At 34.6% G+C, this 72,089-nt stretch overlaps 1 protein-coding gene and 1 pseudogene across 1 annotated transcript; both read right to left on the bottom strand.

The window, feature by feature from the left end:
- The window catches only part of LOC140889734 (uncharacterized), a 14,467-nt pseudogene extending 11,337 nt beyond the window's left edge, over window positions 1-3,130 (bottom strand).
- A 22,197-nt stretch (window positions 3,131-25,327) lies between these two features.
- On the bottom strand, window positions 25,328-70,689 carry LOC140889733 (probable mediator of RNA polymerase II transcription subunit 26b). The gene is made up of 11 exons (XM_073297455.1): window positions 69,991-70,689; window positions 69,656-69,724; window positions 69,492-69,574; window positions 68,968-69,023; window positions 68,768-68,892; window positions 68,631-68,658; window positions 68,116-68,507; window positions 67,935-68,025; window positions 61,503-61,591; window positions 61,336-61,416; window positions 25,328-25,540 (listed from the first exon to the last, which is right to left on the bottom strand). The coding sequence occupies exons 1-11, from the start codon at window positions 70,447-70,449 to the stop codon at window positions 25,328-25,330; spliced, it is 1,686 nt and encodes a 561-aa protein (XP_073153556.1). The 5' UTR covers window positions 70,450-70,689.
- Between the last annotated feature and the right edge of the window lie 1,400 nt (window positions 70,690-72,089).

Raw genomic sequence — 72,089 nt, 5'->3', positions numbered from 1 at the left:
TTAAGGCAAAATATTTCTAATAAGAGTATCAAATGGGTCCGTCCATCCATCATCAAATGGGACAATTCGGCGGTCTCCAAAAAAACCTCGTCCCATCCAATTGTAGGTGACAGGTTAGGCATGTCAATCTATCAAAAATAAAATAAAAATAAATAAATGTGAACAACACTGATACTTCAAAAAAAAAAAAAGAAACAATTTTACATGATAATTTTTTTTTAAAATCACATCATAATAAATAATAAATATTACAATCAATCAAACAATCGTATAAAAATTTTAGTATCAGCTACTATATTTTGTATTTAAAAAAAATCACATACTCAAATATTTAATCACATAACATATTAGTTTTATTTTTTTAAAAAAAAATACATTAAAAATAAGTGTATTGACACAACAATTTTAAAAAAATTATAATTTTAATTTATTTTTTTTTTTTAGATTTGGCGGGACGGGAATCCGTGTGCCGTACAACCATAACCTACATTCTATTTAAGAGCCCCGCCTCCAAACAAGCCACTAAAATCATAATTTAACCCATCAATTTTTCATGATCAAGATAGGTTGTCATGATCAATCTAATCCATTTTTACTACTCTATTTCTAGAATCGGGTTTTTCATTTTTGGGTCCTTTGTTATTTGTAAGAAGTAAGAACCATAAGTTTAAGTTCATGTCGGGTATTATCTGATTTTTTAAAAATATATATTTACATAATATTTTAAAATGAATTTATAGTTTTTAAATTAACTAAAATATATGTAAACTTAAAATACAAAAATTTATTATCGAGTATAGAATTATGTCGGATTGGAGTTCGGCTTCAAACTATTTAAGGTAACGAAACAGGTTTGGCTAAACTACGAGACCCGCTTTGTAGTATCCGTAATCTAACGTGTTTAATCTAGGTTAGACTCGCTAAAAATTATATAATTTTTAAATTTATTCAATATGAAATAAAAATTAAAATTTAAATAAATTGATCGGGTTACTTCCAAATTTATATTAATAATATTTAGGAGTAAAAAAAAAAAATTATCTTAAGTTAAAATCTTGTTAGGATCGACAATATTTGTAGAAGGGAGGGGGTTGAATACACTATTTAAAAACTTTTAGAAATTTTTCGATCTGATTTGTGAAAATCAAACACAAGTTTTGTTGCTTAAAACTTTGATCTGCTCGAAAGATCTAAAATTATCAGGCGGAAGAAATCTTCCTTGCAGATTTGAATAATTAGAAAGCTAAGGCAGATTAAGTAATGTAAATGTGGTATGTAAAAGGGACAGAGTTTTTTATGGATGTTCGGAGATTAATTCTCCTACGTCACCCCTTCTTTTATTTTCAGAAGGATTCCACTAGAAGACTTTGATTTATACAACGCTTTATACAAATCCAATCCGATCAATCCTTTGAAAGGAACTCCTAGCAATACTCTCTCTCGAAGCAGAGCAATCAATTTGCTTTGAGTTACAAAAACGAAGCTACAGAGTGTGCTTCGATGTTTTGATCTGGATAGTTGTGAATGGCTTTGATCTGGATCGCTCTTGAATGTATTTCTTTGAGTTCAATCGATCTTTGTAATACTTTCTAACTCAGGATCTCAAAACTTTGATCTGATAATCTGGGTTTTTGAGTTAGGATATTGAGTGAAGGCTTTTTGGCTTTGAGGATAAACTTAGATTTCGATAGCTTGTGATTTTCACTCTTGGTCTCTTGTTAGAATCTTTGAATCCCTTGAGTATTTATAGTCTTCAAAAGTAACCAGTGAGCCGCCAAAATTTTTTGAGAATGAGCCGCCAACATATCTCATAAATTGGCTCACAAATCTTGACTTTGAGGGAAGCCAATCAACGTTCAAAATCCCATTAAATGTTTTTTTCTTTTACTTCAACAACCTCAACAACGGTTACTTCAGAGTGAGACTTTTATCTGGTTGATGGCTACTTGATCTGTCTTGATCGATCTGGATTGTTCTGGTGGAAGTCTGTTGTATTTGATCCGTTGAAGTAAATTGTTCGTGAAGAAACGTGGATCAAATACTTGGTTCATCCGGAAATCGGACATTTGATCTGGAAGCTTTAAAATTTGATCTTGATGAGTCCGAATTGATTTGTCCTTAAATTATTTTATTACTTGGTTTTGTTTTGACTTGTTATCACCAAAACTTTAGAGTTTTATCTCCAACAATTTCTCCATTTTGGTGATATCAAAACAAAGTCAATATCCAGATCAAATTATGATAAAGGTGGTAGATCGAAATGCTTTCCAAATGTGTACTTTCATAGATCGAGTAATAATTTTAGACAAAATAAATGTCAAAAATTAATTTTCCAAGAATATTGTTGCATTGATCTGATCTACTCTGCTCTTCTCTGATATGATAATATTCACTTCTTTCCTTTTCCTTTGGCCTTAGATGAGGTAGCCTTTTCCCTCTTTTTGGCATCACCATTCTCTGATAAAAGATCCAGAATAACTTTGAGTTGGGTGCCAAAAGTATCATGAATTTGCTTGTTGTGAGCTTCAGTAAAGGCTTCTAGACTTTCCAGCTTTCGAATAATGTTCATATATTCTATTGTATGATGCTTTCGAACATTTAATACAGATTCGCTGATGTTATTGACCATTGTCAGCATGTGTGAATTGAAATCGCGAAGCTCTGTAGAAGTTTGAACTTGATTGATATGCAGTTCAGATACCATAGAGAACAGTTGAGTGAGAGATTTAGATAAGAATTTATCTGGTCTGACCTCGATCGGATTGGAAGTAGAAGGAGCAGCATCGTCAGAATGAGAAGAATCACAAGGTTGAAGTAGTTGAGCTGTGACGGCAGTAGGTTTAAAAACAGCATCTTCCATAATTTCAGATGAATCAATTTGATCTGAAACATATATTTCCGATAAAGTCGCAGATGGAAGATTCAACTTATCCGTGAACATGACAGTAATGGGCCTGAATATACTGTGAACTATATCAGTCCTAACTATTTTAAAAATAGGAGGCAGATCTATTACCAAATGTTCAGACGGAACTGTTTCCACTGATCCTGCAGATAATACTTGACTTTGTTCTACCACTGGAACGAATGGAACAATTGCTGTGTTCAGATCAATGTTGGAGGCGAGCATTTGTTCTAGTGACTTAATTCAAACTTCTTCAACAAAAGAGTCATCAAGAGCATGAATGTTGAACGATAATTCATCCATGGCTTGATTTTCAGATGAAATAAGATGCTCAACCAGTTGATCATCAAGAACATCTTGTGCAACCAGTGGTTCTTCAATTTCAACTTCAGTCACCAAGGGTTCTTGAGATGCAGAGAGTTCAGTCTGTTGTGCATCTAAGATTTGATCACTTGATTGATCTTCATTGGGATGTGATCAGTGGTTCCTCAGATAGGAATTCTACATCAGGCTTGTTGGAAAGTGCAACATCAATAATCGGAGCTTCCTTTGGAGGAGAAGCAGCACTAACCGGTGAGACATTTGGTGTGATTGGATCAGTAGACAAACTGAGTTCATCCTAGAAGTTTAGATCACTTGCAGCAAAGCAAGTAGCAGATGAAGAAGACTGTACTTTGGTCTAAGTTTCCAGAGGAAAATCTTGTATAATCATTTGAGCAGTAATAGTCATAAGATGAGCGTCATTCTCTAGTTGATTAAGTGCGACAGTTTGATCAAAAATATCCAAACTTGCGGGATTGAGCCTTGTCCTCTGTAACCTCGGATGAGCTCGAAAAATTTTTTCCTTTAGCCTGAGATTTACAAACTCTCTTCTTTCCAGTGCTCGAGAGATAACTTGAGTCTCAGCCCACTCAAGGATTCTATTCTCAAGAGTTGCAATGCTTTCCAACTTGGCTAAAGTCTTGATCTTTGAAAAGTGATCCTCAGTTCGATGAAATACCCACCTGTCAAAAATCTTTATCTTTTCTTCTGCATTTTTGATGATGTAATCAGCAGTCAGATCAATTATCCTTTGAGCATTGGAGGATGTATCCGATACATCACCAGGCTTTTTGAAGAATCCAGACTGAAGAGTGGTGATGTTCATATGAGTCAGCAGAGGAACAACACTTTCCACCATTGATATGGGGATAGCTGGAACTGGTGCAGATTGAATAGCCTGTGGGATCCTAGGAGGAGGTCTAATCGTTTTCCTTCTCTTCTGTGGATGAGGCTCAATGATTTCTGCCAAGGTCATTTGATCTGACTCGGAGGTTTTTGATTCAGATGAATATATCAAAGTTTTCCTTTTTGCTGAAGTCTTTCTTCTTGGTGCTGCTGGCTTTTTAGATTTAGCAGCTTCAATTGCCAAAGGCTTGGATTCATCTGGTAGTGTCAAGTCTTCGATTTCATCTGGATTAGGCGTACCATCTTTGAATACTATCATTTGCTTTCCCTTGTACACCTCGATGGCCCTTTCGTTCAGAGTCTTATGCGGATGAAGATTAGAAGAAGATCCCAGATGGACATTCAAGTCATTCAAAATCTCTCCGATCTGAATGGCAAATCCTTGGAATTGAATTGTTGGAGCAAAGATCATAGCAGATAGAATATCTAACAGAACAGTAGACCAATTGATAGTAATACCAGCAGAAATGGCAACCATAACATCAAATTTTTTAGATGTAATTGCATCGAAGAAACCTGCTTTGGCCAGAAGTGATTTGGCCACAATGTCGTGCAAGATTCTGAATTTCATCTTTAATTTTTTCTTTTTGCAAGGTATTCTGATTGGCTTGTCTGTCAAAGAGTACATGCTCTTCATTTGTTTCTTCGTTGCAGCAGATATCTTCGAGAAATCAGTGATTCCCTATCTTGGCAGATCAAATGAAGAAGTGAATATGGCAGATGTAATTCGTACTGATTCTCCACCCAGAGTTGCAGAGATAACACCATCTTCAAACTTTGCGGTCTGAAAGAATTTGGGTAGTGCCTACTTGTAAAGCGATTTCCCTCCTTTGAGAAATTTCCGTAGCCCAGAAGCTTCAATCGTTTTGAACATGTTCACCATTCCTTGATCTGTAAGATCGAACACGGTGTGGAAATCAATGAGAAGAACATTTTGGGTGATTGGCATCATCTGTTCCTGCAAAATAGAAGGAAGGTTGCGAGTAATTTGTTCTTTTGGAAGAGATGTTTAGGGCTCAGAAATGTTAAGTGTCAAAGAAACAATGCTTCATATAAGTTTTAAAAGGTTTTGCCCAAATACGTGGCTATCTGACGTAAGAAGCCTTTCAAATTCAAAAAGATGCGGCTGATAATTATTAAGTCTAAACACGCTGCAAAAATAATAATATTTAAATGCGATTTCTGGAACATAAAACGACAAAGATATCCTCTACAAATAGGACACTCGTATGAAAAGTCCAAGTAACTTTTCATTTGCAAAATAGAGTTCCAGATAAGTTTGCCACGAGTTCTGATCTATCCGTTGAAGAATTTAAGGAGGAGCTTTAGGAGTTCATCCTAAAATGGGTAATGAGGCTTTGGTTCAAAGTCGTAGAAATCAGGATGTATCACCAGACTCCGTTCCTTCCACGCAAACAAGAAGATGTTTGGGAACTGGAAGATAGAAAGAATAAGTATCTGGAGTTATTGGGTTCGAGAAAGGTTGAGGACATTTTCTCTTACAAGTGTTTGTCCTTTATCATGTATAGGAAGGAGGAGCGAGTCCTCACTCATCTGATCAATGCAGGTGAGTACAAGGGCAGACGTTTTGATCTGTCATTGCTGGAGTGGTTGAACAGGTGGTGTATCAAAGAGGATGTGAGAAAGAGGGTGTGGGCTCCAAAGAAAAGGTCTGCGGATGAACTGTATAAGATTGATTAAGTATGTATGCGAAAAGTGTAGTAGAAGCATGTATGCAATCCAAGTTTATGAAACGGAATATTTTCCTTATTCTTTGTTTCTGTGTTCATATGTAGTGTGCAGATAAAACTAATTAATGTGAACATGTAATTTTTATGCAAAAGAAATAAGACTTATCTAAAAATTAAGATCAAATAAGGTCACACAAATCAGATAAGATTTAAATCAGATGAAAGTTTCAACGAATCAGATGAAAGATTATCCTAGAGGTTGAACAATCATAAATTTAAATTTTATGCTAAGATCAAATAAGGTCACATAAATCAAATAAGATTTAAATCAGATGAAAGTTTCAACGAATCAGATGAAAGATTATCCTAGAGGTTGAACAATCATAAATTTAAATTTAATGTGTAGTCAGATAATAATGATGAGATTTTGATATATTCATAGCAAGATTTGATATATAATGCATATACGCAGAAAATAAAGGAAAATATTGGTGATTGGACATGCTGTCTGTAAAATAATTACGTTACTATTCCACTTCTTGCATAGAATAGGAAATGGTATTTAAGTCAAAATAAAGGCTGAAAAGTTTTGAGGATCTCAAGCAGGATTTGATGCAATCCAAGAGATATGCAGATCGAATTTAATATAGCTTCAATAAATAAGTAAACATTGATTGGACGTTTGTGAGGCTGAGGCGTCGCATGGCCTTTCATCTCTTTGAAATGCACCTATAAAATAAGGCTAAGTGAAAAAGGTTAGTAACACAAAAATTATGGCAAACATGAATGGCAATCACAATATTTCATCTTTCGAGCAAGAGTATGAGATCCGGAAGGATCAGTATAGGAGGAGAGTGTTTGAACGAGGGATGAGAATGTGGCATTTCTTGGATTCTCTCCGCTGTCCTCGTCGTTCCAACCGTCCTCCGTTGTCTCATGAGATGTGTCATCGTAATTATGCAAGGATATGGAAGTGCAAGCTCATTCTTGGTACTCAAAATACATGAGGCGTCCTGAAGTCTTCATGAGTTTGACTTCTCATTCTTCTCACAGAGCGAAATGAGATGCACAACATATGCTTTGAAGATGACGTCTGCAATGGTCCGGGCTCCCTAAGTGTTTGGATGATCAATTGGAGTATTGAAATGCGTAGTAGAATAGATCTTGCCCGTGTAGCTTATAATGCAGATCAATAAATGAAATGCAATGGATTTCTGCTTCTTATCCGTTCTTGTTCAAACATATAATCATTATAGTATTGAGTAAATATTCCCCTTAAACATGTGCATAATTAATCAATATCAATTAAACGAAGAACATTTCAAAAATAAGAAAACTTAGCGTCGGGTAATGGCTTGGTGAAAATATCAGCAACTTCCAGATCAGTTGAGATAAGTTCCAGACGAACGTCTTTCTTTTGAACATGATCTCGGGTGAAATGGTGACGTATGTCAATATGCTTTGTTCTGGAATGTAGAACTGGATTGTATGTGATGGCAATTGCACTTGTATTGTCATAGAAAATTGGTGATTCAGATGAATCAACACCATAATCTCTGAGTTGCTGTTGAATCCAGAGCAATTGTGCACAACAACTTCTTGGTGTCTTAGTATTCTGATTCAGCTGTAGATGTAGCAATAGATGTTTGTTTCTTACTGAACCAAGAAATAAGCATATCTCCAAGAAATTGACAAGTCCCACTTGTGCTTTTACGATCAATTCTGCAACCTGCATAATCTTCATTTGAGTAACCAATCAGATTAAAACTTGAGTCCTTTGGATACCACAATCCGACATTCTGAGTTCCCTTTAGATACTTTAGAATCCTTTTGGCAGCAATGAAGTGAGATTGTTTCGGATCAGATTAAAATCTTGCACAGAGACCGATTGAGAACATAATATCTGGTCTTCTTGCTGTCAGATAAAGTAAGGATCCTATAAGTCCCCTGAATAGATTTTGATCTACCGAAGGTCCAGATTCATCTTTGTCCAGTTTTATTGAAGCCCTTATTGGAGTACTAGCAGCAAAAAAATTCTCCATTCCAAATTTCTTCAGAAGTTTTTTTGTGTATTTGATCTGATTTATGAATATTCCTTTTTATATGTCTGACTAGTAATCCCAGGAAGAATGACAATTCTCCCAGCATACTCATTTCAAATTTATCATGCATCATCTTAAAAAACTTCTTGCATAATTTGGGGTTACATGGCCCAAATATGATATCATCAACATATATTTGAACTAATAAAGTATTATCACCTTTGACAAATTTAAAAAGAGTTTTATCTACAGAACCAATAGTAAAACCATGATCATTAAGAAAAAGTGAAAGTGTATCATACCAAGCTCGTGGAGCTTGTTTCAACCCATAAAGAGCTTTATCCATCTTGAATACATGATCTGGATAAGTTTGACTTTCGAATCCTGGGGGTTGTTCAACAAACACTTCTTCTTGAAGAAGACCATTGAGAAATGCACTTTTAACATCCATCTAGTACAAAGTTCGGTGGATGAGTCTTGGACCATCTGTAATTTGGACCAAGTTGATCTGTGTTTCTTTGTTGATCTTGATCATCGTTATGTTCAATATGATCTGTGTTTGTTGGAACCTCATTATCAATTGGTGGTTATTCTGGTCTCTGTTCTTCAACTTGATCTGGTTCACATTGAATTTCTCTATTCCGTCTGATTTGGATCTCTTCTTCATCATCTATATCAAGCTTCGAGTATTTTATTCTTTTACTAAGATCATTTAAACTTGGAGATTCATTAGTGACAGATGTTTCATCAAAAACAATGTGAACTAATTCTTCAACTGTTAGAGATTTAGTAATGAATACTCTATAAGCTTTACTAACAGATGAGTATCCAAGAAACAAACCAGAATCTGATCTGAAATCAAGTGCAGTAAGATGAGTCTTACCATTGTTGTGGATGAAGCTTCTACAACCAAATACCTTAAATTATGATATCACTGGAACTTTACCATACCAGATCTCATAAGGTATTTTTCCGACTTTCTTATTAATCATTGATATGTTCTGAGTATAACAAGTTGTTTTTACAGCTTCTGCCCAAAACTTTTGTGAAATACCTTAATCAGCAATCATTGTTCTAGCAGCTTCTTTTAGAGTTCTATTTCTCCTTTCTGCAACACCATTTTTGTTATGGCGTTCTAGCTGCAGAATACTCATGCTTGATTCCATGATTTTCCAGATAAGTAGATAGAGTTTGATTTGTAAACTAGGTTCCTCTGTCACTTCTAATTTTATCAATCGTTTGAGATTTCTCATTTTGAAGTCTTAAAATAATTTTAATCAATTGGGTGGCAGTTTGATCTTTGGATTTTAAAAATATCACCCAAGTAAATCTTGAGAAACATCAACAATAACCAAGGTGTACTTCATTCCCCCTAAGCTCATTACTGGTATAGGACCAAAGAGATCCATGTGCAATAGTTCTAAGCTTTTGGAAGAAGAGTTACAACCTTTATTTTTAAAATTTGATATGATTTGCTTACCTAGTTGGCAGGCCGTACAAACTTTATCTTTTGAAAACTCGATTTTTGGTAGACCTGTAACCAATTCATGTTTACTCAGATTTGCTAAATATTTGAAGTTCAAGTGATTGAATCTCTTGTGCCATAACCAATTTTGGTTCATCTTTGATGCTACCAGACAGATTGAGTTGAGTGGTTGTGATATGAATCTTATGTATGAAAGGCAACACGATTTCAACGAATCGCACCTCAATTCGATAACAAAAGAATTCAATAATGTTGTCCCGACTTTGAAACAAGTAACAGATTTTGGAATCTCCACCTCTAGTTGAACCTGTAACTAGCAACAGAGAATTCACGATAGAAAACAATCAAAGATTCAATTAGACCTTCAAAGGAACCTGTCTTTGACAACCCAATTGAAAATCGATTGACAAACGCCACAAAGCTATGAAACTTTGATAAGTTTGATTTTGGGTAAAGCAAAAGCTTTGATAAAATTCTAAAGAGAATTTTGTATTGAATAATCAATAATCTGAAAATATTAATTCCCTTCAAATAATGAATGTTGTAGTATTTATATTACAACCCAAAATATTGAAAGATAACGCAAAATAAATCAAAAAAATATCAAAGATATCTCCTAAAGTTTCCTAGTAGGAATAAAAGACCTAAAATAAACAAAACAATACCAAAATATTAAAAATCCCGAACACACACACAAACACCTTCGGTGTGTGTAAAAACTTCGGGGCGGGCGCGCTAGGGCTAGGCGCGGGCGCGCCTTTGTTGCGCAGGACACGACGCGGGCGCGCGCTAAGGCAGCGCGGGCGCGCCTATGGTTCGCAAGAACATCGTCAATTTGGTTTCCGTAAGCGCGGGCGCGATCTGGAGGCGCGGGCGCGTGAGTCTGGGGCACGGGCGCGCCTTGGCTTCGAGCAGGGTCTTCAATTTATTCACTTTCTTGACCTCTTTTGACCTCAATAAGATTATAACTTCCTCCAAATTGAATATGAAGAAATCCAACGCCCTCTTGTGTCTTCAGCAACAAAGATTGAAGTGCTTCTTTAAACTTCTGAGCTCGGCCTCTCGTAACCGGTCCTCGTGGTATCTCCAACGGATCCTTAGTCACTTGATCAGCATGCGAGCCATCCATGATCGCATCATCCTTCCCTTCTTGAAAAGGATTTGTCCTCAAATCTTGATCATCACCTACATCAAATGGAGATAAATCAGAAACATTAAAAGTAGCACTGACATTATACTCACCTGGCAAATCTAATTTGTAAGCGTTGTCGTTGATGCGCTCCAATACTTGAAACGGTCCATCGCCTCTAGGTAGAAGCTTTGAGCGCCGTTTTTCAGGAAACCGCTCTTTCCTCAAATGCAACCACACCCAATCTCCTGGTTCAAACACAACTCTCTTGTTTCCCTTATTTGCTTGCTTTGTATACTGCAAATTCTTTTTCTCAATGTTCGCCTTCACTTTTCATGCAAATTTCTCACAAATTCCGCCTTTTTTTTACCATCCATGTTAACCCTTTCACTCATAGGAAAAGACATCAAATCCAACGGGGTTAAAGGATTAAAACCATACACAATTTCAAAGGGTGAAAAATTTGTAGTAGAATGCACACTACGATTATATGCAAACTCAACAAATGGCAAACATTCTTCCCAACTCTTCAAATTCTTTTTAATTATAGCACGCAACAAAGTTCCTAACGTTCTATTAACAACTTCAGTTTGACCATCCGTTTGAGGATGACATGTAGTCGAAAACAGTAGTTTAGTACCAAGTTTGCACCATAATGTTTTCCAAAAGTAGCTCAAGAAACGAGTATCTCTATCAGACACAATACTCCTAGGCATGCCATGCAATCTAACAATTTCATTAAAGAACAATTCAGCAACATAAGAAGCATCATCAGATTTGTGACAAGCAATAAAATGAGCCATCTTAGAAAATCAATCAACCACAACAAAAATTGAATCCCTCCCCTTCTTAGACCTCGGTAGTCCTAAAACAAAATCCATAGAAATATCTACCCACGGTTCACTAGGAACGGGAAGTGGAGTATACAAACCATGTGGTTGTTGTCTAGACTTTGCTTTCCTACAAGTCACACATCTTTCGCAAATTTTCTCAACATCATGCTTCATATGTGGCCAATAAAAATGTTCATGCAAAGTTTCATAAGTTTTAGCCACTCCAAAATGCCCCATTAAACCACCCCCATGTGATTCCTTAACAAGTAATTCACGAATAGATGACTTAGGAATACATAACTTATCCTCCTTAAACAAATACCCATCATGCATGAAGAATTTATCTTTTGGACCATGCAAACATGACGCATATATCTCACCAAAATCAAGATCACTAGTATATAACTCTTTCACATACTCAAATCCTAAGAATTTAGAATCTAAAGTAGATAAAAGTACATACCTTCGTGATAGAGCATCCGCTACCACATTTTCCTTCCCTTGCTTGTATTTGATAACGTAGGGAAAAGTTTCCACAAACGCCACCCACTTAGCATGCCTCTTGTTTAGCTTGTGTTGTCCTTTGAGATGCTTCAATGATTCATGATCCGTATGAATCACAAATTCCTTTGGCCTCAAATAGTGTTTCCATGTCCCAAGTACCCTTACCAATGCATAAAACTCCTTGTCGTAGGTAGGATAATTCAAGGATGCCCCACTAAGCTTCTCACTGAAGTAAGCAATCGGTCGCCCACCTTGCATCAAGACACCTCCAATTTCTACACCTGACGCATCACATTCAATTTCAAAAGTGTTAGTAAAATCAGGTAAAACAAGTAAAGAAGCATTAATTAATTTATGTTTGATAATATTAAAAGACTTCTCTTGCTCCTCGCCCCAATGGAATGGAATGTTTTTCTTGATCACTGCAGTCATAGGTGCCGCCAAAGTACTGAAATCTTTCACAAATCTCCTATAGAAACTTGCAAGACCATGAAAACTTCGAACTTGACCAATAGAAGTAGGCGTTGGCCAATCTCGAATTGCACTTACCTTGTCCTCATCAACTCTGACACCTTGGGAACTCACAACAAAACCAAGAAACACAAGTTCTTTTGTACAAAACACACACTTCTTCAAGTTAGCATACAATTGTTCAGCTTTTAGTGTGATTAGCACAATTCTCAAATGTTCGACATGCTCATCCAAATTTTTGCTATATACCAAGATATCATCAAAATATACCACAACAAATTTTCCAATATAAGCACGCAACACATGATTCATCAATATCATAAAAGTGCTAGGTGCATTAGTTAGTCCAAAGGGCATAACCAACCACTCATACAAGCCGTATTTGGTTTTAAAAGCAGTTTTCCACTCATCACCTTCTCTCATCCTAATTTGATGGTAACCACTTTTTAAATCAATTTTACTAAAGATGCTAGCACCATGCAACTCATCCAACATATCATCTAGTCTAGGAATAGGATGCCTATACTTGATGGTAATGTTATTAATGGCCCTACAATCCACACACATTCTCCATGAACCGTCTTTCTTAGGAACTAACAAAACAGGCACAGCACACGGTGACATGGACTCACGCACAAAACCTTTATCTAAAAGTTCACTTGCCTGTCTTTGCATCTCTTTTGTTTCCTCCGGGTTGCTCCTATACGCTGGACGGTTTGGCAACGCACTTCCGGGCACAAAATCAATTTGATGTTCAATCCCCCTCAAAGGTGGTAATCCTTGAGGCAAATCCTCCGGAAATAAATCTTCAAATTCCTGCAAAAGAGAAACAACATTGCTCGGAAGATTTCCGGCTATATCACTTGTGTTAAGGAGAAACTCCTTATAAAAAATCAACACAAGTGGAGTATGCTCATGTAAAATCTCTCGCAACTCACTCTTTTGGGCCATAAATATTTTTTTATCGGTCTCTTTCCTCTCAATTTTTTTTTATCTTTTTTTCTCTCAATATTTTTTTCTAAGGTCATCTCACTTTTTTGTTCACTCTTTTTTTCGGCCTCTTCTTTCTTTTTCTTTTTCAAATGGTCCTTCAACACTTGCTTTGGAGTCATCGGTAACAATACAATAGGCTCCTTTTTCAAGGTAAAAGAATAACGATTTTTAAAACCGTCATGTATCACCTTTCTATCAAATTGCCACGGCCTACCCAACAAAATATGACAAGCTTGCATAGGCACCACATCACACAACACTTCATCTACATATTTACCAATGGAAAACGGTACTACCACCTACTTATGCACTCTCACCTCCGAGCTATCATTAAACCACTGCAATTTATAAGGTTGAGGATGCTTTATAACAGGCAAACTCAACTTTTCCACCAGCTCATAACTCGCTACATTAGTACAACTCCCACTATCAATAATAACACTACATACTTTGTTATTCACAAATCATCTAGTATGGAATAAATTCTCCCTTTGAGTTTCTTCCTCCTCCTTTTGTTGTACATTCAACACTCTCCTAGTCACTAGCAATTCTCCAACCACCGCATCATATCCCTCTTCATCAGGATCCTCCAACGCAGGCATACTATCATATTTCTCATCCTCACTCTCCGACTCAATCTCACCACCAACATTCATAATCATAATTTTTTTATTAGGACACTGACTGGCAATATGACCAAGTCCTTGACATCTAAAACATTTAATATCCCTAGAACGAGTATTAGTAGTTTCAGGTGTACCTTTACCCACTTGTTTTGGTGCCTCCAATTAGGTGTCAAATTTTGGCTTGGACACCGACTTGTTTTCCTCCCGTTTGGCAACGCTTGGACGCCAAGGAATTGACGATCCTCCACCGGTAGGAAGTCGACCAGCTCCTCTCCTCTTGAGCTGCTGCTCCACCTTCATGGCTGTCTGCACCATCTCATCCAAATCAAAACAGTGGCGAAGCTCCACTTGATCTTGGATTTCTCTATTCAAAACGCACAAAAATGTGGTCATTGTAGCTTCATTATCCTCCTCAATGTTGGCCCGGATCATCGTGGTTTCCAACTCCTTGTAGTAATCCTCCACGCTTCTTGGACCTTGCTTCAGAGTTTGTAATCGCCTGTACATGTCACGATAATAATAGTTAGGCACAAACCGCTTCTTCATGACACGCTTCATCTCCTCCCACGTCTCAATAGGCGGCTCTCCACACCTTCTTCTAGTGGTCACTAATTGATCCCACCAGATTAACGCATAGTCTACAAACTCAACCACTGCCAACCTCACTTTCTTAAGGTCAGAATAGTGATGGCAATCAAACACAAACTCTACACGCTTCTCCCATTCCAAATACGCCTCCGGGTCAGACTTCCCATGAAACGCTGGAATTTTCATCTTAATACTACTAATATTTCCATCCTCCTTACTGTACTCCGTATGTTTTCCTCGTACCGCTTCTCGCCTATGTCTAACCTCATGTACTCTTCTCCCTCCATCCCAATTCTCATCAAAACTCTCCTCATCTCCTTCAAAATTATTTCCCTTCCTATCTTTATTTTTTTTTCCACTACCACTACTCTCCTCCAATCTACTCATCCGCTCATGAAGAGGTTCCAACTCCGACCTCATCACCCTAGTAAATTGACCCATCAACGCATCCATTTGAACCTTGGAAATTCCTTGGTTCACACTTTCACTAGCATCTTTATTAGGATTCATGGTACCTGCAAGAAAAAGGTTAGTAGTAAAATTCCTCACACAAGTTCTCACAGATCACTCCAAACGAATCACTCCAACACTCTTTTTCTTTCCACTCAATCTATGTAGGCTTTTGCTTTGTGTAAAAGTGAATCAAACTCTCAAGTTCACAACTTTTAGACGCTTGAAGATCGACTCTCGAAGATTGACAAAAACAAGAAGAAGAAATTTAGGGATGCTCGAATTTTGACTTGCATCCAAGGATGAACAAGAACGAAAATTGTCCACAAGTTATCTTGCTTCTTCTATTATTTTTTTTTTTGAAGCTTTTCGGTCTCTATATTTTTTTTTATTTTTTTTTTATTTCTTTTTTTTATTTTTTTTTTCGAGATAACTTGAAGAAGGACGAAGAACGCGAAGAACACGAAGAACAGATATTCACAAAGATGTGAAAACTTACTTGTTTCAAACCTTTGCTTTGATACCAAATGATATGAATCTTATGTATGAAAGCCAACACGATTTCAATGAATCGCACCTCAATTCGATAACAAAAGAATTCAATAATGTTGTCCCGACTTTGAAACAAGTAACAGATTTTGGAATCTCCACCTCTAGTTGAACCTGTAACTAGCAACAGAGAATTCACGATAGAAAACAATCAAAAATTCAATTAGACCTTCAAAGGAACCTGTCTTTGACAACCCAATTAAAAATCGATTGACAAACGCCACAAAGCTATGAAAATTTGATAAGTTTGATTTTGGGTAAAGCAAAAGCTTTGATAAAATTCTAAAGAGAATTTTGTATTGAATAATCAATAATCTAAAAATATTAATTCCCTTCAAATAATGAATGTTGTAGTATTTATATTACAACCCAAAATATTGAAAGATAACGCAAAATAAATCAAAAAAATATCAAAGATATCTCCTAAAGTTTACTATTAGGAATAAAAGACCTAAAATAAACAAAACAATACCAAAATATTAAAAATCCCGAACACACACACAAACACCTTCGGTGTGTGTAAAAACTTCGGGGCGGGCGCGCCTTTGTTGCGCAGGACACGGCGCGGGCGCGCGCTAAGGCAGCGCGGGCGCGCGCTAAGGCAGCGCGGGCGCGCCTATGGTTCGCAAGAACATTGTCAATTTGGTTTCCGTAAGCGCGGGCGCGATCAGGAGGCGCGGGCGCGCTTCTTCTCCGAAAAATAATGGCGCGGGCGCGCGAGTCTGGGGCGCGGGCGCGCCTTGGCTTCGAGCAGGGTCTTCAATTTCTTCACTTTCTTGACCTCTTTTGACCTCAATAAGATTATAACTTCCTCCAAATTTAATATGAAGAAATCCAACGCCCTCTTGTGTCTTCAGCAACAAAGATTGAAGTGCTTCCTTAAACTTCTGAGCTCGGCCTCTCGTAACCGGTCCTCGTGGTATCTCCAACGGATCCTTAGTCACTTGATCAGCATGCGAGCCATCCATGATCGCATCAGGTTGATCCGACCAGTTTACTTTGTAAGTATTTCCACTTCTTTCTCCTATCATAATGATTAGTCCAGATTGAAATTTTACTGTGCAGGTGTGATTTTGAAATTCTACACAATATTCATGGTCACACAATTGACTAATACTAATCAGATTATATATCAAATTTTCTACAAATAAAACATCTTTAACGTGAATATTTCCATGGATAAGCTTACCCTTACCCATGGTTGTACCTTTAGAGTTATCTTCGAAAGTAATTTTAGGTCCTGGTCCTGGAATGTATTCAGATAACATTCTTCTGTCTCCTATCATATGCCTTGAGAATCCAATGTCCAAGTACCAGACTGCTTGTTTAATAAGTTCACTTTTGTTTACCTGCAAAAATAAAGTAAAATAACTTTGGTCTCCATTCCTACGTGGGTCCACGCTGGATTAATCCCTTTGGAATCCATACATGGATTATCCTTACAGACTTTCCATGATGTTGTCCTTTGGGGATAGTAGGTCTATCTGATGTCCTTTGTGCATTGTGCTGTGTGTTCCAATTGTAGTGATCAGATCGATTATTCCTATTTGACTTCCAATACCTTCTATAAGAGTCATTAGAATGTGGTTTATGTTGAGTTGATGAAGTTCTTTGTATTTCAAGACCATGTCCAGACCAATTTGATCTAGGTTTAGTCCATCGTGAATTATATCTATCTGGCTCAACATATCCCAGCCCTCTGTGTAAGAGTTTACTCTGTTGAGGTATTGAATATGTCATAGGGATCTTTGGTTCATATATCGTGCTGGATCTCACAAACTTCATATGTAGTGACCCGTATCCAGAACTGATGATTAATGAATAATTAATCATGAGATCATGTTAGATTAATCAAAACATGGTTAAAGAAATTCCAAATGGGTTAACGGAGTCCAAAAATAAATCCAGGACACTCAAAAATGGCCGGGAAGGTTTCGAGGGTTCGGCGGGTTCGGAGGATCCGAACCAGGTTAGGAGGCTCCGAACTGGATCGAAGGATCCGAACCTGAGATCGGAAGCTCCGAACTGCATGGCCAGCTTTCCGAGAATAATATGTCATTGGTGACGTCACTGATGGGACTTCGGAGGATCCGAAGTCAAGATCGGAGGCTTCGAAGTCAGGAACAGAGGATCCGAACCGGATCGAAGGCTCCAAATTCAAGTTCGGAGGCTCCGAACTTCTTCTATAAATAGGGGACCGAGATTTCATTTTCAAGCACACCGAGTCCCTTTCTCCTCTCGATTCCTTAGACTTCTAACTCAGATCTAGGAAATTCTAGGCGTCATATGGGGAATCCGATAGTGTCATAGCGATCCATGCATCGTAGCGGAGTTGTGGCCTAGTTTTGAGGCAAGCGGCAGCAAAGGGGTGACGAAAGACGCATGTATAGCTTTTGCTTCCTAAAAATATTTGGGAGCATGCAATAGCTTAGTTAAGCCTTTTAGAGCATATTTAATGATGCATGAGTATTTGCATTGTAGAGTTGATGATAGGCTTAGAACCTAGAGTTGAACTGCTAGGAACTGCCTGTAGAAAGGTACGTAAGTACTGACTGATATTTCCAACAGATATACATGCTTATATGTTGCATTTATGTGTTTGCATGTTATTATGGTTATGTGGCATGTGCATATCATCTTGTACTTGTACATCTTTTGAGATGAGCCAGTAGGGTCGCTCAGCCCTGTTTGGACGTTTGATGTTAGTAGCCATGACAGACCAACGGGTCAGGCTGGCACTTACATCGGGGGACACTAGATCCGCGTCCAGTTAGAAGTGAGTGGTCGCGCAAAGAGGTTTGATTCCCCGTTGTGACGAGCTCATATCCTAAGCGTTAGTCTGAGCAGTTTGTATACAGTTATCCCATATATGGATACCCTAGCATTTGCATGCATCATATTTGTATGTTTGTCTGTATTTGCGTATTGAGCTTAGAGCTCACGTCCAGTCTTTTCTGTGTATCTGGACACCCCATTCGACGGGGCAGGTGTAGGTGCAGGGTTGAGCACCAGGAGCTTGGAGAGGCCAGTGACCCTTGAAGACAGCAAGATTAGCTGTAGGTTTTATTTAAGTTTATTCGATTGGGTTGTATAATCTAATTTTTTTAACCGGTTGTATTCCACTGGTCTTCTTGTATTTTAAGTCTTTCGCAGAAATTTATTTAATGCATGCTTAATTATGCTCTAAACTCTGATTAGGTAGTGGATCCGGATCGGGTCGCTACATTTATGGTATCAAAACTTCATGCAAGAGACTTGGGATATATTAATAAGACTTTTGGGTTATCCTTGTAGGATTGATGAGACCATGGAAGAGATGATGATGTGGCGATCAGGTTGCCCGAATACTATCATCATCGGCAGGAATTCTGAAGAATTGGTTTATGGGATTCCAGCAAGTACGGACAGGAGCGATGGATCGTGTCTGAGATTTCAAGACTTCTACTCATGTGGATCCTAGCTTTGAATCAAGTACCGGATGCCAGAGGCAGTGGCAGAGGATTGGTTGGGACATACTAGATGCTTTCATCTGTACCATCCTTACCATGATGACACTACTCTGAAGATTCTTAAATCGTAGTTGGAGAGATTTTCATATAGACCTTCACAAGGGAATGGCTCGAGTGCCTAAGGCATGAAAGGTTTCGAGCGTAAGGTCTTTAAACTCATGCAGAACATGGTTTTGCCGATACGCATGTATCGATGCTTTCGGTAGACAAACGGGAAACTTCATATTCAAAATAATGATATGAATACAAGAAGAAAGCTGACGGTAGATCGTGAGCACAAGAGGTCAACTGATAGGCACTGATGCACATCATAGATGGTTAGCGAGCACAAATCATTTCTTCGGATGTCTTTTCAGGAGGACGGGTAGAGAGATTTGGTCGGGAGTACGCTAGCATTGATGCGTGTGTCTATTAGAAGCTTCATGCTCAAGGAACGAAGACTAGTACGATGATTTTAAATACTGTATTTTGTAATTGTAAATAGTATTTCAGTTGTAATGTATCATCAGACTCAGGTTGTATCATTCAAGTTATTGTTGTACATTTTCATTGTATTTCGAATATTGTATGTATTACATGGGATTGTAATAAAGAAACTGTACATAACTTGAAGCAATGATACATGTATTAATTATTTCAGCAATTTTTGGATGATTGCATGATTTTGCTTAGTTTTGGAATGACGTTAGTTGATTAGTGTTCAACTGTGGTAATTCATGGATTTTAAGTAAGCCAACTATAACTGTTTGACTTGTGGTAAGTCTAGGAATTTTCCTAGTATTGACCTAATTAGGCAGTAGACTAAGTTAGTGCCAGCGATGAGGTGATTCATCTAGAGGTATGGGAATATTGTTCGGTTTAGAACATTGGGATTTGTTCTAGGTGGGTTCCTTAGAACAGTAGTCTGACCATTGTAGGTTGAGACTTCGTGATGATGGGATTTCATCGGGATACCAGGTCGAGTATATGCCGAGAGTTGTGGACTATGACCATGACTAGACGTGATGGGGCGCGACCCTATGCTAGTGTTACTCTGAGAGTCTTTGTACTTCAGAGGTTGCCTGGGAGCCTTCGTGCTTCAGGATCGGCGATGGGCAGGCTACTCAGTCTAGGGATTTGGTAGCAGTCACAATAGGGCATGACCGTGGTTTGGATATCAAGCTTGATATCGGTAGGTTTAGATATCGTATTATTTTGTCAGAGATTTTAGGTTGAGTTTTCTGCTGTGAGAACCAGTCTTGGAGGGATTTCCTTGACAAGTGGGTACTCTGAGAGGATGGGTTTTGACCTATGAAATACTGCTAGACTGGTGGATCTAGTAGATGATTGGATCCTCTTGTGATAGGATGATCCAGGAGATGAAGTTGTAGACTGTCTGTACATTGACTCGGAGGAGAGTATTTGCCAGCGATGAAAGTTTTCCTCAGTGGTGGATTATATCAGATGCTAAGGATTATACAGGACTATTTGAGGCATGAGGGAAGCGTGACTTATGTCAGTGTACACTTGGTGGTGATTCCAGGTGGGACATCATGGCAGGTCACCTCAGTCTTGATTTGTTGCAATCTTAGATAGATATATAAGTATCAGGAGCATGTTCAGCGATAGTTGGAATCTTTCAGATTTGTATTGCATCTTGGGTTTGACAAGTCCTAATGATCATCTTGAATGAACATACACAGTGAATAGTATGTCTAGACTGGTGCAGGCTTGGCACTAGTAACTACTCGTAGCTGTTGTTTGACTCTGTCAAAGATAGATAATTGAATCAGGTGTGATTCTTTTGATTCCAAGTATTTGGGATTAGCGAGCGTGTGGCGGTGGGATCATCGATATTGATCGAGCCACGAGAGTTTTTCATTGATCAGTGATTGTCTGATTAGGTTTGATACTGTCATGCAGATCTAGAGCCATAGTAGATCGACTTGATAAATCAGATTATTCCAATCGGTGCTGAGTTCGGATGTAGCGAACCAGGAAGTACTGGGGATAGTACTATAAGTATGGTATGCTTTGATATGACGATTCAATGAATTTAGGGAATTCTTCAAGGATCTCCAGGAATGCGGGAATCAGGATTATAGGGTCTGCGGATCATGAAAGTGGTCATAGGTTGACTCTTGTGATAATAGTTCATTGGTAGCGTCGCTGAGGTTACCAGTGACGGATTTTTGATCTGAGCATTGCTTGTGTTAGCAATGATTGACCCAATTTGCGTAAATGGCATTTAGTGATTGTTCCAGGATTGTCAGTGGACAATTTTGGGGGACTGTTAGTCGGAGTATTTTTCTTGGGTGCTTCCAGCAGAATTCTCAAGAGTTGTTCTTGAGAGGCGATTCGACAAGTGCTTTTGGATTTCAATGAGCATTAGCAGGTTAGCATCAGTTGTTTCATGGGATGAGACAGCAGCTAAAAACTTGTGTTTCTGAGTCTGGCAGGATTTTTGTCGCTGATGTCCTAGTGTGTTCTGATGTGCTGAGTCATTAAGAGTTTGAGATAGAGGTAAGAATTCGATTCAGACTACTAATGCTGGGGATGGTGTTAGTCCATCTGAGAGCTTCAGCAGGATGGTAGTGTATTTCGAGGCGACGACCTCGAATAGTGCATTAAGACAAAAAATTGTGTATAAGGATTTTGTCACAATTGGGGTAAGTAGACAGAGAGTTTGTCATTTTTTTACTTAGTTTGTGTTCTTTGGGAACATTTGTTGGCATCGGGTAGAGTAAGTACTGAAGGTACGTACTATGATGCTAAGAAATTGTCAGGATTTGGTTGTATCCTTGGAAGGATGACTAGTGTGATCGGGTAGATGCTATCTACGATAGCGAGATTCGGATCAAGGTTGATCGCAATCAGTCTGAGGATTTCAGATGGTTAGAGTGGTGTGCAGCGATGCGATTATTTTGCGAGCTGGTGGCCGGTAGTTGTCATTTCTCTTCGCATAAGATTCTGTTTTGAGAATAAGTATTTCATCCTTAGTGATAAGGAGTAACTCGGACGAGTTCTTTGAAAGAGATCTCTATAATTTGACCGAGAGTTGAATCTAGATCGATTGTTTAGCGTTTTGCGATAACATCGAGGGATGCGATGTTAGCATTAGACCAGTGAGATACAATATGTTGTATCTTGTGTTCTCATCGGGCAACGATGGAGTTCGTGCATGTCTAGATACTACTGATGATTAGTTACAACCTTAGCAGGAGTGTCATCGCTAAGGTTTGTAATCAGTGTTGCTGAAGCAGTCGGTAATTGGATCAAATGTTCCATGTTGTTTGAGGATAGCAATGGATAACTGACGATAGTCAGTAGTGTTACGCAATTCTAGCCGGATTGCGGATAAGAAGGAAGAGATTAAAGAGTGATCGTTAAGGCGTACGATTTTAGAATCAGCGCGGATTCTAAAAAGAGTATAAGTTTTGAGGTGGTTCAATGATTAAACAAACCCTGCAAGTTGAGCGATGTTTGGGGTTGTCGAAGGTTATTCGACCAGATGATTAGAACCGGAACATGAACTATTGGTGGATTAGACAAGTGGTCTATGTTACGTTCTCGAGGTTTACCCTAGATTTCGAGGACGAAATCTTTTAAGGGGGGGAGAATGTAGTGACCCGTATCCAGAACTGATGATTAATGAATAATTAATCATGAGATCATGTTAGATTAAGCAAAACATGATTAAAGAAATTCCAAATGGGTTAACGGAGTCCAGAAATGGATCCAGGACACTCAAAAATAGCCGGGAAGGTTAAGAGGGTTCGGCGGGTTCGGAGGATCCGAACCAGGTTAGGAGGCTCCGAACTGGATCGGAGGATCCAAACCTGAGATCGGAAGCTCCAAATTGCATGGCCAGCTATCCGAGAATAATACGTCATTGATGACGTCACTAATGGGACTTCAGAGGATTTGAAGTCGGGATCGAAGTCTCCGAAGTCAGGAATGGAGGATCCAAACCGGATCGGAAGCTCCGAAGTCACGTTCGGAGGCTCCGAACTTTGTCTATAAATAGGGGACCGAGATTTCATTTGCAAGCACACCGAGTCCCTTTCTCCTCTTGATTCCTTAGCCTTCTAACTCAGATCTAGGAAATTCTAGGCATCCTATGGGGAATCCGGAAGTGTCATAGCGATCCAAGAATCGTAGCGGAGCTGTGGCCTAGTTTTGAGGCAAGCGGAAGCAAAGGGCTGACGACGGATGCAAGTATAGATTTTGCTTCCTAAAAATATTTAGGAGTATGCAAAATCTTAGTTAAGGCTTTTAGAGCCTATTGAATGATGCATGAGTATTTGTATTGTAGAGTTGATGATAGGCTTGGAACCTAGAGTTGGACTGCTAGGAACTGCCTATAGAAAGGTACGTAAGTACTGACTGAGATTGCCAGCGGATAGGCATGTTTATATGTTGCATTTATGTGTTTGCATGTTATTATGGTTATGTGGCATGTGCATATCATCTTGTACCTGTACCTTTTTTGAGATGATCGAGTAGGGTCTCTCAACCCTATTTGGACGTTTGATGTTAGTGTCCATGACAGACCGACGGGCCAGGCTGGTACTTACATCGGGGGACACTAGATCCGCGTCCAGTTAGGAGTGATTGGTCGCGCACAGAGGTTTGATTCCCCGTTGTGACGAGCTCATATCCTAGGCGCCAGTCTGAGCAGTTTGTATACAGTTATCCCAGATATGGATACCCTAGCATTTGCATGCATCATATTTGTTTGTTTATCCGTATTTGCGTATTGAGCTTAGAGATCATGTCCAATCTTTTCTGTGTATCTGGACACCCCATTCAACGAGGCAGGTGTAGGTGCAGGGTTGAGCACCAGGAGCTTGGAGAGGCCAGTGACCCTTGAAAACAGCAAGATTAGCTGTAAGTTTTATTTAAGTTTATTCGATTGTGTTGTATAATCGAATTTGTTTAACCGGTTGTATTCCGCCGGTCTACTTGTATTTTAAGTCTTCCGCATCAATTTATTTAATGCATGCTTAATTATGCTCTAAACTCTTATTAGGTAGTGGATCCGGGTCGGGTCCCTACGTCATATATTTAGAGTTGTTATTTTCCAGACAAGATTGAGTGGTTGAAATAGATGAACTTCATTCATTTATGATGTAGCCTAAGACAGATTTATCTCCAGCTTGCTTTTGCATTCCAGTAAGTTTATCTAAGGATATCGATGCTTTATTCCAAGAGTTTACTAGATCTGTTAATCTCTAATTTTCAGATAAAGTTTCTTGAAGCTTACTTCTCATATCATTGTTCTCAGTCATTAACAAACTTATATGAGACTTTAGACTGTCTGATCCAGTGTAATCATTTGAGTTACTTTGATCTGACTTATCTATTGAACTGTTTCCATTTGTTCTTACTTTATCAAACTTGTGACATAGTATACGATATTCATTAACCATCTCATTTAATGCATTAATAAGATCTTTCTTACTAAATTCATCAAAATTAAAGTCAAGTACCTCTCCTTCATCTGAAATATCAGAGTCATTAGCCATAAGACATTTGACATCATCATCTTCACTTTCACTTGACGATGTTTCTGAGTTAGATGAGGTGGAGTCTGATTCAGCCCACTTGCTATTGCTTTCATCTGCTAATAGAGTCTTTTGTTCTTTCTTCCTTCTGAATCTCTTTATTTCTTCTCTGGAAATATTTTTGTATGATGTTCTTTTCTCATCCTTCTTTGGTTTGGTACAGTCAGCTATGAAGTATCCTTATTTTCCACAGTTTTAGCAAGCTCGATTTTCTTCAACTGGTTCTTTTGGTTTGAAGCTTGATCTGTTTGCTCTTTGGAAATTGATGTGATTTTTCCTCATGAATCTTCCAAACTTCTTAACAAATAGTGACATTGCATCACTACTGATTTGTTCTGCGGTTTTGGTTTCTGGGATTTCATCTGCTGCAGTGAGGGCTTTGGTAACTAGTGATGTTGATGTATCTTCCTCAGTTCGAACTCCCAGCTTGAATTCATAGGCTTTGAGATCTGCAAATAGATCATGTAATTCGATCTTATTGAGATCTTTGGATTCTCCCATAGCTACTGTCTTCACATCCCATTTGTGTGGTAGAGCTCTCATGACTTTGAGTGTTACTTCACGGTTGCTATAACTTTTTTCAAGTGCATTTAGCTCGATCATAATGCTGCTGAATCTTTCATAAAATTCATTCATTGTTTCTCCTGGTTTTATCTTTATGTTGCCAAACTTTTGAATGGCCACCATGAGTTTATTTTCCTTTGTTTGATCATTTCCTTCACATAGTTGAGTGAGCTTTTCCCATATTTCTTTGGCAGTAGTGCAGCTTTTGATCTTGCTAAACATGTTCTTGAGTCTTGTATAGTATGTCTCTGGCTACATTGTCCAGACTGGCTTTCCGCTTGTCTTTAGAGATCCATTCAGCTCGAGGCTTTTCTATCATTTGTGAAGCACCATCAGTTATGGCAATGGCAGTGTTGATTTTCATATTCTTCATTGGTCCATCTGTTACTACGAACCACGTGTCATCATCCAGTGCTGATAGGTGTGCCTGCATACGAATTTTCCAATCATCATAATCTTCTTTTGAGAACATAGGAATTTTACTAAAAGATGCCATAGCTAAGGATGCCATAGTTAAGAGACGATTCAGGTGATAAGCAAGAACCTCTCTGATACCACTTGTTAGGAACGAAAATATATGAAGAGGGGGTGAATACACTATTTAAAAACTTTTAGAAATTCTTCGATCTGATTTGTGAAAATCAGACATAAGTTTTGTTGCTTAAAACTTTGATCCGCTCGAAAGATATGAAATTATCAAGCGAAAGAAATTTTCCTTGCAGATTTGACTAATTAGAAAGCTAAGGCAGATAAAGTAATGTAAATGCGGTATATAAAAGGGACAAAGTTTTTTTATTGATGTTCGAAGATGAATTCTCCTACGTGACCCCTTCTTCTCTTTCCAAAAGGATTCCACTAGAAGACTTTGATTTATACAACTCTTTGTACAAATCCAATCCGATCAATCCTTTGAAAAGAACTCCTAGCAATACTCTCTCTCTAAGAAAAGCAATCAATCTTCTTTGAGTTACAAAAACAAAGCTAGAGAGTGTGCTTTGGTGTTTTGATCTGGATAGCTGTAAATGTCTTTGATCTGGATCGTTCTTGAATGTATTTCTTTGAGCTAAATAGATTTTTGTAATACTTTCTAACTTAGGATCTCAAAACTTTGATCTGATAATCTGGGTTTCTGAGTTAGGATATTGAGTGAAGGATTTTTGGCTTTGAGGATGAACTTAGATTTCGATAGCTTGCAATTTTCACTCTTGGTCTCTTGTTAGAATCTTTGAATCCCTTGAGTATTTATAGTCTTCAAAAGTAATCAGTGAGCCGCCAACAATTTTGATATTGAGCCGCCAACAAATCTCATAAATTGGCTCACAAATCTTGACTTTGAGGGAAGCCAATCAACGTTCAAAATCTCATTAAATGCTTTTTTCTTTTACTTCAACAACCTCAGAAACAGTTACTTCAGAGTGAGACTTTGATCTGGTTGATGGCTACTTGATCTGTCTTGATCGATCTTGATTGTTCTAGTGGAAGTCTGTTGTATTTTATCCGTTGAAGTAAATTTTTCGCAAATAAACGTGGATCGAATACTTGATTCATCTGAAAATCAGACATTTAATCTGGCAGCTTTAAACTTTGATCTTGATGAGTCCGAATTGATTTGTCCTTAAATTATTTTATTACTTGGTTTTTTTTTGACTTGTTATCACTAAAACATTAGAGTTTGATCTCCAAAAAATCTCTTTAATTATATTCAACTAACGACATAAGGAAATTTATAATTATATTTAATACTAAACATATGATAATAGAATAAAATTATTTAAATCTTAAAATATCATTTATAGAGTTAAGGTATTCATTATTCAATACAATAAATATATATATATATATATAACTATTAATAATTATTATTTCAATATTAAAATATCATTTATAGGATTAAATTATTCATTATTCAATACAATAAAAAATTATATAAATACGATCATATATATCTATATCTATATCTATACTTATTTAAAAGTGTGAATAAAAGGTCAAAGTTTTACAATTGTGAAATAACAACTTTTTCCTTCTATAAGTAAAACCATATAAAAATATTTAGGGTTATAAAAGTAAAAACAACATTTTAGTTAGGTCATAAACGTAAATCAATATTTTTATTATATGTATAATCGATTATTATGATAATGTCAAAATTGACAAATTGTGTGCATATTAGATAAGGATTCAATTTTCAAAAAAATTGAAATAAGTGAGAGAGAAAAAATCAAAATATAAAAAGAAAAAATAATTGTGCAATAATTTAAATTAAGGTTTAGAATGCATTATCTATATTATATTTTTTTTCAATAAATTAATAGTCACAAAATAAATAATCAACACATAAGATAAGAAATTACAAAATAAATCTATATATATATATATATATATTATTTAAAAGTGTGAATAAAATGTCAAAGTTTTACAATTGTGAAATAACAACTTTGTCCTTCTATAAGTAAAACCATATAAAAATATTTAGGGTTATAAAAGTAAAAACAATATTTTAGTTAGGACATAAACTTAAATCAATATTTCTATTATATGTATAATCGATTATTATGATAATGTCAAAATTGACAAATTGTGTGCATATTAGATAAAAATTCAGTTTTCAGAAAAATAGAAATAAGTGAGAGAGAAAAAATAAAAATATAAAAAGAAAAAATAATTGCGCAATAACTTAAATTAAGGTTAAGAATGCATTATCTATATTACATTTGTTTTCCATAAATTAATAGTCACAAAATAAATAATCAACACATAAGATAAGAAATTACAAAATAAATCTATATCTATATCTATACTTATTTAATAGTGTGAATAAAAGGTCAAAGTTTTACAATTGTGAAATAACAACTTTGTCCTTCTATAAGTAAAACCATATAAAAATATTTAGGATTATAAAAGTAAAAACAGCATTTTAGTTAGGGCATAAACGTAAATCAATATTTCTATTATATGTATAATCGATTATTATGATAATGTCAAAATTGACAAATTGTGTGCATATTAGATAAGGATTCAGTTTCAAAAAAATTGAAATAAGTGAGAGAGAAAAAATTAAAAGAAAAAAAGAAAAAATAATTGCGCAATAATTTAAATTAAGGTTTAGAATGCATTATCTATATTACATTTGTTTTCCATAAATTAATAGTCACAAAATAAATAATCAACACATAAGATAAGAAATTACAAAATAAATATTTAATTTAATCAATTTATCTCACTTATTAACAAAAACATAATAAATAATATTGCTTGAAAGCATACATACATTAGTTAGAAAATAAAATGAATTCATGATACGAAACAAACCATAATTGTTCAATATTAATCAAGAAAACAATAGAAAACACTAGCTGTAATAATTGCATGGGTTTCAATATCAATATTGTGAAAAGGTAAAACTACATTAAATACTATATTTATAAGCTTACATGAGTTATTAAAAATGTCTTATTCTAAACTGCTAATGTTGATATAAAATAATGATAAACATAAATGATAAAAATATTGAAACTCGGGGGGTTACATTATTCGAAAATATTACAAATTTTTTTATTAGTTGCAATGTTAAAAATTATGTTGATTCCATAACTAAACATGTAATAGTTTTTCTTTCAAATAGTATATATATTACCAATTATTATAAAATATACATTATTTAAAGAACGACAACACTTCAATAAAGGGATGATAATGGATCGGATCTAAATTTAGCCTAGTATTAAACCCGCCCCGGAGAGACGAGTTTAGACACGCCCATACGTGTTCTCAAACATATCCGGGTGGGTCTTCGTATTTGGCCAGACCCACTAAAAATTTCTATTAATAAAGAAGATAAGAATATTGATTTTTTCATAGAGAAAAAAAAAAAGCATAATAAATGGAAAAAAATCGTGAAATATACAAAAAAAAAATCAACATATAAAGGAAAAAATATTTATTTATAATTTAAATTAAAGTTTAGAATGCATTATATATGTTATTATTATTATTAGGGAGAAATTGCATATATCACCCTTGTGAAATCCCGTGTTAGCTAATTACCCCCTGTGAAAATTTTTTAAGCTAATAACCCCCTGTGATTCTAGATTTGTAGCATACACACCCCTTCTGGCTAAAAAATGACTAAAATGCCCTCGACTTTTATGAACTATTTAATTTATTATTTATTTTATGTAGGGGTATTTTCGTCATTTTTTAGCTGAAAAGGGTGTGTATGCTACAAATCTAGAATCACAGGGGGTTATTAGCTTAAAAAATTTTCACAGGGGGTTATTAGCTAACACGAAATTTCACAAGGGTGATATATACAATTTCCCCTTATTATTATTATTAGATAAATCAATATTCGTAAAACAAGTAATCAACACATAAATTAGAACATTACAAAATGAATATTTTATTTAATTTGATTAACATATCTCACTTATTAGCAAATACATAATAAATCATATCGATTCAGAGGATACATGCATAATAAAAAAAATAAAACAAATGCACGATATCAAACATGTCATACTTGCTCAATATTAACCAACCAAATGATAGAAAATCGAGTTAATAATTGATTCTTTCATAGAGAAATGAAAAACGAATGGCAAATGAAAAATGAAATGAGAGAGAAAAATTCAAAATATAAAAGAAAAAAATAATTGCGCAATAATTTAAATTAAGACTTAGAATGCATTATCTATTTTATATTTGTTTTTCATAATTCACTTTTACCAAATAAATAATCAACACAAAATATAAGAAATTACAAAATAAATATTTAATTTAATTAACTTATCTCACTTATTAACAAATACAAAATAAATAATATTGCTTGAAAGCATACATACATGAGTTAGAAAATAAGACGTATCTCACTTATTAGCAAATACATAATAAATCATATCGATTCAGAGTATACATACATAATAAAGAAAATAAAACAAATGCACGGTATCAAACATGTCATACTTGTTCAATAGTAACCAACCAAATGATGAAAAATCGAGTTAATAATTGATTTTTTCATAGAGAAATAAAAAACGGATGGCAAATGGAAAATAAAATGAGAGAGAAAAATTCAAAATATAAAAGGAAAAAATAATTGCGCAATAATTTAAATTAAGACTTAGAATACATTATCTATATTATATTTGTTTTTCATAAATCAATATTTACAAAATAAATGATCAACACAAAAGATAAAAAAAATTACAAAATAAATATTTAATTTAATTAACTTATCTCACTTATTAACAAATACAAAATAAATAATATTGCTTGAAAGCATACATACATGAGTCAGAAAATAAGACGAATTCATGATACGAAACAAACCATAATTGCTCAATATTAATCAAGAAAACAATAGAAAACAGTAGCTGTAATAATTGCATAGGTTTTAATATCAATATTGTGACAAGGTAAACTACATTAAATTTTATATTTATAAGTTTACATGAGTTATTGATAATGTCTTATTCTAATTTTTTAATGTAGATATAAAATAATTATGATCATAAATGATAAAAATATTAAAACACGAGGGTTATATTGTTCGAAAATATTACAAATTTTTTTATTAGTTGCAATGTTAAAGATTATATTGATTCCATAACTAATCATGTGATAGTTTTTCTTTCAAATAGTATATATATTATCAATTATTATAAAATATACTTTATTTAAAAAACGACAATACTTCAATAAAGGGATGATAATGGACCGAGTCTAAACTTAGCCTTGTATTAAACCCACCCCGGAGAGACGAGTTTAGACTCGCCCAAACATGTTCACAAGCAGGTCACGGTGGGTCTTCGCGTTTGGCCAGACCCACCATATAAATTGCTATTAATAAAGATGATAATAATATTGACTTTTTCATATAGGAAAAATAATACATGATAAATGAGAAAAAATCGTGAAAGAGATAAAAAAAAATCAACATATATAGGAAAAAATATTTATTAATAATTTAAATTAAGGTTTAAAATGCATTATTTGTTGTTGTTGTTGTTGTTGTGGTTGTTATTGTGTTGTTCTTATTATTATTATTATTATTATTATTATTATTATTATTATTATTATTATTATTATTATTATTATTATTATTATTATTATTATTATTATTATTATTATTATTATTACATAAATGAATACTCGTAAAATAATTAATTAACACATAAATTAGAACATTACAAAATAAATATTTTATTGGGGAAATTGTATATATCACCCTTGTGAAATTCCGTGTTAGCTAAAAACCCCCTGTGAAAATTTTTTAAGCTAATAACCCCCTGTGATTCTAGATTTGTAGCATACACACCCTTTTCAGCTAAAAAATGACGAAAATACCCCTACATAAAATAAATGATAAATTAAATAGTTCATAAAAGTCGAGGGCATTTCGTCATCTTTTTGCCAGAAGGGGTGTGTATGCTACAAATCTAGAATCACAGGGGGTTATTAGCTTAAAAAAATTTCACAGGGGGTTATTAGCTAACACGGGATTTCACAAGGGTGATATATGCAATTTCCCCTATTTTATTTAATTGGATTAACATATCTCACTTATTAGCAAATACATAATAAATCATATCGTTTCAGAGCATACATACATAAGAAAGAAAATAAGAAAAATGCATTGTACCAAACATGTCATACTTGCTCAATATTAATCAACCAAATAATAAAAACACGAGTTAATAATTGCATAAAAATCAATATCAATATTGATAACATGAGTTATTGATAATGTATTGTTAATATATATAGCTATAGAATAACGATGACTGTAAGTGATGAACATTGAAACTGTAAGCTTTTGGTAAATTGACAAGAGATCAGTCCTACAATTTGTATCAGAGCTAAGGTAATGAGTTTGATTCTCATTGATTACAAGGAGTGCAATGAAGATTGTTGAGTGCAATAATTGTTCTTGCTTGGTAAAACAATCGAACCATGACATTTGGCTGCCGTGCGGTTTAAAATATTTGAGTTGCACTATTACAGCCAATTATAGCTTTTGGTAAAGTAATAAGCGCTCGGTTTTATATACTATTACAAATTATTAATAAAATCTTCTTTATTTATAGAACAACATCACTTCAATATACTACAAGATTTTAGAGATATTAAATTAAAAAAGAATATATATTTATTCTCAAAATGGATAAGACAGTTGAAATACATTAACATTTTTAATCTAAAGCATTCAAAATTTGAGCAAAAATTTAGCAATAAAAATTATTGCAATAGTAGATTTCAAACAAATTATCATGAAATTAAAAATAAAAAAACGTTCAATAATACATTGATTATTTACGATATCGACTTATAAATAATAGAAGAAAATAACACAAAAATGGAGGTTGGAGACAATGAAATTATTTAGTTGGAGACAATGAAATTATTTATACTCTTGTAAAGAATTATTTCAGCATAATCCAACAAAAAAATCAAAGAATAAAGATATAAAAACAAAAATAATTGGTAGAGAAAATATCACAAGAATTATTATCGAACATGATGACAGAATTAATTTTTTTAGGAATAAATAATGGATGGCAAATGAAAAAGTCGTGAAAGAAGAAAAATGGTTATGCAAAAAATAAAAGACGCTGTAATTTAATTTAAAGTTTAGAATGCATTATCTTTATTATTTTTATTTTCTCAAAATCAGTAGTGATAAAATAAATTTTCAACACAATGTATTATTTATTATATTTTTTCTTAAATTTTATTTATTAAATATGTCATGACATCAAATTATATATTTTTCCTCAATGTCTATTTTATACAAAATTATAGTATTTGTTACAACCATTATTTGCAACAACGTCTATAAATTCAATTAGACTTGTAACATATAAAATCTTTAAACAAATATTCTTCGCACTCATTTTATAATACATGTTGTAAATATCATATTACATTGAATTTAATATTTACTAAAATATCATGAAAATTATTAACTAACTGGATGTTTATATCTTCTCATCTCAACTCATTTATTTAACAACGTTTATCGATAATAAAAAATATTTTCACGTGCAACACACATGACTTTTACTTATATATATATATATATATATATATATATATATATATATATGTGTGTGTGTGTATATATATTATATATTATATTATATAAATATATATATATATATATCAATGTTCTAAAAATCGACTTAGGCGTCCCATAAATGTTAGGGGCCAGTCGACCACAATAAAAAGTGCTAGTCGGTGGCCCTAGGTGCCGACTCAGGAGGCCTTAGATGAGACCTCACAAAAAAAATAATTTTTTTGTTTTTTAATTAAAATTTTGGATGAAGTTCTAATTTTTTTTTCATTAATTTGAAATAGTAGTGAATTTTTGTATTTGTATTTTTTTTAGGTAAAACTAATAAAATATCATGTTTCATCTTTGAAAAAAAATTTCTTTCATTTAATTTCTCAGCCCATGTGAGTTAGGTTACTCAAATTGAGATAATTAGCGTGACGTTTTTTTATTGAGTTTGTTGGGATCGGTTCAGAGGGTAGAGGGGGGGGGGGGGTGAATACACTCTGAAACTTTTCTTCTCCTTCTTTAGAAAAAAAATGATCAAGTGAGGTTTAGTTCACTTAATCTGTTTTCTCAACTTCTAAAACGTTTTGAACAACTTAAATAGTGCGGAACTAGTTCAGAGGTTTTAGTGATGCAAAGTTTATAAAGCAATGTATGAGCAGGATGTAAGATAAATGGCAGTAAAGGCTAAAGCACGATTTTATGGAAGTTCGAAGGCTTAATCCTTCTACGTCTCCCCTTCTTCCACTTAGGAAGGAATTCACTAGAAGACTTTGGTTATTACAACGTCTTGTAATACACCCACTTCAGACTTAGGACTTATCCAATGCCTAATCCGAAACTCCTAGATTTACACAGATAAGATTCTCAGTTCTTATCAGACTGGTGGAAGCTTTCAGAGCAGCTTCAGGTCTCTTCAACACTGAGTATAGTTGAGTTGAGCTTCTCAGACTGCAGAGCGGTCGAGAGGCTTGGAAACCCTAGGATGATCCTTGATGATCAGATACGTGAACTATAAGCGAGGGTTTATTTGAGCAGCAGATGAATGATCTTGTGAGTGTGCTCAAGTATATCAGATGAGGACTTCTGATATTACTCAAGTGATTGAAATGTCTCTCTTCGTTGTCTCGTATCACTTGATGTTGTTCCTTTTTTTTTGTTGTTGTTGTTTTTTGACTTCTTGAGCAATCCTCCCTTTAAATAGGTCAATCATCAACGTCTTTATTTTGAACGTTCTGATGCTGCATTGAATGCACATTTAATGCTCATAAATGCATTGATGATTCTGCATGAGGATCGTACACTGCAGACAACTTCCAGGGTCCAAAACTGGAATAAACGGTCGAGTGCTTTATCTGCAGTCATTCTGTGTTTTTGCCATTTTGGTACAACCTGTTGTCTTGATTTGCAGGAGTCAACAAATCTTCTGATACGACGGTTCTGCTTTTAATAAAGGATCCTGCAAAGAACATCTTGTCACAGGTACTTGTCTCGAGATATCTTGATAGGCGGTTGGCATTCTACCGGTAGGGATATTTGTCCTCTGCTGGTTTGAATAACCAGTCGATAGGCTTGAGACTTCAACCGGTCGAGAGACATAGGCGGTTGACAAGCTTCTGGTAGATGGATTTATCCTTGTGTCTTCAGCCGATCGAGAGCAAGGGCGATTGACAAGCTTCCGGTAGAAGTTGTAGTAGATTCGTGAAATACAATGGTTGGCAGCACATTCCTATACAATGAGTTGTTATTTGTTATCACCAAAATATCGGATTCAACAATTTCCCCCTTTTTGGTGATGACAAAACTTAAGTGCCCCAAGAACAATATGAAAGCAGTACAATGAACTTCATTGAGAGAATGAATTTCATTAAGTACAATAAACATTTTTATTACACCTACAGAAGAAAGTCAAAATGAGATGCAGCTGAGATAAGTGAAGATTGTTCATCTTTTGAACCAACTGGCTCCTCCCGACCTATCGCCTGACCTGTCGCCTTCTCTTCTTCTTCTGTCGGCTTCTTCCTTTCTTCTGGACTCTTCTTCTCGTATTCTTGCCTCTGCTGCTCTACGTTGCTCTTCTTCCCCCTTTTTGGCATCACCTTGGTTGAGTCGAACGATGATCTCAGTGAGTTGAGTGCCAAGGCAGGATTGCATATTGTCAATCTTTGCATCGAGTTGAGCAAGTAGAGTAGCTTGCATAGTGTCCATCCGATCATTCAACTGCTTGTGAAGGCGATTTTCGGAGCGGATAACTTGTTCAGAGACGGTAGAGAGCGTGTTGATTTGAGTGCGATGATGATTAGTGATTTCTGTGGTCATACGAGCAAGATCTCGAGACACGGTCTCGAAATGCCGAATCATCGTCTGGCGTGAATTATCAACGGAGAAGGAGGAGTTAGTGATATCTTGAGAGAAGGACCTAACCGTTTGCGTGAGCTCATGTAGCCTATTAATCAAGGTATGATCTAGAGCTGCGGCCATGGCGTCAATCAAAGACTCATCAGTCTGAAGCATTTGCCCTTGTTGGTCATTTCTTGGTGAAACCGGGCTAGACTCACGATGATGTGGTGATGGTGATCTGGCTGGAGAGCTAGATGATGGACCCTCCAATAATGGTACAGTTGGAGATGTAATAGTCTCGACTGCAGCCAATATGGTTGGTGGAGTATCAGGATCAGCACTTGGTTCATCCATAATGAGATCTTCCATAAACTTTTCAGTGGATGGAGACGGTTGATGTGCTTGATCAGCATCAGTCACTTGCTGTACTGGAGATGCAGGTGATACAATAGTGCTTGGTGTCTCCATTGGGGGCACTATTGCTGTACTACTGCAAGGAGCCTCTGTCACAGAGGTGACAGGTATCTCTTGTGCAACCACTTCTGAAACATCTTGTGGATGACTTGGAGAGGTGAAAGCGGTCGTCACTGGAAAGGAGTGAGCAATCACAACTACTTCCGGTTGAGTGACTGCTTGGACTGCGGTGGAGGAGGGATCGACCGATGAAGAGGCTGCCACACTCGATTTTAGAGCAGATGATTGAAAGAGGTCGGCAGTGATGAGATCGGTCAGAATCCCATCTGAAGAAGAAAAAGCATAGACGTCTTCCTCACCCTGATCTTGAGTGAGAAAGGTCTTCATCATCACTTGTCCTTCCAGCACATAAGCTTGTAAACAGGCTGCTGAAGCTGGTGTGTTGTCAATGTTGAGAGCTTGATAGTGCTGAAGCAGTTGAGTGATTTGACGTAGACTATCCTGTAGTCCAGTCAAAATCACAAAGTCATCGGCAGCGGTAGAACTCTTAGATTTGAAATTCTTGACACGCTCATTAATTAACAGAGATAGCAGGCTTCCTCGAAGCTTCAAGTCTATGAGTTGTCTTCTTCCCAAAGCCTCCACGATGTCTTTAGTATCAGCAAATAGAAGCATCTTTTGCTCAATAAGGTTTAGAGATTTCCATTTAGGAAATATTTGAGCCAGAGTCAGGTGTGTGCGGGAGTGATGCCATCTGTCAAAGCGTTGTAGGTGACGCTTGACAGTGCGGAGGACGTGTGAGATGATCAGATTTAGCTCTATCGTAGCTGCTGGTTGAGCCTTGGGTGTGTAGATCATCACACCTTTCCCTTTGTCTTTGGGATCAGCTAGAGTGACCTTAGGAGCTGATAAGGCACCTTCCCGGATTGTCACACCCTTTGTAGGATGAGGAGCAGTAGAAGCAGCAGCGGTAGTGGTCTCGACCGTTGGCAGGGTAGGAGCAAGGCCAGACAGAGACTTTAGCTTCTTGTGCTGCCTCTTCTTCTCGCCTGCAGGCGTAGATGACACAGCTGCTTTGGATAGAGAAGGAGATGATTTGCTGAAAGCTTGAATCAGTGGAACACTCTCACGTGATTCGTCTTCAGAGTCAGATTCGATGATCAGTTGGCGCTTGGCAGACTTTTTGGTGTCGACTGGTTTGGCCACGACCGGAACCGTTGAAAGCGGTTGTGGGATAGCAATAACCTTTGCGGTAGCGGGCAAGGTGTCGACCGCAGTCTCCTTTTTGTTCAGGAATTTGTGAATCGTGGACTTGTTGAGCCATTTGGTGGGAGCAGAGGCTCAGTTTTGGAGAAGTCCACTCCAAGGATGCTCAAAATATGGCAAATTTGCAGAGCAAATCCCTCGGATTGCCCTTTGCCCCTGATCATTTCACATAGAATATTGAACAGAATGTCTGACCAGTTTATGTTGATCTTGGAGGCAATACACGCCATGTATTGAAATTTCTCCAGTGTCACTTTGTCGTAAGAACCAGCCTTGGCCAGAAGATTCTTGGCTACGATGTTGGTCAAGAGCCTGAATGGAGCTTTGAGAGATGTCTTCTGGGCCGGCAGTTTGATTGGAGCATCAGTGGTTGAGAACTCCTTCAACCAGTAAGAGCAATTACCGTCTGGAAGATCCGTGCATTTTGTCAAACCCCTGGAGGGCAGATCAAAAATGCTAGCGAAGAACTGCTGATTGAAAGAGTAGACTTCTGTCTTGATCACACATTTGATAGTCCCATGCTCGATTTGAGCGGTAGTGAAGAACTCCTTCAAAACAGGCAAATCGCAGATGGCACTGCATTCCAGAAATTTCTTCAGTCCAGAGGCTTCAAGCATGGTGAAGACCTCTGTAATTCCTGCATTGTTTGCCTTAACCACGGAGTCAAAGTTGATTGCCAGGCAGGTCTTCTGGATCGACATGATAGCTGTAGATAGGAACTAGAGCAGAAAGTAAGCAAAATCTAGAGAGTAATTCGATGGAACGTTTAGTGCAATATGAAAGCTTTAGCAAATGTGAAAGGTTGATATACGAGTGTAAAGAGGTATATATAGGAACCTATGGGCCATAGGGTGACGTCATGAAAAAGTGTTTTTGAAATTCAAAACAAATTTTGAGGAGAATAATCACCACGCCCAATTAATGTCAACTGGTTCAAAGCACAAGGCTGCTAGTACTAAGCCTGTCAGAGACTAGTTTAAGGCGGATGATATGCCACTATTTATGGCAATGTAAAAGCTAAGCTATTAATGTCATAATGGCAATTATTCCCCCTAAACACATGCATATTAACTCAGATCTACTAAGCCAAGAATATTTCGAAAATAAGAAAACTTAGCGTCCGGTAGAGGCTTGGTGAATATGTCTGCTGCTTGCTGATCGGTAGAGATGTATTCCAGCTTGATTTCTTTCTTTAAGACATGATCTCGGATAAAGTGATGCCTGACATCAATGTGCTTTGTCCTAGAGTGCATCACTGGATTGTGAGTGATGGCTATGACACTTGTATTGTCACAGTAGATTGGAGCTTCACTCGACCGGATTCCATAATCCTTAAGCTGCTGTTGAATCCAAAGTATTTGAGCACAACAGCTGCCAGCAGCAAGGTATTCTGCTTCGGCGGTCGAGGTAGCAATTGATGTCTGCTTCTTACTTGACCACGAAATCAGTCTATCTCCAAGGAATTGACATGTGCCGCTTGTACTTTTGCGATCAATTCTACACCCTGCATAATCTGCATCTGAATAGCCAATAAGATTAAGATTTGAATCTTTGGGATACCAAAGACCCACATTAGTAGTTCCTTTAATATATTTAATGATTCGTTTGGCAGCAATAAAATGAGATTGGTTAGGTGCTGCTTGAAATCTAGCACATAGACAGACTGAATACATAATATCCGGTCGACTGGCAGTCAAATAAAGCAATGAGCCAATAAGGCCTCGATACATGGTTACCTCGACCGGGATTCCCCCTTCATCTTTATCAAGCTTGATTGATGTACTCATGGGGGTAGATGCAGTTGAGCATTGTTCCATTCCAAACTTCTTTACCAATTCCTTGGCATACTTGGACTGATTGATAAATATTCCAGTTTCAAGTTGCTTCACTTGAAGTCCAAGAAAGAAGTTTAGCTCGCCCATCATGCTCATTTCAAACTTCTCCTGCATTAGCTTAGAGAACTTTGAGCACAACTTGGGGTTAGTTGACCCAAATATAATGTCATCAACATAAATTTGTACTAGTAACACATGATCACCTTTTACAAATATAAACAGGGTCTTATCGACCGTTCCAATTTGGAAATCATGTTCCAGTAAAAATTTTAGTAATGTGTCATACCAAGCACGTGGTGCTTGTTTTAATCCATAAAGAGCTTTGTCAAGTTTATAGATATATTGAGGATGAGTAGGATTGACAAAACCTGGTGGTTGTTCAACGTACACCTCTTCTTGAAGTAGACCATTGAGGAATGCAGACTTGACATCCATTTGATAAACTTTAAAATCCTTAAAAGCTGCATAGGCAAGAAAGATGCGGATTGCTTCTAGTCTTGCAACTGGCGCGAAGGATTCCTCAAAGTCTATGCCTTCTTCTTGTCTAAATCCTTGAGCAACAAGTCGAGCTTTGTTACGCACAACAGTGCCATGTTCATCGAGCTTGTTACGAAACACCCATCTAGTTCCAATCACATTTTGATTTTCCGGTCGAGGAACTAGATGCCAAACATTGTTGAGGGTGAATTGATTCAGTTCTTCTTGCATTGCCTCGATCCAGCTGGCATCTGATAGGGCTTCATCTATCTTCTTGGGCTCTACCTGAGATATGAAAGCTGCATGCAAGAATTCATTAATCATTTGACCACGTGTTTTTCGAGGAGCAGAAGGGTCACCTATGACCAACCCAGGTGGATGATTTTTGTTCCACCTAAAATAATTCCCTAAAGGGTTGTCATCAATTGGTTGATGAACGTCCTCGTTTACTGGATCATCATTGGCAGGAGGATCGTTATCCACCGGTGGATCCACTCCTGGCCTTGTTTGATCACAAACGGTAGAGGGAGCTGGATCATCCTTCTTTGGAGGATATAGATCACTGTCACTCTCTTCCTGTAGATTTGTGTTTTCCAATCTGTGACTCAGATCATTTATGCTCCCTTGAGTTTGTTCTGTACAAAGAGTAGATTCATCAAAAATAACATGAATGGTTTCCTCGACCGTTAGTGATCTTTGATTGAACACTCGATAAGCTCTGCTAACGGCTGAGTAACCAATAAAAGTTCCTTCGTCTGCTTTGGCATCGAAGGCTGTCAAATGGTTTTTGCCATTATTGTGGATAAAGCATTTGCACCCAAAAATTTTGAAGTATGAAATATCAGGTTTTGTGCCATTCCAGATCTCATATGGAGTTTTGTTAAATCGTTTATTAATCATAGATCTGTTTTGAGTATAGCAAGCTGTGTTAACTGCTTCTGCCCAAAGCCTTTGAGAAACATTTGAATCAGCAATCATAGTTTTGGCTGCTTCTTTTAAAGTACGGTTCCTTCTTTCAGCCACCCCATTTTGCTGTGGGGATCTAGCAGCTGACAACTCATGCTTGATTCCCTGATCATCTAGATAAGTCATAAGAGTGGTGTTTAAAAATTCAGTCCCTCTATCACTCCTGATCCTATCTATCACAGTAGATTGTTCATTTTGCAAGCGTTTAAAAAGCTTAATCAGGTGAGGTGCAGTTTGATCTTTTGAAGAGAGAAAGATGACCCAAGTAAATCGAGAAAAGTCATCTATAACAACAAGAGCATATCTCATTCCCCCTAAGCTTCTTACTGGTATAGGACCAAATAGGTCCATGTGAAGTAAGTCTAAACATTTGGAAGAAGATATACACTCTTTATTTTTAAAAGTTGCTCTCACCTGCTTTCCTAGTTGACAAGCAGGACAAACTTTGTCTTTTATAAAATCTCCTTCGGGCAATCCAAAAACCAAACCATGCTTCCTCAAGTTAGAAATGGACTTAAAATTTAGATGATTTAATCGCTTATGCCACAGCCAATGTTTATCATGATGAGCAGTAAGACAAGTAGGTGAGGAAATATGTGAGCAAGACCAGTTTACCTTGTAGGTGTTTAGGTCTCGTACACCGGTCATAAGAGTCTCACCTTTGTCATTTTTTATGAGGCAAGTGTGTTTGTGAAACTCGACCGAATGATCATTGTCACATAGTTGACTAATACTTATCAAATTATAACATAGTTTGTCAACAAGTAACACATCTTTAATAATGATGTTACCATGGATAATCTTACCCTTACCCATGGTTTTACCTTTGGAGTTGTCTCCAAAGCTGATCTTTGGTCCTTTGCACAACACCACTTCTGTTAGAAGTTCTGGATTCCCTGTCATGTGTCGTGAACAACCGCTATCTAAATACCAGGTAGTGTCCTTGATAGAAGTGGTTTTCTCGCCTGTTTGGACTTTTAGTACCTGCAAAGGGTGAAGAACTTTTGGTACCCATATCTAGTAGGGTCCAGGTCGGATTAGCCCTTTCGGGACCCACACCTGGAACACCCTTACAGGTTTGCCCGTGTGTGTGTCCAGAAATTTGTGCGGTCGATAGGCAGTAAATGTGTGTGCTTGTGAGGTTACTGTGTGCTGCTTGCCTTTTTGATTTTTATCAGTTAGCCTGTACCTCTTTTGAACTGGCCTGCAATTAAAGTACTGGTAAGGCTTCTCCTTTGACCATCTTTTCTTAGAGTAGTTAGGCTCATTCCATGGCCTTTTGAAATTAGATTGGTTTCCCTTTCTTCTTTCATTAGGTTTAGGTTTGATCCAAGTTCCTCTTTGATTAGAGATCTGGGGATCCACATATCCCAGCCCTCTATGCTTAGAACTTCGTTCGTTAGATACTTTCTGATTTTTGTCAAAGCTGCACTTATCGTGTTCATATATCGTGCTGGACCTGACAAATCTTATTTTGTTAAGATTGCCTTTGTCCAGGCTTGACTGAATACAGGACTCCATAGACTGTTCATTTGTTCCAAACCCTAGACCGGTCTTATCATGTACCGGTCTTTGGATTTCTTGAATCTTGTCAATGGTTACAGAAGATTTATTCCAAGCCTTAATGGTTTCAAGTAGTTTTTTATTCTCAATCAAGGTAGCTTGGAATACTCTTTTCAAGGTGTCGTTCTCAGTAGCCAGCAGACTTAGCTTGACCTTAAGACCATCAAGCTCTTTTTGCTGCATGCAGCTTGATTCGCTTGACTTATCTTTTAGGTCGGCTCTTTTTGCCTTTACTTCCTCGAACTCCTTGGATAATGCTTTGTATTCATTAGCCATTTCGTGTAAAGCAGTAACCAACTCACTGTGAGTAAATTCAGGTGAGCCAAAGTCAAATACCTCCTCAGCTTCTTCTTCGATGTCAGCCATAAGTAGGGGTGGGCAATCGGATCGGGTAGTTCGGGTCCCGACCCGACCCGAACCCGATCGGATACGAAAATCGGGTTGTTCGGTTTTTTAATCGGGTTCGGGTAGTAACCGAACCTGACTATTATTAAGTCGGTTCGGTTTCGGGTAGCAAACTGCTACCCGAATTACCCGATCGGGTACCCGACTATCCGATTTTTATTACTTTATTTAAAAATATAAAAATTAATTGGGCTATTGGTTTGGACTTTTATTATGAGGCCCATTATTTTAGTACAAAATATGCATGATTTGGTGAATGAGGGAAGGGACTGTGTCCTTATTCTTTCATGAGAGAAAGTTTGTATTTATTTTGATTATTTTTATTTTTTAAAAATTAATTTTTTTGTTTTTTTTAAAAAACTAGGTTACCCGAACCCGAACCCGACCCGAACCCGACTTAATCGGTTACCCGAAGAGTCGGGTACCCGATGTTATCGGTTCAGTTTCGGGTAGTATAAAATACTACCCGACTAATCGGGTACCCGACCCGAACTACCCGAAACCCGAACTACCCGACCCGTGCCCACCCCTAGCCATAAGGCATTCCATCTTTTCATCATCGCTGTCATCTGAAGAGCTTCCGGTGTTGGAGTTGTCGGAGTCAGACTCGGCCCACTTGCTTTTGCTTTCGTCTGCTACTAGAACCCTTTGGTCTCTTCCTTTTCTAAGGGTCCTCTTGTCCTCCTTGCCCCTTCTTCTTTCAGAAAATTGCTTCTGATCATTGCTCTTAGGCTTGGTGCACTCTGCAATGAAATGGCCTGGCTTGCCACAGTTAAAACAAGTAGGACCATCGTTTGTATGGTCCGATTTATGGTAATTTTTAAATTTAGAATTGTTTTTACGCATAAATTTACCAAATTTCTTGACAAAGAGTGTCATGGCTTCATTGCTGATTTGCTCAGCTGATCTCTTTGGAGCTTCCTCGACCGGTGGACGTTTCACGGTTGAGGTTAAAGCCTTGGTTGGTTGAGAGGTAGATGGTTCATCTTCTGTTCTCATATTGAGCTCGAACTCGTAGGCTTTAAGATCTGCAAAGAGATCATGCAGTTCAACCTTGCTCAAGTCTTTCGACTCTCTCATGGCCACTATCTTGATCTCCCATTCTTTGGGCAGAGCTCTCATAACCTTCACAGCAATTTCACGGTTAGTATAAGTTTTACCTAAAGCAATAAGATCACAAATGATACTACTGAACCGTTCATCAAATTCAGCCATGGTTTCCCCTGGCTTCATTTTGGCGTTGTCATATTTTTGAATGGCCAAGGTGAGCTTGTTTTCCTTTGTCTGGTCATTCCCTTCACACAGCTGAGTGAGCTTCTCCCAAATCTCCTTTGCTGTGGAACATGACTTGATTTTGCTGAACATATTCTTGTCCAGTGTTTTGTATAGGATGTCCCGGGCCACATTGTCAAGATTGGCCTTCTTTTTGTCCTCAGTGGTCCACTCAGCTCTTGGTTTCTCAATCATTTGTCCTGCACCATCGGCTAGAGCTGGGTTGACCTTCATAATTTTGATAGGACCGTCTGTTATGACATATAGCATGTCATCATCCTGTGCTGCAAGATGTGCCTGCATGCGAATTTTCCAATCATCATACTCTTCTTTAGAAAACATAGGAATTCTGTTGAAAGAAGTCATGATTTTAAAACTTTAGATCAACAGTTGAGAAAGGAACCCGCTCTGATACCACTTGTTGGGATCGGTTCAGAGGGTAGAGGGGGGGTGAATACACTCTGAAACTTTTCTTCTCCTTCTTTAGAAAAAAAATGATCAAGTGAGGTTTGGTTCACTTAATCTGTTTTCTCAACTTCTAAAACGTTTTGAACAACTTAAATAGTGCGGAACTAGTTCAGAGGTTTTAGTGATGCAAAGTTTATAAAGCAATGTATGAGCAGGATGTAAGATAAATGGCAGTAAAGGCTAAAGCACGATTTTATGGAAGTTCGAAGGCTTAATCCTTCTACGTCTCCCCTTCTTCCACTTAGGAAGGAATTCACTAGAAGACTTTGGTTATTACAACGTCTTGTAATACACCCACTTCAGACTTAGGACTTATCCAATGCCTAATCCGAAACTCCTAGATTTACACAGATAAGATTCTCAGTTCTTATCAGACTGGTGGAAGCTTTCAGAGCAGCTTCAGGTCTCTTCAACACTGAGTATAGTTGAGTTGAGCTTCTCAGACTGCAGAGCGGTCGAGAGGCTTGGAAACCCTAGGATGATCCTTGATGATCAGATACGTGAACTATAAGCGAGGGTTTATTTGAGCAGCAGATGAATGATCTTGTGAGTGTGCTCAAGTATATCAGATGAGGACTTCTGATATTACTCAAGTGATTGAAATGTCTCTCTTCGTTGTCTCGTATCACTTGATGTTGTTCCTTTTTTTTTTTGTTGTTGTTGTTTTTTGACTTCTTGAGCAATCCTCCCTTTAAATAGGTCAATCATCAACGTCTTTATTTTGAACGTTCTGATGCTGCATTGAATGCACATTTAATGCTCATAAATGCATTGATGATTCTGCATGAGGATCGTACACTGCAGACAGCTTCCAGGGTCCAAAACTGGAATAAACGGTCGAGTGCTTTATCTGCAGTCATTCTGTGTTTTTGCCATTTTGGTACAACCTGTTGTCTTGATTTGCAGGAGTCAACAAATCTTCTGATACGCCGGTTCTGCTTTTAATAAAGGATCCTGCAAAGAACATCTTGTCACAGGTACTTGTCTCGAGATATCTTGATAGGCAGTTGGCATTCTACCGGTAGGGATATTTGTCCTCTGCTGGTTTGAATAACCAGTCGATAGGCTTGAGACTTCAACCGGTCGAGAGACATAGGCGGTTGACAAGCTTCTGGTAGATGGATTTATCCTTGTGTCTTCAGCCGATCGAGAGCAAGGGCGATTGACAAGCTTCCGGTAGAAGTTGTAGTAGATTCCTGAAATACAATGGTTGGCAGCACATTCCTATACAATGAGTTGTTGTTTGTTATCACCAAAATATCGGATTCAACAGAGTTATTTGCACCAAAAACCTCTGTGAAATATTGAAAATACACACTTCTCTCCTACAAAATTTTAATAGGCATCTTCAACCCCAGCCTTTTAAAAAATTAGCACACTCGCCCCTTCAGATGAGTGATTGTTGCGCACGCGCCCCTCATGCGACTGGGCAAAGATTTTGATATTTTTTTTGCACCAAATACCCTTGTGAAATATTAAAAATGCATATTTGACCTCTGTGAAAATAATTTTTAAATCTATTCAAACCATAATATACAATTTTTATTAAAATCTAATCATAAAATATTTAGCAAACACTTTTTGTTTCATTAATTTTATTTTTAATTTTTAATTTATTATGATTATATAATTATTTTCTAAAAAATATAATTATTTTATCTTTTTGTCATTATTTTATTAAACTTTCTTCTTGTTTCCAACTTCTCGATTAAAAATGCATTCATAAACGAGATTTAAATACCTAAAAGTACCAAAATATTAAATCAAAATGATAATTTCATGCATATTACTTTTTTATTTAGGATTATAGATTTTTGAACCAAAATCTAATTTTTTTTAAAATGCAATGCATAATTTTCATTAAATAATAATACACAATATTTATTAAGGTCTAATTATAAAATATTTTCAAACATTTTTAATTTTATTTATTTTTAAATTTATAATTTTTAATTAATTTATTTCTAAAAAAATTATTACTTTATCTCGTTATCATTATTTTATCAAATCACTTCGTGTTTTCAACTTTTCCATTAAACATGATTCATAAATAAGGATTTAAATATCTAAAAATACCAAAATATTGAACCAAATGATAAGTTCATGAATGTTACTTTTTCGATTTAGAATTATATAAGCATGTTATTTTTTTATTATTTATTACAAATTGTGCAATGCATATTCTCGAAAAATTTAAATTTTGGTTTAATAATATATAGTCCTAAATCGAAAAAGCAATATGTTTGAACTTATCGGTTTAGTTCAATATTTTGGTACTTGAAATTATTTAAATATTTTTTTATGAATGCATGTTTAATGAAAAAGTTGAAAACAAGAAGAAAGTTTAATAAAATAATGATAACAAGATAAAATAATAATATTATTTAGAAAATAATTATATAATCATAATAAATTTAAAATTAAAAATAAAATTAATAAAACAAAAAATGTTTGCTAAATATTTTATAATTAAATTATAATAAAAATTGTGTATTATGAGTTGAATAGATTTAAAAATTATTTTCACAGGGGTCAAATATGCATTTTTAATATTTCACAGGGGTATTTGGTGCAAACAAATATCAAAATCTTTGCTCAGTCGCATGAGGGGCGCGTGCGCAAAAATCACTCATATGAAGGGGCGAGTGTGCTAATTTTTTAAAATGCTAGAGTTGAAGATGCCTATTAAAATTTCACATTGGAGAAGTGTGCATTTTCATTATTTCACAGGGGTGTTTGGTTCAAATAACTCCTTTTTTATTAAATGTGATTTTTCTTGTATATTTATGAGTTTTTGTTAGTGTTTTTATTTTAAATTATTTGGTTTCTGGACTTTGGTCTCCGGATTTCTATAATCTTGTAATTGATCGATCATATTATCTGTTGACAAAATATGGCATCTAAGCTTGATTACGATTATTTAACTGACAATTTTTTGCAACAAAAAACGCGAAGAACGTGAATATTTTGTTATTAGATTTAACTTATGAATGTCCTTATAATTTAATAAGATGAGCATATAAAAAAATTATATAAAACTTTACCCTAACAATTAGCCTTGGGCGGGCCTCCAAACTTCTGGAGACGGCCACGTGCCGATTAATTGCCCCATGCAGCCCTACGTGCGGAAGAAAGGTTTAATTTCGGGAATTTAATTTAATAGTCCAATTTAAAAAAACTCAAATGTAATTTTTTTAACTTTCAAAAATTTTTTGTTAGACTTTATACAACAACCAGTTTTATAGGACATAGATCTTAAACCAACATTGGCAACATACAATGAGAAAACATTTTTGTTGGCTTGCTCTAATACCAAACTTCTTCATATGTTTCAATTTTCATTTTATGTTGCTTAACTTTCTAACAAATGAGGAGAAATCGATTGTATGGACAAATAGGTGTGTGTGTTAACTACATAATACAATTGATAATGTCAAACTAATGCTTCAATTTCTACTTTCGTGAAATCCGCCTAACGGTGTCTAGATTTGTGCGAACCCGTTTGTAGATCCGCCGGAACGAGTTTAATAGGTGACCGAGTTTCAATACGGTGCACCATCATCCTAATTCTACCTAAACTCAACAAAAAAACTCAATGTTTTTCACATGATGAGGTTCTGACCAGGTCAATACCGAAATACCTGACCCAAATGAATACCCCTACATGGTTCAAACGTAACTCATATTCTCATGTTGAAACAAATTTATTTAAACTGGACGAATACGAAATATTTGTTACCATAGTCCATTATAAACTATACACAAATATATATATATGTATATAATGCTTAATTATAAGTTGGATAGTAATTTATTTGCTCAATTATAATAATGGTGTGTATTCATTATACTATCAAAAAAAAAGAAAAAAAAATGGTGTGTATTCATTATAGAAATTTTAAGTTTATCAGAGAATGTAAATTTTTATTTAAAGGGTTGACCTCGAAGGGGACCCCATCCCACATGAGTCAGAGGCCCATTGGCTCATGTGGGGGTTAAATCGAGGGATGTGCACGAGCGACAGGGACCTGAGGGAGGGAGCAACATGGCCAACCCCTAGAGCATACACCCACAATATTTCAGCATGAAATATGCTCCACACGAGGATCGAACCCGCAACTCTGAAAAATTTCTTCTCATGTCACCTCAGGTCTTACCAACTCGCCTATGGCCCTGTGGGCGAGAATGTAAATTTTTATGGAAATAATCATCACGTGTTTATACATGGATGTGGCACCAAAAATTTATTATCAAAAATTCGCGAAGTAAATGAATATATATAGTTGATTTGGTTTTTTTTCCCAAAAGACTCCAGCCCAGTTTGAATGCCTTAGCAACCTCATTGTGAGTCCAACACAAAAATCAAATAATAGCCCAGGAAATCATGTAAGATCCACAACTCGAACTGCCCAAATATAATTTGGCAAGTTATTCTGGTATAAATGACCAATCAAGAAATCTTATAATTTTTTTAAAATAAATATTATGAAAATTAAAGATTTAGTACACACTAATTAAGATGGAATAAAATAATTTTTTTTTGTACAAAAATGAAATAATTTTTTTTTTCGAAAAATCTATAATGACAGTCGATGTACATCTTTTTTTCTTTCCCTTTTTTATGTTTCTCGATTCATACGGTAGCTTTCTAACTTCTTTGTATCGTTCCAATTTTATCGGATATCTCTGGGGATGGATTTCTAACTTCTATTACTTACGTATATTGTCAATCCATGAATGAAATCATGTGTGTTAATCACTAGTACATATGAAAAATTAGTGAAAGCAAAAGAATTGATGAGCTATGATGGCCCATTTTTAATTAATTTGAGAAAGAAATGCGGAAGGGGTCCATCAAATAGCGAGGCGTTGCCAGGGTCGTAGAGGAGTTGTGCCTAAGAGTTGTGGCCTTCTTCTTCAAAGGGCTAACAACGGATGCAGGTATACTTCGAGATACTTAATAGTAATTTGGAGTATGTATTAGTTTAGTTAAGTCTTTTAGACCAGTAATAGTGATATGGTAAATATTGGCTTGTAGGCTTGGACCCTAGAGTTGTGCTTCTAGGACTACCTTAGAAAGGTACGTAAGTACTGACTGAGATAGCCAGCAAGTATACATGCTTATGTATTGCATTTATGTGTCATTATACATTTTTTACTTCTTTAAGATATTATGATGCATGTGCATATCATGTTAACATGTTTCTCCTTTGAGATAAACATTTATAGTAGAGTCGCTCAGCCCTATATTTATTGATTATATTTAGGGCTGGTATACCGAGCCAAAATACCAAATTTTCGAGATACCGTACCGAAATTTTTTTAAAATATATATATTTTTTTGGTATATCGAATTTTTTTTCGGTATCTATACGGTATCAATATGGATTTTTTCCATGCCAAAATTTCAGAATTTTGATATCGGTACCGGTATGAATATTTTTCATACTAATATTTTTGATACGGTATACCGAAAACTCACCCCTAATTATATTATCTATCACCGGGAGATGCCGTGATGATGGAGACTGATGCTACAGTGATTAGTACGAGTGTGTGGATGTACCCAGCGGAGTTGACTCCAAATGGTACTGCATACTCGATGCGCCTAGACTGAGCAGTTACTCAGATATAATCAGTACCCAGTCACTTGCCTGCATCGTCATTTGAGTCTGTATACTTGTGCTTATTGTGCTGAGCGTAGTCGCTGACATCCTTTATTTTATTGTTGGACACCCTATTTGAAACGACCTTAACCTCTACTTAATTAAATAATAAAGAAAATACGGATTTTTAAAAATTTTGCCATGACCTATTTGAAAATACTTAAAACCAACCTGTCTCACTCAGCAATTCAAAAATAGAATAGACGCTAAAAAGGAAGGCAAACACGATAATCATAATCTTTCGAAAATACAACATCCAAAAGTTCAACATTCTGACTTTACATGCCCACAAACAATTCTGTAAATCCTTAAGCTTACATTTATCCAATCAACAAAAATGAAAGACTTTAAAGCATTAAAGTAAACTTTTGCGGAAGTCTAGCATAGGCCGGAGGGATGTGTCGTGCCTGCATCGCAGTCCACTCGATGGTCCTGCCCCTCGATCTCAACGATAATCTAACCTGCACCAAGCAAACATAGTGAGTCTAATGACTCAACAAGTATAAACTTTGTAATAACAAGGGTTAAAAATACCTGCGGCAATACTTAAAGTACTGTACATATAATACTTTGAAACTTGCATTGAAAAGATGTATGATAAAAGAGAATGAAACTAACTGTATGCAATGAACTCACACAAACTCACACTTTGAAACTTGGAACTTTCTTAGACTTTACTTGAAATTTTTCTTGAAACTTTCTTAACTTAACTTTTCCTTTCAGTGAATTTAGATCACTGATTGTGACGTTTTCTTTGTTTTTGATCGATCATGGCTGCAGTATACTATGCCAGCAAGGATGCGGAGATTTCTCCCGTTAAACACCACATTGCCCCTCTAAATGGTAAGGGAAGCCAGGATTTCTCCCAACTTGTCCAAACCCCTCTGTTGGCAAGGGAAGCCAGGATTTCTCCCAACTCATCCAAGTCCCTCTGTTGGCAAGGGAAGCATTTCTCCCAACTCATCCAAGCCCCTCTGTTGGCAAGGAAAGCCAGGATTTCTCCCAACTCGTCCAAGCCCCTCTGTGTCACAGATCAACTCACTTCATTCGAAAATTTCTTTTTACTTTCTTAACTTGAAACTTTACTTTACTTGAAATGCAAAAGAAATGCTTCAACTTGCTTAAACTTTAATCAACTTGAAATCGAGTACTCACACACACGAATGTGCAACTTTAGGGAATGAAACCCAACTAAAAAATATGGATATTAGGTGAGTGAGTGGCTGCCCCTAAGTTGGTTACCCAACTTAGACTCTATTTTTCCTCAAACATGTCTTAACCCGAGCAATCAAACCGAAAAGCCCTTAACTCAATCTTACCTTAATAAAATTTGATCCCGCTTGAACCGAAACTCTCCACACACTTCAAACTATCCCAAGGACTAGGTTATGACCTCGAAAGACCACCTGAGCAACCCGGTCAAAATGGATTTCCGGGCAGCCCTCAAACTTGTCAAAATTCTGCACTAGTCACCCCGACTTGAGAAATTCTTAACTTGACCAAAACTAAATCGAGTCGCTCCCAAATCGAACCGACACGACCACAACATCATAAAATCGACATAGAACCAGCCCTCGCCCATCCATAGTTGGCCAAACCGTTCAATTTAATCAAACATTCCAACAGCTCAACATATTGCTCTAAAATTCTGCTCCAACCCTTTAACTTAAATGACCCTTATCCTATCCAAAACTTGACTGAATCAAGCTCATTTTGAACCGACACAACCACGACATCTTAAACTCGACCTAGGGCTAAGCCACGCCCCGACCAGACCTAACTAGTCCACTCCCATGCTCCAACAACCAGCAGCCCTTGCACACAAGTTTAAACAATCAATTCCACCTACACTTCCAACTCCAACTCTAAGCCCCTTTTTCCTTAACTCCAACCCTTTCCAACCCATAACACCCCTCTAATACCATCCTTTTGGACTTATATCCAGAACTAGGGCAGCCCCTAACCACACCACATCCATTTTTTTCGAAAATGCCAAGAACACACACCAAAATGCAACAAACACTTGGGCAATCAAAGAGACCAATGATTTTCATTAAATTCCTCATAACACAACTCCAAACTCAATCAAAAACACAATGAAATTTTGAATTTAGTTGTGATACACTTTTGAAAAATCTGAATATTATGGTATGCATAAAAACTCCTCAAGTCTCATGTCAAATTTCATCATACAACCCAAATAACTTCAAAACAAATGCATAGCTCGAATTTTATACATCAACCTTTCTGAAAACTTGACAAAACCGAACCTAGCTTGCAAAATATATGAACATTTCGAATTACTCAAGAATCATAGCACAAAAGATTAAATAGCTTGCTTAGGGCCAAATAAAAGTTTATACTTGCCTCACTTGACAAAACCCAAAGAAAAGAGATGGAACTAAAGCTGAAACTCGAACCACCAGCTAGGTTGAACTTCTAAGGCAGACTTCCCGGCGACGGCGGCGGTGGAAGGAGGGACGGCAGCGGCCGGAATTGCAAGGGAAGGGAACGGCCGATCCTTGGAGAGAAATGGTGGGGTGGGGGGGGGGGGGAAGAAAAGAGAACAGGCGGCTAGCTTGTGTGTATTATGTTAGGGTTTTGAGTTTATTTTGTTTTAGGACAACGTCTAAGTAAATCTTTGTACCTTTCCCATGCCCATAGAGTTGTTCAGAATCCATCTGCCTGAAGGTGCTGATTTCGATTTTCAATTGGGTGGACTTGGCAGGTGGAAAGTACTATGAAAGAAACTTGACCGTCATTTCCTCCCATGTAGTAATACTACCCAACGGCAGTGACTGTAGTCAACTCCTTGCTTGATCCCTGAGAGAAAAAGGTAACAAACGTAAACGTATAATATCCTCGGGAACTCCATTCATCTTTACCGTATCAGTGATTTCTAATAAAGTTCTCAGGTGAAGATGAGGATCAGCAGTTGCACTCCCATTAAACTGGTTCTGCTGAACCATGTTGATCAATGATATAAATTAAGTGTTAGGTGTATATGTGTGTGTATGTATAGGTGTAAGTATGCATAGGTGGGTGTGTTGTATGATTTAAAAGTACTACTCAAAATGCTACAACTTTTGTCTAACTAACTTGACCTATAAAATAGCTAAGTTTAAAAATCTCAAATTAAAGTATTAAATTGGGTTTTACTAGGCCGGGTTTAGGAAAATTCGAACTTTTGAAAAAGTTAAAGAATAAGCTCAAGAATGCAATAAAAGTGATTTTTGACACCCGAAAAATTCTAAAAATCAAATTTTCATCTATTTTCCTCATTTATCCCAACTTAAAATTCTTGAAATAAAATCTAAGAATTTATCGCCAAAATCCACCATCGCCGTATGCCCGAACCGGAAGTCACCGAACTCAAGAATCTTAAGAATAATTAACTTAATAATTAAACAAATAACATCTGAAGGAATTTAAGCACTAACTTAGGAATTAAAATCAACACTTTAAATATTTTGATGTCGCAGCGATAAATAAGATTTTTAAATAATAAACAGAGCGATTAAAATAATTTAAACAAACTAGACGAATGTTTAAAAGTAATTTAAATAAATACACAAATGGAATAAAAACATTTAAAATGACTTGGACAGTTAAAAGCATTTAAAATAAATAAGATAGACATTTAAAATAATTTAAAATAACTAATCGATAAACTTAAATTATTTTAAATAAATAAACTGGACAATTCAAATCATTTAAATAGACAAATCTTAAAAATTTAAAATCATTTAAATAAATAAATCTTAAAAAATTAAAATTATTTAAATAAATAAATCTTAAACCTTTTATAATCTTTAAAACAATTAAGTAGTATAATAAAATATTTTAAATTAATATATTTTAAACAATTAATATTTTATTAACACATAAATCAAATAAAAAATTTAAATCAATTAAACTTAAAAAAAAATAATAATCGTAATATTTATTAAATTTAATGCATGCGATTTAGTAGATTAGATTTTAGATACTAAATTATTCGACGGGGCGGGTCTCAAACCAGACGACGTAGAGGGATCGAGGCTGGATCTGGAGCAGTGGTTTCTAGAGTTCCCTTAGTTCTAGGGATTTGTTACAGTTTTGATTTGGTTGTGTAACAAAGTATTCTACTTGGGTTTTTAGTGTCGATTGTATTATGCCGACTTGTTTTGTATTGTTGAGATATTTATTCCGCTGCAAATTTTTGTTTATCGTTTGTTAAGTAAATTGCATCTTAATCTAGCTTAGTAGTAGATGATCCGGGTTGGGTCGCTACACATTTAGTTATTATTATAATGATAGAGTAAAAAGTATGTGTATTTCTTCTTTCGGTACACTATTACAATTTATATAGCTCATTATGTATTTTTAATATGATAATTTCAAAGAGTTATTTGCACCAACCACCCCTGTTAAATATTGAAAATGCACATTTTTCCCCTGTGAAATTTTAATAGGCATCTTCAACTCTAACCTTTTAAAAAATTAGCACACTCTTCCCTTCAGATGAGGGCTTGTTGCGCACGCGGCCCTCATGCGACTGGACAAAGATTTTAATATTTTTTTTGTACCAAATACCCCTGTGAAATATTAAAAATGCATATTTGACCCATGTGAAAATAATTTTTAAATCTATTCAACACATAATACATAATATTTATTAAAATCTAATTATAAAATATTTAGCAAACATTTTTAGTTTTATTAATTTATTTTTAATTTTTAATTTATTATGATTATATAATTGTTTTCTAAAAAATATTATTATTTTATCTTGTTATCATTATTTTATTAAACTTTCTTCTTGTTTTCAACTTCTCCATTAAAAATGCATTCATAAACGAGATTTAAATACCTAAAAGTACCAAAATATTAAATCTAAATGATAAGTACCAAATATTTTTCATTTTATTTATTTAAATTTTAAATTTTAAATTTTAAATTAATTTATTTTTAAATAAAATTATTACTTTATCTCGTTATCATTATTTTATCAAATCACTTCGTGTTTTCAACTTCTTCATTAAACATGATTCATAAATCAAGATTTAAATATCTAAAAATACCAAAATATTGAACCAAATGATAAGTTTATGAATGTTACTTTTTCGATTTAGATTTATATTAGCATGTTATTTTTTTATTATTTATTACAAATTGTGCAATGCATATTCTCGAAAAATTTAAATTTTGGTTTAATAATATATAGTCCTAAATCGAAAAAATAATATGTTTAAACTTATCAGTATAGTTCAATATTTTGATACTTGAAATTATTTAAATACTTGTTTATGAATGCATGTTTAATGGAAAAGTTGGAAATACGAAGTAAATTTAATCTATATATATATAAAAACAGAATAGTCTTCTACAAAAAGTAACTAACAATTTTCCTGCCTAAAGAACATCTATAAATAGAAATAATATTACACCACTATTCATGCGTATATAATATATATTATAATACATAATTAACTAATTAAGTGTTCCGTGCATTTTCCAATACAAACTTAACGTATTTTCTCGGTTCCTGTACAAACATACATAAACCATTAACTAATTAAGTGTTCCGCTTTCTAAATATTCTAGAATACCAACCGTTCCATACATATTCCAATACAAAATTGGTAAGTTAGATCCTACGTATACAGGCACTGCCTTGAGGTAGATCTAACGGTGGATATTTATCAATAAATGTGGGATTCATTATTTTTTAGTGGACCCCGCGTGTATTGATAAATGAGAACTCTTAGATCTATCATAGAGGTAATACCTGTATAGGTAGGTTGAAATGAACCTACAAAATTAATATGTTTTCTATATATGCACACATACAGAGAAAATTTCATCCTAGCCCATGAGTATTACCCCATGGGATAAGTGGAATAATTTTATTGGTTAATATAATGTGAGCCCCACATGATTGAGTGAGACCCACATGATAAGAACCAATAAAATGATTCCACCTACCCCATGGGGTAATACCCATAGGGTAGGATCTAATCAACCTACATACAGATATATATTCTAATACATAATTAATATGTTTTCGGTTTCTGCAAACAGGCATATTTAATTCAACTGTCCATACATATTCCAATACATAATTAATGTATATTTGTGCCCCCGGTTTTGGCATCTATTATATACATAGAAGTCTCTGTCTTTTTCCTCCAGCATTTGATTTGAAAGGGCATTTTGAAGACCATCAAGAGATAACAATGACACCACTTTTCAGTTTGATCAATCAACTTACCCCGAAGAAGATGTTCTGGACACTTAAAGGGCGGTTGGTTCGCTGCTACAAGCTGACTATCTTTGGAAAAGATCTAGATGACATTTTCAGCATTGAATGGTCAAATTTTTTTTCAATACTTTTCTTTAAAAAATTTCTATCATTTTTTACTATATCTTTCTTTAAAATAATTTTAAATTTCTATTCAGGGTTCAAGGATTCATGCCATCATAAAAAAGTGAGTTTTCTATATATGTTTTTATTTTGATTTGTAAATTTGAAAGTGAAGTTACGTTCCTGTTTGTATTTCAGTTGAACTCAATACTCACGATTCTTGTGCTCCTCAAATAAAAAAATGTAGAAACTACATGGAAAACATATAATCATTAGCTTACAACTTTTAAAAATCAGGTTCTAAGAATCATACATGCACAGACCATCAAACATGCAGAAATCTATACACTTAAAAGTCTAAAATGTAGTAGATTTGATTCGAAAATCACCAGAAATCCTACCAGATTCTGTTATACACGTTTATTCATCATATTGAAAAAATCCATAAATAAATGAATATTCAAAAAAATATAATTATTATACGATTCAACTATTTGCCTTTGAATCGAAACACGTGTTACCACTATGGCAAGAGCAGTGGATCCATGATTATTCTTTTGATTTTGACAAAATACGAAGACATAATGAACTCAATAACTCATCAACAATTATTGTATTTGAGGAACTTTTTCATAATTTATAATAATTTCTTTTCGCACGTTAATGTAATACTCATTGTCAAATTAATGTATTTACGTTTTATTGCATAGCCAAAAAATTCATATCATCTCATATTTTTATTATATTACATTATATATAAACAGGGGCGGAGCCAGGATCACGCAAGAGGGGGGGCAACTAAGAGAACTGAAAGCGTAAACATGATAGATTTTTGATTTTTTTTTTTAAAAAAAATAGAGATATTATTAGAAATGAAAAAAAAAAAACAAGAAAGGGGGGTAAGCTCAAACCTCTCTCAAGATCTAAATAATTAAATAAGTTTCGAGTGAATTCTAATATAATAAAGTTGTCGAACATGATCAAAATGCTCAAATTGGATTTTTAATTGCAGCATCTCATGTTCTGCAAAGTTTTTTTGGATAAAACTTAGTAGATAAAACGAGATTCATTGCATTCAATTTTCTGCAAATTTATTTAACACTATCTATTCTATCTTTATCAATTAAATTACATTATGATTCATGAATATTGTAAAAATACATTATTATCCACAAATATTTTCGACCAATTATTCAACATATAGAAATAGTCAAACAAAAATAATCAAAAACGCAAAAATTAACAATGCTAATTTTATTTTTTACAATAAATTTTAGTATTTCTAACATTGATATCGAATGTGTTGTCCCATAATTAAATGAAACAAATATTTAAAACAAGAAAAAAATAAATAGAAGAATTAAGAAATATATGCTCTCAAGAAACCAAAACCAAATTGTTTGAGAAAAAATGATTTAAAATACACGATATGAAAAAAAAATACACAAAAAACACCTGAAATCATTTACGAAATGCCCTTAAATATTTTTTTTAAGGCAAAACGACCTTAAATCTTAATTAGGTGTTGGTCGTCCACTCGAAAAAGTCGAATAGAAAAAATAAATCAAATATCTCATAGAAAAAGAGTTTGATCGCCACTTAAAATAAATTACTTTATTTTATTTGAGAAGCCAATTTATTATATATTAAAAAAATGGAGCACAACCCATTAAAGTTTATTAAAAAGAATACCAAACAAAACCAATATATATATATATACACTAAATTGTTTTTTTTTTTTTTGGGGGGGGTGGGGGGGTGAGGGGGTGGGGCCTGTATATAAATAATATTCCGTGCTTTGCACGGGTGAGATACTAGTAAAATAATGATAACAGGATAAAGTAATAATATTTTTTAGAAAATAATTAATTAATGATAATACATTTAAAATAAAAAATAAAAAATAATAAAACAAAAAATGTTTTCTAAATATTTATAATTGTATTTTATTAAAAACTGTGTATTATGGGTTGAATAGATTTAAAAATTATTTTCACAGGGGTCAAATATGCATTTTTAATATTTCATAGGGGTATTTGGTGCAAAAAATATCAAAATCTTTGCCCAGTCGCATGAAGGGAGCGTGCGCAACAATCACTCATCTGAAGGGGCGAGTGTGCTAATTTTTTAAAAGGTTAGGGTTGAAGATGCATATTAAAATTTCACAGGGGAGAAGTGTGCATTTTCAATATTTCACAGGAGTGGTTGGTGCAAATAACTCTAATTTCAAAAAACATATATACACATATGTGTGTGTTATTTATGTATTTATTCACACTTCAATATATATTTATCGATTATGATATGCTCCTTTATTTTACATATTTTATTTATTTATTTATTATTATTATTATTATTATTATTATTATTAAATAAACTTTTATTTATTATTTTTAAATGGTTTAGTAGGTCTATTGTACTTCATTTTCAATTTTATTTACTATTTTTTAAAATTCTTAAATCCTTCATTTTTAATTTTATTATTAATTTTAAATGGTTTAATAGGCCTATTGTACATTTGTACTTAATTTAATATTCTTATTGTACTTAATTTAAGCGTAACATTCCCCATAAATCGAAACCTAGATTTCTAAAATTTTATTTTTAATTATTATTTTTGTATTGAAAAAGATCTAGAAAATTAGTAAAAATAACAAAATTTTCTGGATTTTAAATTAAATTTTAAAATAAAGTGTAAATATAAAAAAAAATACATTTTTATTTATTTAAATTTGACTTCGCTAGTTGTGGTGGATCTCCTTGGTCCTTGAAATTTAAAAAAACTTTATTGCTCTACAAAAAACAATTATACACATGTGTGTGTTATTTATGTATTTATTCATACTCCAATATATATTTATCGATTATGAGATCGTGTAGTGACCCTGCATGGTATCACCTACTAACTGGCAACTAATAGCATGCATTAAACTTAATACAGCAAAATAACTTAACAGAGTAAAACGTGTGAAAACATAACCATAAATTACATATCAGCTTAGTATAAAAGTGTCAAGCTTATTCATCAGTAGTGATACAACCATATCAAAATACTTAAAAGTAAACATTATACAGCTATATCGAATCTTGCTATATAATTAACTCCTCAAGGCTCCTGCTCCCTAGTCCTGCCTTGAACTACCAGCTCCGTCCATCCTGCGACCTGCCCCATGGAATAGGGTGTCCAAGATAACAACTAGGACGTGAGCGCTAACGCCCAGTACATAAACATGAGTACACGTATAAATATGATGCATGCAACATGATGACTGGTAAAAGGTCATCTGAAAAGTCATGCGCAGAACCGGCGCCAAATGAGTGCTGCCACCGCACGGATCAACCTCTGGGTGCAACCACACTCGTCAAGTACTCCAGATTAGACAGACATAAATGCTCCCGCCGTCGCGGTACTCTCAGTGACAGACTATCGAGTATAGAGCTGAGCGGCTCTATAGTCAGGTATAACAGGGTATAGGCTCAACATGTATATGCACATGACATATGAATATAGAAAGCGGTAAATCATATATCATGCCATATAATAATGCCAAATAAATGCAACATATAAACATGTATACTCGCTGGCAATCTCAGTCAATGTGTACGTACCTCTAGGCTAGTTCAAGTATAGTAGGATCCTAGGTTCCAAGCCTATATTCAAAAGTTCACCGTATCACTACATAAATTCTATAAGCCTTAACTAAGCTAATAAGTACTCCCAAAACTTAAATAGATTCCCGGACCATACCTTCATCCGTAGATAGACCTTTGGAGTCGCTAGTCCCGGATGACTATAACCACTCCTTGGTTATTCCAGAACCTCTATTATAACCGATAGGGCCCTCAAGTGTATAACTCACACTATATAACTGAACACTCGGAATACTTGATTTATATCTAATTTCTCGTCCGAATGGCCCTATTTATAGGCAAAATATGCCGGAGTTCGGAGCCTCCGAACTGGGGTTCGGGCCCTCCGAACCTGCATGCCCGAAACTTGTCGAAAATCGCGGATTAGTCATCTAACATTGCTGTCTGGGGGAGTTCGGAGCCTCCTAAGTGCTGGGTTCGGATGGTCCAAACTTGGTCTTTGAGTTCGGATGGTCCGAACTCATTTCGGTGCCTCCGAACTGTCTGAGACCCCCGAAACCCTTCCTACCATTTTCGGACGTTCCGGAGCTGATTTTCCACTTATTTTTACCAAATAAGGACTCCTTAATCATTTTTTGCCACTTTTAAAATTATATGACATATCATAGCACGGAAAGTGGAACTTGGCTACTACCTTTATATGTAGCGATCCATCTGGTAATTTTGAAATCTGATGAAGCCCTGGAATTGGTTAATTACCAACCCTTAATCATGTTTAACATATCATTATCTTAAAATAAAGTTCGGGTTACTATAGATCGTCATTTCTTTTTACATTTGCACAAGGTTCGTGTTTTTAGTTCTCAAATTTTTTCCTCTTTATATTTATCAAACTCAAATACAAAGTTTGAAACTAGTTAACGGATTACAATTATGAAAGAGCGAAAATGAAGATCCTAAGAGCTAAAATGAAATGAAGATCCTAAGAGCTAAAATGAAAATCCTGATTTGAAATTGGTAGCTCCGTCATTGTTGCACCCCGTCATTACCTAATATACGGCCCCCCAAATTTACAATCTTGGATCCGCCCCTGACAGTAGCTACTGGCGCCTGTTCTTGTTGGATAAGCCGGCCTTCATGTGCTAATTATTCCTCGGCGCAAAACTCTTTTCGGGAAGATCATGAAGCTCCACCACTTGTATTGTTCTCCACTTCTTGGCTGTTGAGATGTGTGATGATTAATATTAGATGAAAGAGTTTAATGATAGATCATATGACATATGTACAAGTTTCTCACTATATATATATATATATAGAACATTATCCTGCTTTGTGAAAGAAGGTCTTAAAGTGTAATAGACCTATATTGTAAGTTGGGTCAATAATTTTCCCAGACAACAAAAAATGCAAAGCATTCACTATCAGGATTCACTGCATAGAGTCTTGTTTACGGCCTTGTTCCTGTATGGCCTATGCTCCGAGGCGTGACACGATGTAATAATATATACAACAAGTGCTAAACAATAGGAAGTAGGCAAACTAACCATTTTCTACTGCTTGATAACACTCTTGTAGCTTTCTTTTTGCCACCTCTAATTTCATCTGAACCAAAGCCTCGTTGTTAAAATCCAACTTCTGCAGATACAAGAACAGTTGGAGACATGAGAGAGTAATTGAGCTAACAGGTTCACATTGATATCTCTTGTACTTGCACAACTCACCTGTTTGGGAGACATTGGTTTTTTCTGAATTGTGCCTGTGTCTGGTTTCTGCTGAATCTTGATGTTACTCTCAACCCTCGGCTGCAGCGCTGGATTTGGTTTGTTCTGCTTCGAGAGAGAATATTGCTAGGAGTTCCTTTCAAAGGATTGATTGGATTGGATTTGTACAAAGCCTTTTATAAATCAAAGTCTTCTAGTGGAATCCTTCTGGAAACAGAAGATGGGGTGATGTAGGAAAATTCATCTCAGAACATCCAAAAACAACTCTATCTCTTTACTTACTGCACTTACATTATTCTATCTGTCTTAACCTTACAAGTATTCAATCTGCGAGGAAGATTTCTTCCGCCTGATAATTACAGATCTTTCGAGCAGATCAAAGTTTTAAGCAACAAAACTTCTGTCTGATTTTCATAAATCAGATCAAAGAAACTTTAAATTTAAAAATAGTGTATTCACCCCCCCCCCCTCTACACGTATTTTCGATCCTAACAAAAATATTAAAACACGAGGGTTATATTGTTCGAAAATATTACAAATTTTTTTATTAGTTGCAATGTTAAAGATTATATTGATTCCATAACTAATCATGTGATAGTTTTTCTTTCAAATAGTATATATATTATCAATTATTATAAAATATGTTTTATTTAAAGAACGACAACACTTCAATAAAGGGATGGTAATTGATCGGATCTAAATTTAGCCTTGTATTAACCCGCCCCGGAGAGACGAGTTTAGACTCGCCCAAACATGTTCACAAGCAGGTCCCGGTGGGTCTTCGCGTTTGGCCAGACCCACCATATAAATTGCTATTAATAAAGATGATAATAATATTGACTTTTTCATATAGGAAAAATAATACATGATAAATGAGAAAAAATCGTGAAAGAGATAAAAAAAAATTCAACATATGGAGGAAAAAAATATTTATTTATAATTTAAATTAATGTTTAAAATGCATTATATATGTTGTTGTTGTTGTTGTTGTTGTTGTTATTATTATTATTATTACATAAATCAATACTCGTAAAATAATTAATTAACACATAAATTAGAACATTACAAAATAAATATTTTATTTAATTGGATTAACATATCTCACTTATTAGCAAATACATAATAAATCATATCGTTTCAGAGCATACATACATAAGAAAGAAATAAATAAAATGCATTATACCAAACATGTCATACTTGCTCAATATTAATCAACCAAATAATAAAAACTCGAGTTAATAATTGCATAAAAATCAATATCAATATTGATAACATGAGTTATTGATAATGAATTGTTAATATATATTGCTATAGAATAACGATGACTGTAAGTGATGAACATTAAAACTGTAAGCTTTTGGTAAAGTGACAAGCGATCAATCCTACAACTGGTATCAGAGCTAATGTAATGAGTTCGATTCTCATTGATTACAAGGAGTGCAATGAAAGATTGTTGAGTGCAATAAGTGTTCTTGCTTGGTAAAACAATTGAACCATGACGCTTGGTTGTCGTGCGGTTTAAAATATTTGAGTTGCAATATTACCGCCAATTATAGCTTTTGGTAAAGTAGAAAGCGCTCGGTCCTATATATTATTACAAATTATTAATAAAATCTTCTTTATTTATAGAACAACATCATTTCATATACTACAAAATTTTAGAGATATTAAATTAAAAAAAATACATTTATTCTCAAAATGGATAAGACAGTTGAAATACAAGACGAAATGTTAACATTTTTAATCAAAAGCATTCAACATTCAAGCAAAAATTTAGCAATAAAAATTATTGCAATAGTAGATTTCAAACAAATTATCATGAAATTAAAAATAAAAAACGTTAAATAATACATTGATTATTTACGATATTGACTTATAAATAATAGAAGATAATAACACAAAAATGGAGGTTGGAGACAATGAAATTATTTAGTTGGAGTTGTAAAGAATTATTTCAGCATAATCCAACAAAAAAATCAAAGAATAAAGATATAAAAACAAAAATAATTGATAGAGAAAACATCACAAGAATTATTATCGAAAAAAATGACAGAATTAATTTTTTTAGGAATAAATAATGGATGGCAAATGAAAAAGTCGTGAAAGTAGAAAAATGGTTATGCAAAGAAAAAAAAGACGCTGTAATTTAATTTAATGTTTAGAATGCATTATTTGTATTATTATTATTATTTTCTCAAAATCAGTAGTGATAAAATAATTTTTCAACACAATGTGTTATTTATTATATTTTTTCTTAAATATTATTTATTAAATATGTCATGATATCAAATTATATATTTTCCTAAATGTCTAATTTATACAAAATTATAGTATTTGTTACAACTTACAACCATTATTTGCAACAACGTTTGGCCAGACCCAACACAAAATTCTAACTTTTGAAAAGTTAAAGAATAAGCTCAAGAATGCATTAAAAATGATTTTTGACAACCGAAATATTCTTAAAATCAAACTTTCATCTATTTTCCTCATTTATCCCAACTTAAAATTCTTGAAATAAAATCTAAGAATTTATTGCCGAAATCCACCATTGCCGTATGCCGGAACCGGAGGTCACCGAACTCAAGAATCTCAATAATAATTAACTTAATAATTAAACAAATAACATCTGAAGGAATTTAAGCACTAACTTAGGAATTTAAAATCAACACTTTAAATATTTTGATGTCTCAGCGATAAATAAGATATTTAAATAATAAACAGAGCGATTAAAATAATTTAAACAAACTAGACGAACGTTTAAAACTAATTTAAATAAATACACAAACGGAATAAAAACATTTAAAATGACTTGAACAGTTAAAAGCATTTAAAATAAATAAGCTAGACATTTAAAATAATTTAAAATAACTAATCGATAAACTTAAATTATTTTAAATAAATAAACTGGACAATTCAAATCATTTAAATAGACAAATATTAAACATTTAAAATCATTTAAATAAATAAATCTTAAAAAATTAAAATTATTTAAATAAATAAATATTAAACCTTTTATAATCTTTAAAACAATTAAGTAGCATAATAAAATATTTTAAATGAATATATTTTAAACAATTAATATTTTATTAACACATAATCAAATAAAGAATTTAAATCAATTAAACTTAAAAAATAATAATCGTAATATTTATTAAATTTAATACATGCGATTTAGTAGATTAGATTTTAGGTACTACATTATTCGACGGGGCGGTTCTCAGACTAGAAGACGCAGAGGGATCGAGGCAGGATTGAGATCTGGAGCAGTGGTTTCTAGAGTTCCCTTATAGTTCTAGGGATTTGTTACAGTTTTGATTTGGTTGTGTAACAAAGTATTCTAATTGGGTTTTTTGTGTCGATTGTATTCTGCCGACTTGTTTTGTATTGCTGAGATATTTATTCCGCTGTTAATTTCTGTTTATCGTTTGTTAAGTAAATTGCATGCTTAATCTAGCTTAGTAGTAGGTGATCCGGGTTGGATCGCTACACATTTAGTTATTTTTATAATGATAGAGTAAAAAGTATGTGTATTTCTTCTTTCGGTACACTATTACAATTTATATAGCTTATTATGTATTTTAATATGATAATTTCAAACTAAAATAACTGTTTTATTTTATTTTTTTATTAATATCTTAATATTATATTATCATAATCACAAGATTTTTTTATGCATCTTAATTTATCTCATGCCGCTACATTAATTTTTGAAACAAAAAATTATTGAATTATTACAATTTACATGCAACTCATTATATGTTTTATATGATAATTTAATTATCTTTTTCTGTTTAAATTATTTTTTTTTATATTAGTATCTTAATATTATATTATCATAATCAAAAGATATTTTTATACATCTTAATTTATCTCATGTCTCTACATTTTTCGAAAAAAATTATCCCCAATAATTCTCATAATAACTAAATATAAGAATTATACATCCACTTAAAGTATTCAACAATAATTGATTAGAAAAAAGTAGATTTATGGGAAAAAAGTAGATGAATTTTTGTTTATAGTATTTATATATATAAACAGTTAACATGATTTGCATGTAAGATGACAAGCTTAGTTTGTAAGGTAATGGTGATTTCTAATAGGAGCGATGTTCCAATCTTTCTACCTTCATTCTCCCTTTTATTTATTATTATTTAAATGAACTTTTATTTATTATTTTTAAATGGTTTAGTAGGTCTATTGTACATTTGTACTTCATTTTTAATTTTATTAATTGTTTTTAAAATGATTAAATCCTTCATTTTTAATTTTATTTATTAATTTTAAATGGTTTAATAGGCCTATTGTACTTAATTTAAGCGTAAAAATTCCCCATAAATCGAAATCTTAATTTCTAAAATTTTATTTTTAATCATTATTTTTGTATTGAAATAATATAGAAATTAGTAAAAATAACAATATTTTCTGGACTTTAAATTAAATTTTAAAATAAAGTATAAATTTACTAAAAAAAATAGAAATTTATTAATTTAAAATATGATTTCGCTAGTAGTGGTGGATCTTTGGTCCTTGAAATTTTAAAAAAAAAAATTATTGCTATACAAAAAACATATATACACATATGTGTGTGTTATTTATGTATTTATTCAGACTTCAATATATATTTATCGATTATGAGATGCTCCTTTCTTTTACATATTTTATTTATTATTATTATTTTTTAAATAAAATTTTATTTATTATTTTAAAATGGTTTAATAGGTCTATTGTACTTTATTTTCAATTTTATTTATTATTATTTAAAATGCTTAAATCCTTAATTTTTAATTTTATTATTAATTTTAAATGGTTTAATAGGCCTATTGTACTTAATTTAAGCGTAAACATTCTCCATAAATTGAAAACTAAATTTCTAAAATTTTATTTTTAATCATTATTTTTGTATTGAAAAAGATCTAGAAATTAGTAAAAATAACAATATTTTCTGGACTTTAAATTAAATTTTAAAATAAAGTGTAAATTTACTAAAAAAATAGAATTTTATTAATTTAAAATATGATTTCGCTAGTAGTGATGGACTCTTTAGTCCTTGAAATTTAAAAAAACTTTATTGCTATACAAAAAACATATATACACATATGTGTGTGTTATTTATGTATTTATTCACACTTCAATATATATTTATCGATTATGAGATGCTCCTTTATTTTACATATTTTATTTATTTATTTATTTATTTATTATTATTATTATTATTATTATTTTTAAATAAACTTTTATTTATTATTTTTAAATGGTTTAGTAGTTCTATTGTACTTCATTTTCAATTTTATTTATTATATTTTAAAATGCTTAAATCCTTCATTTTTAATTTTATTATTAATTTTAAATGGTTTAATAGGCCTATTGTACATTTGTACTTAATTAATTTAATATGCTTATTGTACTTAATTTAAGCGTAACATTCCCCATAAATCGAAACCTAGATTTCTAAAATTTTATATTTAATCATTATTTTTGTATTGAAAAAGATCTAAAAAATTAGTAAAAATAACAATATTTTTTGGATTTTAAATTAAATTTTAAAATAAAGTGTAAATTTACAAAAAAAAAAACAATTTTATTTATTTAAAATTTGATTTCGCTAGTTGTGGTGGATCTCCTTGGTCCTTGAAATTTAAAAAAACTTTATTGCTATACAAAAAACAATTATACACATGTGTGTCTTATTTCTGTATTTATTCATACTCCAATATATATTTATCGATTATGAGATCATCATTTCTTTTTACATTTGCACAAGGTTCGTGTTTTTAGTTCTCAAATTTTTTCCTCTTTATATTTATCAAACTCAAATACAATGTTTTTTGTAACTAATTAACGGATTACAATTATGAAAGAGCGAAAATGAAAATCCTAAGAGCTAAAATGAAAATCCTCATTTGAAATTGGTAGCTCCGTCATCGTTGCACCCGTCGTTACCTAATATATGGCCCCCCAAATTTACAATCTTGGATCCGCCCCTGACAGTAGCTACCGGCACATGTTCTTGTTGGATAAGCCGGCCTTCATGTGCTGATTATTCCTCGGCGCAAAACTCTTTTTGGGAAGATCGTGAAGCTCCACTACTTGTATTGTTCTCCGCTTCTTGGCTGTTGAGATGTGTGATGATTAATATTAGATGAAAGAGTTTAATGATATATCATATGACATATATACAAGTTTCTCACTTATATATAGAACCTTATCCTGCTTTGTGAAAGAAGGTCTTAAAGTGTAATAGACCTATATTGTAAGTTGGGTCAATAATTTTCCAAGACAACGAAAAATGCAAAGCATTCGTTATCAGGATTCACTGCATAGAGTCTTGTTTACGGCCTTGTTCCTGTATGGCTTATGCTCCGAGGCGTGACACGATGTAATAATATATACAACAAGTGCTAAACAATAGGAAGTAGGCAAACTAACCATTTTCGACTGCTTGATAACACTCTTGTAGCTTTCTTTTTGCCACCTCTAATTTCATCTGAACCAAAGCCTCGTTGTTAAAATCCAACTTCTGCAGATACAAGAAAACTTGGAGACATGAGATAGTAATTGAGCCAACGTACAGGTTCACATTGATATCTCTTGTACTTGCACAACTCACCTGTTTGGGAGGCATTGGTTTTTTCTGAATTGTGCCTGTGTCTGATTTCTGCTGAATCTTGATGTTACTCTCAACCCTCGGCTGCAGCGCTGGTTTTGGTTTCATGGGCCTAGATTGATTGCTCGGAGGCTTTCGCCCATCTAGTCGAGATTCAGTACAGTGTGGTTTTGGTTTGGCTAGTGGACATTCACCATTTTGAGGCCTATTTGGTTCAAGCATTTGTTTCTTCAATGTAGCTTCCTGATTTTCTTTCTTTTCAACCTTCCTGCTAGTCGGAGGAATGCTTGAATTACCGGGATCCTTGAGCTTCAACTTCGGAATGTCCGTCTTCTCAAGGGACAGCTCTCTGCTATTTTCTTGGTTCTTGTTGAAGGCCCCACTGTTTCCAAGGTCTGAAACCGTAACCAAGAGCATGAATCTTTATTCGTTTTCAAAAGGGCAATTCTTATTAAAAGAACCGAATAGCCAAAATATAACATAACATATGAAGCGTTAAAAGGGAGAAAGAAACTCACTTCCATCATCATCCATGCCATCAAAGAACTTCACCAATCATGAAAAGATAGAAAAAAACAAATAAGTTAACCATGTCATGAAATCAGAAAAGTCACAAATTGCAGAACTTTAACAGCAAAATGAGGAGATATGACACCTTTGACAGCTCCATTGAAGCAGTAGTAGTAAAGAAAGCTCCTTCATCTAGCGGAGGAGACGGAAGCCCTCCCTCTTCTTCTTCTTCAGCGGTCATTTTAACTGATTCCGTTTCGGCTTCTCCACCTAAGAAAATAATCCATTATTCACAATTAAGAAACACAAATTTTAGTTCACAATCAGAAAATCTTTATGACTAACTTCTTGTAATGGCTGTTGTAGCTTTCATCCATGCATCAATCATAATTCTCCATTCCCTGAATTTTCAAACAGAAAAGGAACAAACGTTCATTAACAGCTTTAAATGCGCCAGAAAAACATTCTAGATTGTTAGTTCACCAACGTAGCCACTATTCGAAATATCAGTAATAACTATAGACTCAAAATGGGGTATTGTGGTATGGCATAAAAGGAACAAACAAAAGTGGGGGAACCAAAGTTGAGTTGGCAGAGGACAGCTCCTCTCGCATTCTATATACAACGAAGTATAGTTTCACTTTCTCAAAATATTTCAACTTCTAGTTTCACTCCTCTCCACTTCTCTTTCAGTCTTTTGGCTCTGCCGCCATCTAACATACAAGGTAAGAGATATATAGTAATGCAATGTATTTTGACACGTATCAGTATGATTAGGTTCTTTCTCTTTAGTACTCCAAAACAAACTATACTCCAAGGAGAAACAAAACCGATAGTATCATAATTAGGCGATAGAAGACAGTTCATACTCCATTAATGCCGCAACAAGATTCTGAATATCCTTGGAAGCATGCTTTTGCAGAACCTTAACAGACTTTCCAATGTGAGTAACCTGAGATGAGATCATTTGAAACAAGATTAAGAACAAAATGTCGCAGAAGAATATAATCCTAAACAAGGATTCCGGTCGAACCTTTAGTGTCTCTAAGGAGATATGCATAAGTTGAAGCCGCCTCAATGAATCAAACAATAACTCCACCGGCTGGTCAAGAAAAACAAGGCAACAATCAAAACCATAACTAAAACAAACACAGGCAATAGCTAAAGTAGTAAGCAACAATTATACAAAGAACATCTACATAAACCAAATAAAAAAAAACAAAAACAAGTAAAAGAATCCCATTCGTCAGTTCAACCGAGAAAACATCAACAAAAGTAGACCTCAATCTGGTAGATAAAAATACCAAGTTTTTAGCAATATTTAATACAACATAGATTGAACCATAATGAACACAGAAACAAACCAACCTCTTCATCCTTATTACCCAAAATTTCTTTGATCCTCAAAACCTCATCAAAAACCTTAAATTCTTCATCAATTTCATCAGTCAATGCTTCAGCATCTCCGAAACTCCAATTGTTGTCACAATTCCAACTCGCCTTCACCGCCCTTCTTCGACTTTCATCAAATTCATCACCACATCCATTATTGTTCGCCTTGCTTTCCTCCGTACCAGTCCTACTTTTATTATTGTTCTCCACACCACCACAATTTATAACAGAAGGTTCAGTCCTATCACAGCCAGAACACTTGGTCATTTGACTCACGAATAACATCTCAGCGATTCGATCCCTCTTCAATTTGAAGTCGTAAGGGTAATCGCAGGCGGCAACCATTATTGCATGCTCGATCACATTAAAGATATCAGAATTTGAACTTCTGAAAAAATCCCTCCATGTATCGAGACTCACTGATGCATCGCCCATGGTCAGAATTCGACGATTAGATTCAGTTCCAAGCTAGCGTTTCTTCGACTACCCAGATAAAGAAAATGGATTTCTTGATCAAAGATAAGGCGTCCGAATTCAATCTCTTTCAAGAAGTTGGGTTCTGCATGTAAATTTAAATTCTTCACTTCAAGATTAAAAAACTCCGACAAATCCCAAGAAAAAGAAAAGAACACAGTCTAAAGAAAGTCTATTTCCCGAATGAGAGAGAACCTTATATGGAGAGCGAATGTATCGCTTGGATAGAAGAAGGAATATTTTCTGTGGGCTTAAAAGTTTGAAAAATATGAAGAAATTGGCAGGTGATGTGCACAAATATAACGGGGCGGTTTCAGTTCTTTGCGTACGTATGCTGCGACAAATATTTGTGATGCTGCTTACAAAATTCATAAATATTATTATTTACAATTTATCCATATCATAAAATTATCTTGATGAAAAAATCTTTTCGTGAAATATACAATGAAAATTACAAATTCGGTTACAAATTATATTTGAAATCATAAATTCATCCCTACATTTTATTTTTTTTTAAAAAAAACTCTTTCAAAAATGTATTTTTGTAATTTCATATGCATTTAATAACCTAATGTGTGATCTAATTTGTGTCTGCTACATGATCCTATTTTTATTAGTACATGTCAGATAATTTTGTAATTTTAAAAATTACGTTGTAATCGTTTTTGTAATCTAATGCTTGCTTTTTTTTTTAATTTATAGATTTAAATTTGACTTTTGTCTTTTTGGGTTTGATTGAATAAATAATAATACCATAAAGGCATAAAAAGATTGTTTTAATAATTAAATCATTAATTAGATTTGATGCATAAAAGTGGCGTTGAATAATTTGGAACGATTAGGCAGGCACCGAGACTGTTGCATCGGATAGATACTTGGCGACTCGATTTTATTTGGGCCGTGCTAAATTCACGCACCTGTGACAATTAGAGCAAAGGGTGTCCACAAGAATTTACGCGGAACTCACTAGTTTTTAAAAAGTTTTAGGATACAAAATTAAAATAGAAAATGGAGAAAACGTCATTAAAATTAGAGCACATGAAGGCCGGCTTATCCAACAAGAACAGGCGCCGGTAGCTACTGTCAGGGGCGGATCCAAGATTGTAAATTTGGGAGGCCGTATATTAGGTAACGACGGGGTGCAACGATGACGGAGCTACCAAGTTCAAATGAGGATTTTCATTTTAGCTCTTAGGCTCTTTCATCATTGTAATCCGTTAATTAGTTTCAAAAAACTTTGTATTTGAGTTTCATAAAAATTATTATACATATTCCATTACAATTTATCGATATCATAAAATTATCTCGATGAAGAAATCTTTTCGTGGAAAATTTGGAATATACAATGAAAATTACAAATTCGGTTACAAATTATATTTGAAATCATAAATTCATTCCTACATTTAAAAAAAATAAAAAAAAAACTCTTTCAAAAATGTATTTAGGATAATTTTGTAATTTCAAATGTATTTAGTAACCTAATATATGATCTAATTTGTGCCTGCAACGAGATCCTATTTTTATTAGTGCATGTCAGATAATTTTGTAATTTTAAAAGTTACGTTGTAATCATGTTTGTAATCGAATGCTTGCTTTTTTAA

The sequence above is a fragment of the Henckelia pumila genome, chromosome 3 (assembly GCF_033568475.1).
Source record: "Henckelia pumila isolate YLH828 chromosome 3, ASM3356847v2, whole genome shotgun sequence".
NCBI lineage: Eukaryota > Viridiplantae > Streptophyta > Magnoliopsida > Lamiales > Gesneriaceae > Henckelia > Henckelia pumila.
Note: the sequence above shows the minus strand (reverse complement) of the source record. Positions and strands in the feature narration are given on the sequence as shown.

Excerpts from the sequence above, each read along its gene's own strand:
- LOC140889733 (XM_073297455.1), bottom strand. The coding sequence starts at position 70,449 with ATGGGCGATGCATCAGTGAGTCTCGATACATGGAGGGATTTTTTCAGA. Across the intron at positions 69,575-69,655 it reads TCTCCTTAGAGACACTAAAG|GTTACTCACATTGGAAAGTC; the intron begins GTTCGACCGGAA and ends ATCTCATCTCAG. Across the intron at positions 68,026-68,115 it reads AACCAATGCCTCCCAAACAG|AAGTTGGATTTTAACAACGA; the intron begins GTGAGTTGTGCA and ends TTGTATCTGCAG.